The sequence below is a fragment of the Protopterus annectens genome, chromosome 5.part0 (assembly GCF_019279795.1).
Source record: "Protopterus annectens isolate FY-2018-M chromosome 5.part0, PAN1.0, whole genome shotgun sequence".
Lineage (NCBI taxonomy): Eukaryota > Metazoa > Chordata > Ceratodontiformes > Protopteridae > Protopterus > Protopterus annectens.
In genome coordinates, this window is record NC_056735.1 from 785,029,788 (window position 1) to 785,101,876 (window position 72,089).

Sequence of the window (72,089 nt, forward strand, 5' to 3'; positions counted from 1 at the left end):
AGAGGTTCTCTAGTTCAATTCTCGGTTAAAATGCCTTCTTTGTGGAGTCTGCATGTCCTCCCTGCATTTGTGTGGGTTTCCTATGGGTGCTCCAGTTCCCTCCCAAGTTCAAAGACATGTGTCTGGAGCATTTCTCCCCAGGCCTTCTCTGAAGATTGATTTTGTTGCAAATCAGACTTTCACGGTTGACTAATGTTAAATAAATAAAAATAAATAAATATATATATATATATATATATATATATATATATATATATATATATATTGTAGAATCATGCTTCTTGATCTACCCTACAGTAGTATATGGAATAGTAGTATGTGGAATAGTAACATGGGATTTTCACTGGTGGTTCTTTGATGTACATCAGCTATTCTCTGTGGTCTTGTTGCAAATGAAACTGTGCAATAGGTTGTTTTCTCTTTCACAAGTGATCATCCTTACTATATGTGTGTGTGTGTGTGTGTGTGTGTGTGTGTGTGTGTGTGTGTGTGTGTGTGTGTGATGTAAAACAGGCTTTGAAAAAATTACTGTGCTTTCATTATGCTTATGATTAGAATTAGAGGTATATGTTTTTTTTAGCTGAGTTTTCGCTACTTGTGTCAGTGGTATAATTTATTTGAATAAATGCTTATTCTAAGTTTATAACAGGAAATCAAGTATTTTTTTTTCCTAAGTTGGCACAGACTTGAATTTGAGTGTGTGTGTGTGTGTGTGTGTGTGTGTGTGTGTGTGTGTGTGTGTGTGTGTGTGTGTGTGTGTGTGTGTGTGTGTGTGTGTGTGTGTGTGTGTATGCATAATATATATCTACATCTATAGATCTATATCTACATATATATATATATATATATATATATATATATGTGTGTGTATATATATATATATATATATATATATATATATATATATATATATATATATATATATATATATATATATATATATATATATATATATGTATATACACATATATATATATATATATATATATATATATATATATATACCTATATCTATCTATATCTATCTATATATATATATATATATATATATATATATATATATATATATGTATATATATATATATATATATATAGAGAGAGAGAGAGAGAGAGAGAGATCTATTGATACAGATATATGTTTATATGTGAGTGTGTGTGTGTGTGTGTGTGTGTGTGTGTGTGTGTGTGGTTGTGTGTGTAGATAAATATATATATATATATATATATATATATATATATATATATATATATATATATATTTATAGGGAAGTAAATATTGTGGAAAGAAATATCCAGGGAATTGTTATGGCTAGGCTTGTATAGGCCCTAGGGCTGATAGCCTAGTACCAACCTATGAACCTATAGATATATATATATATATATATATATATATATATATATATATATATATATATATATACACACATGTACATATACATATTCACACAGATATACACAAAGTCATAAAATGTCAGGATCTGCTGGCAGAAATGAGGGCAATGTGGAAAAAAGATGCGCAGACAGTTCCAATAGTAGTAGGAGCAATGAGTCTTATAAAAATGAATCTACAATCATATTTACATATGTTACCAGTACATGTAACTCCATATGAATTGCAGAAGGAATCATTACTGGGCACAGAGCACTTTTGGCTAATATCAAAGATTGAAACAATACTAATTTCATGAACTTTGTTCGTACTTTGACTTAGGAATGGAGTCCGTTCCCATCATGGTATTAGAAACCTAAAAGATTTGGAGAAATTCATCTACTACAGAATATATATATAAATAATTGGGCATATGTTAAGCTAGGTTCTTTCACCTCTGAATCTATACATATAACAAAGGGTACTAAACAAGTATGTCCCATGTCACCAATTTTGTTTGCTTTGGCTATTGAAATATTGGCAGATTCAATACATAACAATACAAAAATCAAAGGAGTAGATGTTAATGCTCTTTGCTGTTGACCTATTATTAAAAAGACCAGCACAGAAAAAAACAGTTCAAGGGCACACATTTATTATTAAACCCATATATTAATGTACCCAAAAGATAAATATAGAAAATCAGCATACTGGTTTCGCAAACAGCCTTCCTTAGTGCAGTCAATAACGCATACTCATTCCCTTCACTCTTCTTATACCATATCATAACCAATTAACAGTATAATTGGTATCTAAAGCTGTTCATTGATTCCAGGTGGAAACAGTGCACCCAATTTAATGATTCATTCACGTTATTTCTGGTCAAGCAAAGAATGTAACCCAACTTTTGAAGTATTATCTGCCCATATTTTATCAATAATGGTAAAAGTGAATCTGTCTGTTTTATGTTGCATACTATGTTTATATAATGCATTAGTGAGTCTGGCACATTTAACATCACTCAAATGTTCCAAAATCAAAATTGGAACTACTGATGGACCACTGATACGCAATGTGATTTCTGTGTATGTTTGTATATTTAATTAACAGCTCATGACGCCATTTTGTGTGTTTATTATAACTAGCCAAGAGTAGTTTGTTCTATTAGCGGTTTCACTATGGTTGTGACCTTGTATTTCTATGTATTAATATGATAGATTATTTGCTGTATCAACATTATACTGTCCTAATGTTTTAGATTAATACAGATGAGATCAATATGCAGGCTGTTTAAATATGGGGACATATTTGTTGGACTAATTTTTTGAAGTCCAAATTCTGCGATTCAAAACAAGGCCCGTATAATTTTTGTTATTACAATTGGATGGGGCCACACACATTATTAAGTCATTCTATAGTTACTAAATGCAAAATGTATCCATCAGGTTGATATAGGTCTAGTGGGATGATTTATTTTACTATTTTTACATCTAATTATTTGTATTCAGTTGTGTTGTTTTTCCTCTCCTTGGGAGAGTAGGAATAAGTGTTTTCCATGTTAGTTGTTAGATTCTATTTTCTGCCTATATATTTATATTTTTAATGTGAATTTTCCTGTTAGACATTACTGTTTGTTCTGGCCTGCCAGCAGTGTGGGGGGAACATTGTAGTCCCTTATTTTTTAGTGGGTGGACACATTTAGATTAACATTGGTCTTTGTAATAATAATTTGCAGGATGGATCTGATGAAAATTTTGGAAACTTTATCTGCTGATAAGTGTGATTTAAAGGTCTTTGAAAAACCAAATATATAGCATGAGACCCTGGACATAGGGGCAGGGGGGTCTATTGGATGTAAGGATATTTTTTTCTAACTTACTGGGGATATGATGGAATTAAGGACACATATTTGGCATCTTAGGTTATTTAAGGCCTATCTTAACAAAAATATTACACCTAGGGGCCTGAGGATAAAAATACAGTCATTTGTTAAAGGCGTGGATGATTTGCTATTGGGACAATGGCAGGAGGCCCAACAATCGGCTACTATGGGGTTTGTCTGAATATTGATAGAATTTTATGAACGTTGAATTCTAAAGTTGATGGAGGATATTTCTCAACTTTGTGAGCAGGTCAAACCATTTAAGGATGGAACAGTGTATGCTGATTTATTGTCAGCATTATCTGCTAGTTTGTTATCTAATGAAAAAGAGTTAAAACAGAGAATGATTAAGAAATATCAATGGGACCTGAAAGATTATTCTTCAGGCAAATCCTTTGAACATAAGAAGTCGGTTCAGTTTGCTAAGAAAATTTCTCCTCCCTTGAACATCCAAAGAAGAAGAGATAGAGGTCAATCCTTAAAAGGTCGACATTTTTTTCAGACACATCAGCAGATGAGTTCTCTTCCAATACTGATAATGAGTGTGCCATTTTGGCCCAGTCTGCCCCTAATAAAAAAGGCAATATGCAGGTCCCTTTAGAATAGTCAGACGGGATGGGAGAAAACATCGATGGGGTGGGTACAAATTTGGAAACATTATTGCAAGTGATGTTCACCAAGTAAATGAATGTTTGAATATACATAATATTTCATCACACATACTTACTGGTGCTGAATCTGAGTTGTTGAATAAAGAGGTTGAATTTATTCCTAACTATAAGGTGTCAGAACACGTTTTTGCTCAGGATGTGGTTGCCTTTTGTAGAAAATTGAATTTAAATATATATTTTGGTGATACATCCACAATATAGCATGGTTTAGATTCTTTCAGGTTTAGAACATCCTCTTTCATTCCACCAATGAATATAAATGTAGCTCTCTTCCAAAATTTGGTGCTGAAGGATTTGCATTTTTCATTTAACTCTTTTCAAGGTACAGGAAGGGATAATCTCACCCAAGCCCAAAGGCAAGCTTTGGGGAGGTTAAGTAGGGAAAAGAAAATCGTCATCAATCAGGCTGACAAAGGTGGAGCTGTAGTTGTATGGGACTGGGACAAGTATTATAATGAAGTGGTGGGTCAATTGTCTAACCACCAGTTTTATCAAAAAATGTTTGTGGATCCTACACCCATGTTCAAAAAACAAATTGATGACTTTTGCTCCCTAGCTTTGGAAGAGGGTATTATAACCAAAGAGGTTAAGCATCATCTCACGATGGTCAATCCTAGCAGGCAGATCTTTTACATGTTACCCAACATACATAAAAATCTGAGGGAACCTCCAGAAAGACCTATTGTTTCAGGGAGGGGCTCTTTAACAGAGCCCCTCTCTGCTTTTCTGACCAGATATCTTAAGCTCCTTTTGGTATATGTTCAATCTAGAATTCAGATTACTACGCAATTTCTGAATATCATTCAAGAAATGCAGTTGGAAGATGGGTGGCTTATGGTTACTATGGGTGCTTCAGCTTTATACACTAATATTCCACACTGGGTGGGTTTACAGGCCCTTGAATATTGGTTGACTAAGGCTTCTATACATAACCCTAGATTTAACACCTTTATATTATGTCTTACAGAGCAAGTTTTGACCAAGAATGTTCTGTATTTTGATAACCAATGTTTTTTACAACTTAAAGGAACTGCTATGGGGGCTTCTTTTGCCCCCATGTATGCAGACCTTTCTATGGGTTATATAGAGGATCAACTTATATATGACAGTTGTCATAATATATTTCTGGAATCGATTGACATATGGCATCGATATCTAGACAACTGCTGGCTGGTATAACACTCAGATGTTGAATATTTAAAAGAATTTTTTGCAATATTTAAATGGAAAAAAATGGGGGATTCACTTTACCATGAATTATCATCCTAAGGTGATGACCTTTTTGGATGTACAAGTTACTGTGTTAGAAGATGGATCCCTTTCTACTTCAATTTTTTGTAAACATCCTCAGTTTAACACCATGTTACATGCTAGTAGCTGCCACCCAATACACATTTTTGAGAACATTCCTAAGTCTCTGTTTATGACACTTAAGAGAATTTGTTCTTCTTCATGAGAATTTTAACATCAAGCACAGGATATGGTGCATAGATGCACCAACAGGGGCTATACTGGTTGGAAATTTAGGAGGACCCTCCATTATTTGGAACAAGTCCCTAGATCAGAGTTATTGCAATATAAAGATAGGGATCCTGGAAGGGATCATCCAGAGAGATTATTATGAACTATGGAATTAATTCAGTGTTTTTGCAAAAGTTTATACACTCTCATTGGGATGTGTTAACCATGGAAAATAAGTTGCAAGGGGTAATTGACAACAAATGTAAATTTGTCTATAGGAAGGGAAGGACATTGGGAGGTTGTTTAAATCATTATAAAAAAGTAGGTGGTGTAACAGACAAATTACAAGGGACACTACATGGAGTTCCATCATGAGGGTGTTTTCCTTGTGGTCATTGCAGTTTCTGCAAGTCTGTACCCAAGAGGAAGAGTTTCACCTCGGCTAATTGTTCACAAGTTTATGACATTTTTGTTTATGGGACCTGCACTACTGATTGGGTTATTTATTTAGTTCAATATTCTTGCCCTGCTTTTTACATAGGACAAGCATCACGTCCTTTCAATTTTAGGATTTTGGAACATTTGACTGATGTCAAATGTGCCAGGCTCACTAATGCATTATATAAACATAGTATGCAACATAAGACAGCCAGCTTCACTTTTACCATTATTGATAGAATATGGGCAGATAATACTTCAAAAGTTGGGTTACATTCTTTGTTCGACCAAAAGAAACGTAAATGGATCATTAAATTGGGTGCACTGTTTCCACCTGGAATCAATGAACAGCTTTAGATACCAATTATACTGTTAATTGGTATGATATGGTATAAGAAGAGTGGAGGGAATGAATATGTGTTATTGATTGCACTGAGGAAAGCTGTTTGCCGAAACTAGTATGCTGATTTTCTGAATTTATCTTTTGGGTACATTAATATATGGGCTCAATAATAAATGTGCCCTTGAACTGCTTTTTGTGTGCTGTTTTTTTTTCATTCAAGGAATCCGGTGATTGGACCGTGCACTTGCTGTACTTTGCATGGCATTGGTTGGAGCTGGTATATTATTAATATTATCCAATTCAAAAAATACATTAGAAGAATTAGATATTTTAATTGACACATTTTACAGAATTTCAGGACTCCATTTCAATAAATCAAAATCAAAATTTTTATTTTTAAATTAAAAAAAAGAATTGCAGACAAAGGGGAATCACATTACAGGGAAACAAGAATCTACCTTAAAATGTCTAAGAATTTAGTTATGCAAGGATAACAATTAATTAGTCTCAAAAAATACAATAATGTCATAAATATAATTAAAATCTTTGTGGAAAAGTGGAACAAAATAATATTAACATTTGCAGATAGACTACAGTTAATAAAAATAGTTTTACTACCCAAGATTCTATATATAGCTTTGGCAATACAACTGTTACTAGAAAGGAATTTACTCAAAGAAATAAACTCATGCCTAATAAAATTTTTATGGTTTCCCAAAAGAAACAGAATAGCTTTAATACATCATATCAGACCATGGAAACAGGGAGGATTAAACTTTCCTGATATAGAAACATATATAAGAGCATAAATATCTAAAACAATCTCAAATTGGATAAGTCCAAATTATTCTACAAATTGGAAAGAATTACTAACTGTAATATCAATAAATGAATTTGATTTACAAAACAATTTTCAAATAACAGATAAAAACAATTTGCCATGGCACATATGTATTAGTATGCAATATAACATAACTAAGCCCAATAAAACTCGTATGATTAATTTTTACATTGACTCATTTAGGAACATTATTAATGCAGATATAGATTTAAAAATCTGGTTTGATCTTTTAACACCATTCATAGTTATAAAGAGCTAGCCACATAAAATATACAGATAAATAATTAATTCCTGGGAACAGAAAAGATTTGTTTGTTGGCTTCAATGTATCAAAGAACTAAAAGTTCTGGATATGCAAACATAGAAACAACATACAACATTCCACAACAAGATTGGCTAACTATGCAAAGCATTCTGACATATTCACAAGATTTATGCAGAATAATTAGTAATTCTTCATTTAAAGAAATACCTAAACTTACAAAATACCTATATGAAATCATATATAATGATTATGACATGGGAAACAGTATTTCAAAATTTTACAAGATATTGATAAATTATAAAACAACACCCAAATCCTCATATTAGAATTATATAACAAAAGGACACTCATTACAGCTAACTGAAGAAATTAAATCAAATATTTTATTATCAATAAAACATACATCCTTTACACAATACTGGAAAGTTTTTAATTAGAAATGATTTCACAGAGCATTCTTAACTCCAGATAAAATTACTAAAATTAATTCTTCCACAAAGGGAATATGTTGGAGGTGTGAGCAAATGCACAATGCAGATTGGAATCACATTTTTCAGACTGTGTTAAAATTAAGCCATTTTGGAAAGGTATTAAAAACTTTTTGCAAGCTTTATTTAATGAATTGTTTAACTTATCTAAAGCTCTAGTATTATTATATGTGTACAAAGGTCCTCATTTGAATGAGTCAAATATGTATCTAGTTTGGAAAATACTTGCAATCTCAAGGAGGTGTATAATAAGAAGATGGAATACAAACGCAATACTGACTTTGAAAGACTTCTACAGCCTACTGAAGACCACAGCATTGTTTGAAATTAAAATTAAAGAATTAAGGATTCATCTTAAGCCATTTATTAACAATCCATGGAAAAAGTCTTATCATTAATTGACACATTACGATAACTGAACAGATACGCTCTGATAAATGGATTGTTATACCTATAAAGTAATAAGATGTTATATACAAATACTATAGAATTTATTCACAATATATATATATATATATATATATATATATATATATATATATATATATACAGGCCACCTGCAAAAACACTTATTTAGTATCATGAGTTTATTTGTAAGTATGTTTGATATAATTTTATTTGAAGTGTACTGTCTTGGTTTTCTGTTCATTGACATATTGTACATTTGATATTTTAATTTCAAGGATTAATGAAAAAAATAACCAGGTGGCGGTGAGATCCAAATTGAACTTTAATATAAAATGGTTAAATACTTTCATGTAATATTCTATTATAGACATCATCAGAACCATAAAATACATGAAAAATACAGCCAGTTAAAAAACATTTTCATTCACAACACACCCTCAATTTCAAACAATAGCAAACGGTACATGAAAAAAGTAAAATCCCTATATAGAATAAAAACACCAATAACAAATAATCCATAAAAAAAAACAATGAAATCACTGTATAGCCAAAACCCACCAATAGGATAAAAATCATAATTCTGCATTTTAAAACTATGAAAAATGTACTTCATTCATGTAACATATATTTATAAGTTAGATGCCCTGAATTTTAATTCACTTGTAATGGAAATAGATGTGTTTAAGCTGGATAAATTGTAAAAATTGGACAATTTTACAGTGTAATGAAAACATTAAGACAGTACTTAATCTAGTACCTATGTTTACATACAAAAATAGAAGAAATGTTAAGAGAATACTTGAAAGACCAATAAGGTTTACTCACACAGGATCTGCTAAAACTTCAAAATGCAGATGCTGTAATCATTGTCCCTATATTGGCGCTGATCCTGATAAGTTTTTGGGAAAAATATATAGATGGGTTACTAAGGGTAGATTTGATTGTCCTTCTGATAAGACTTTGTATGTTGTGAGATGGAAAAACTATGAATTCTTTGAACAAAAGAATCTACCAACATTTGTACAGTATTTCCAAGGGTGATAACAAAAGTGCATTAGCAAGACACTCTATCTGTTGTAAAAATTTTAAGAAGTTTAAATTTTCAGTTTTAGAAAGGATATACATGATCCCTTACTATGGTGATTGGCAAAATAAGTTATTACATAAGGAAATACTGTGGCAACTTTACTTAAATGCCTCTGTTTTGTCTGGCTTAAATGAAACTATTTCCATTACAAGTGAATTAAAATTCAGAGCATCTAAGTTATAAATATATGTTACATGAGTGAAGTACATTTTTTATAGTTTTAAAATGTGGAACTATGATTTTTATCCTATTGGTGGGTTTTGGCTATACAGTGATTTCATTTTTTTTTTATATATTATTTATCGGCAGGTTTGTCTACATAGGGATTTTATTGGTTTTTCATGTACAATTTCCTATTTTTTGAAATTGGGGGTGTGTTGAGAAAGAAAAATGTTTTTCACTGGCTGTATTTTGTCATGTATGTTATGGTTCTGATGTCTACAATAGAATACTAGACAACAGTGCTTAACTATTTTATATTAAAGATTTATTTAAATCACACTGGTATTTAGTTGTTTATTATTCATTGCATTTGTGGATTCTACATTCCAGTGCCAGTGTTGCTGTTCAGTGGATTTGCTAATTTCAAGGATTAGAAATTCACTATTTCATTTATTACAGTTGCAATAAAGAGACAAAAATCAACTTATTTATTTACTATGATTTTTAACTGGAAATGTCCATCTGGGAAATCCTGCATTCATTGAAGTCCTGGAGAAAAGAATTCTAAGTCATAAACAGCAAAAAGGAATGCAAGAATAACAATGTGCAGATCACATAATAATAAAAAATAATTAAGGAGGCATTAATACTGATCAAGTTTCAACTGACAATTGCCCACATTGTGAGATTATAGATTTTACTTTAAATAAAATCTTGTAATTTTACCAGAAGGTAATATTTTAATATATATTTGTACAGCCAAATTCACTAAAAGTATTACAGTGCTTACATTTTGCTCTGCATGCATGTGAATTTGCTTAATGAATGTAAAAATCTCTTTTCTGGTTTTATACACACATACAGGCACACAGACATATGCACACACACGTGTGTGTGTGTGTGTGTGTGTGTGTGTGTGTGTGTGTGTGTGTGTGTGTGTGTGTGTGTGTGTGTGTGTGTGTGTGTGTGCGTGTGTGTGTGTGTGTGTGTGTGTGTGTGTGTGTGTGTGTGTGTGTGTGTGTGTGTGTGTGTGTGTCTGTGTTTGTGTCTGTGTTCGAGAGTGTACGTGTGTTTTATTTCACCTGAATCTGAAAAAGTCACATGCAATGTCTATGCCAAGGAAATGGCTATTGCCTTAATTAACATTTTTAGATATTATAACTTGTCATTGTCATGATGTTTATTTAAACAAATTAAAAACAGACTTGTATTTTTGTTTATCTCCATCTTTTGGCTCCAAATTGTCATCATATTTTTATATGAATGTTAATGAAATAGACATAAAACATTTTATAACTTACTCCATGTCTGATTTTGCTGCAACAGTGGTAATCCATCATTCAGCATGCATACTTCACCTCAAAATGTGCAAGAGACTGCACAGTAAGCACGGGGATAACAGTTCATAATCACCCTTCTACTTTCTTTTCTTGTCTGATTCATTGTGTATGGAAGGAAAGGAGAAGGAATTTTAGTGCTTTGAGAAATTCAGAGAAAGGTACAGCTTAAGGAATGAGAATAGTTTGAATTTTAAGAAAATTAAAGGGTCAACAGAGATGACAAAAGAAGTGACTGAGTGATAGAAAGAGGAATGGAAGCTGGCAAGGAATGTAACTATGTATCAAGTGATTAGAATGAACAGCTTATTCAGGGTGTTCCTGATCTTTAACCTCTTCCATCCTCTCCATTTCTCATTTACACTTTGCCTACCAGTTTAGCAATTGTTCCACAATGCTATGCCATTTCCCTACTCTTATCGATTATCTTGCTATCTATATTATTTTCCCATCCCTCAATTCCTTGGAGTATCACCCTTCTTACCCAGAGCAGTGAAATGCTATTCCTGAGTATTATAAGTAAACATTATCCCCCCTCTTCTCCAAACCATCCCAACACAACTCCTTCTAGTCTCATTACATATACATATTAATACCTTCTCTCAAGCGATCCAGCTTACCTCCAAACGTATTCCCCTTAAAAGACTTAAATATGTGCAGATCATGATACTTCATAACACCTATCTCACTCCAGTCATTATAAATAAAATATACCCAACCACATCTCCATTCTGTTCCTATTGTGATAATCACAAGGCTGAGCTAATCCACATCTTCTGGAGCAGCAAGTGAATTTATAAGCTATGGTGCTCACTTAGAGTCCAACTAGAAAAACTGGGCTATGAAAAGAACACCTTATCTTGGAAACTAGCTCTGCTACATATCATCCCCACAGGCCTGACTAAACTACAAACACAAATATTAATAACACTAGTTTCTTTCGTTAAATACTACATTACATTACATTGGAAGGATAGAGCATCACTCACATGAGAGGGTTTCAAATAATTAGCTACCAAACACTTACTAGCTCACAAATATTTAACCTACAGTTAGAAATCCGACACTCACTTTACAGAATTTTGGAAATCCCTTTTTGAACATATTCTGGCTTGAAGATGGTATATATAGTCAATAAAATAATTTTTGGCATATGTATAAATAGTTCTTACTGTTTTGCATTTATGTTTTATTATTCAGCAATGTATTCTCTGGTCATATTACTACCTGTCTATTAATACTGTTACATTTTACTGTATGTGTTTTCACACAAAAAAAAAAAAAGAGAAATAAAATATTTTATACATATTAATACCTTCTGTATCACTATACAGACCCACCACAAAGGCAGTTGATCAATCATCTTCTGAACACCTCCTACAAACTCCCAGATCTGTTCTACCATTCTTCTTTAGTCCATCAGAAATATATCATAAGTTGTTCCCACAATGACCCTACCACCACCAGGCAATTGCCCATCTCTATTGCTTTTTTCAAAAACACCTTCTACCTCACTTCTTATTGTCTTACATCTAACTACTTTGCCTGTTCTCAAAGCTGATCACACAGCTCTAGTCCCCTTTGTATCTACAAACCCTTTGTATCTTGGCCACTCCAAATACCTGCCACTACACTCCCTTCTGTGTCAGCTATCTGTCCTCATTCCATTACACATTCATTTCTCAGATGACTTTCCCTGCCTATGACCATCCAAAAATGCAGCCATTCCTCCTTTCATAACTTCTGCACTTGTATATTGTCTTCAATGGACCAAAGGTCCCTCTCATTTCCTTCCTTACACATACCTTACACTCTGATATCTACCCCCAACTATACCAATATCTGTAGTATATCTTATCTCTCAGAACTTGTCCACCTTCTCCATTCTGCTTCTACTAGAAACTTCCATTTCCCTATATTCCCACTAGCCATGCAACCTGATCTGATCCATGCACTATATTTGAAGTATTCACCTCATTTGAACAATAAGTCCTACGATCTTCTCTTTCCATCTCTAACTGAATTAACTTCTTATATACTTTGTCCTACGTGCACATACTCATCATTCCACAAACAGAGGGGGATATGGAACAACAACAACAACAAATGATAAAAATTGATGAGGAATGGTTTCATTATTTATAACTATATGTCTTGGCTCTACTCCTTCCTTAATCCTGCCTAACCTTCAATTAACCTTTTCCTTCACTTCCCTCTTCTTATTCTGCATAACCAACCACTAACATTTTCCTCTCTTCCCTGTTCCACAACTCTACTGCACTACTGACCTCCTTCACCTTCACGCCTCACCTAAATATTCTCTCAGTACATTTCCTACTCAATCAGTTCTACCACTCTTCCCCAATTTTGCACCACTTCTTTGTCCTATACTATCATCATTTTTCTTTCCTGAACTACACTATCTACTCTAAATCTGCCTTATTTTTTCACTAAATTCTCTATTAACACTCAACAGTAAGTTCAACTGTCACAGTAAATGTATGTTATGTTCTATGTCCTCAGTATATGCTGCTTACAGCTTACCACTATTTTTACATTTTAGCCAGCTAGCGTATGTTATATATTTAGTTTGCATGTTAACTTATATCATTGTTAAATTTATTCTTTTTTTTGTTTAAGAAGCTTTTCTTCCAGGCTTCCTCTAAAAAAGGGCCCCTGCCCAATCAGACTTATCCCAGTTAACAAATGTCAAAGTTAATAAATAAATAAAACAATTGTCATTATGATATAAATCAAGTGCATTTTGATTTATTTGAAAAAGGCATGACCTCATGACCTTTGCTCCTACTAGGAAAGGTGAAATTACACAGAATATTACAGGTTTTAATCTATAATTACATAAATTGAACTTGGAATGTCAAACGGAAAAAGACACACCCCGGGATTCCTGAAGCTCGGCACAAGGCCGGCGTAAGGCTTGCGCCGTCCGTGCGGCGTATATATGGAGTAGTCACGCCATATGCATATTAATGAAGGCGCGCAGCCTCCATAGCCACGTGCATAGGAAATGTGTGTGAGTGCATGGGGCGTAATGAAGTTGCGCATGGAGGCATGTCAATGTCGGCTGTCGATGAGCAACCTAAACTGCTGAATATTATATTCCGCCTGCAATAGTAATCGTGCCTATCAGTGTCTGTGGATACTGAAATGTATGCAAAGCATGCAAGATAGTCCCTGCGAACAGAAAATGAAGAATCAAACACAAATGCATGGTAGGGAATAACGGGTCCCTACCCTTGAACAAATGACATGAAAACCGCGTGCCCGTAGTCCAACGTAGTATTGATAGCTATACCATGTGGAAGTGAAATGTATCATATGTTAGCGCGTCGCCAGTAGGTACGTCCAGCCCAATGGAGAGGGTCACCAGCTGACCCATAATGTGAGGGAGGGAACATAGCTGTGCAGATGTGTCCATAACAAAATACATGAGGAGAAATGTAGATATATGTAGTGACCGTATGTCTGAATCATATCCCACAAGGCATGTAATAGTCACATACAAAAGGTATGTCCGTATTTCACATACCAAATGTGATAGGAAATAGCATATGCATGTAAACGAAACAGAAGGAGCATATAAACAGCTATAACAATACAGACACATGTAGGCTGAAAGGAACAGTATGATCCATACCGTCGACAAAGATTACCACCTGTCCCACTTTGCGAGCGACAGTCCCTCTGTGGGCAGATGTGTCCTGACACAAACATGTAAAACTGGCAAATGTCCAGAGAATATAGGACATAATTATTCCGTAGACATCATGTAATAGTTGCATTAAACATATTTCACTGAACATATATTACATAAATGTCATAAGAAACAGAATAAGACACCAAAATGCTACAAGAATAAGCTTAGATATAGGCAAGAATTCTAAGTTCTATCTGCCGAACTGACTGTGGGTATGTGTCGGCCTGTAAAATATGTTGTGTTCACCGCAAATGTCACACTAGGGTTGCCACCTTTTCAAATGGCCAAAGTGGGACATGTTTGGTACAGACATCAGATTTTACAGGCCGACACATACCCACGGCCAGTACAAAGGACAGAACTTAACTGTTTTGCCTAAATAAAAGCGTATTCTTGTAGCATTTTAGTTGCTTATTCTGTTTCTTATAACATTTAGATATTTCAGATACAGAATAACTGTTTTATGCAACTATTACATAAAATATAAGAAATAATTTTGTCCTAAAATCTCAGGGCATTTGCCATTTTTACAATTTCATGTCAGGACACAACTGCCCAAAGAGGGACTGTCCCTCACAAAGTGGGACAGGTGGTAACCCTATGTCACACTGTGGCCAATTGAAAAGGTGGAAACACAACCGTCGACTGTGGGGAGGCATTGTCCACAACAGTCGGACATGTGTAAGGAATAGCTTGGACATAGGAAAGGTGCCATCCTACCAATGAGTACAACAGGCTGGCAAAATCCAGAAGGCAGCTGTATAATCCGAATGTGTATGTGACACAGTCGAACGGGTAGTACCCGGATACACCAACCAAGTAATGAAAGTGAAGTATGGGTGTGTACCTATGTGCGTGAGGTATAGCATGTGGAAAGCAAACATGGCAGGGTAGTCCACACAACCATAAAGGTACCTGACACATGTAGGGTAGTCAATGTGTAACTCTGGCCATGTCATGGGCCAACAACCAAAGTAGTGCTCTATGGGGTGTGATGAATTCGCGTGTGAGGGGTGGGTGTTTAATGGTAAAATCCTCAAAGGCGATACTGTGTCGTATGTAGAAAAGGTGAACCGGAGGTGTACAAGGGAGCAGCGGGTGAAGTGGAAAGAAACACAACCACATGTAGAAACAGCTGCAAGACAAGCAGAAAGGCCATAGTGTAGAACACAATCCCACAAACATATGAATATGGAAATGTGCGAGACAAATGTATAGATACGTCACCATCACATACCCACAGATGGGTCCTGATGGAATTGACCATAACAAACACAACACACCTGGATGCATAATGGCCTACCCAGCATACCCTCCACAACACACAACCTGCCTCCATACCAGAACATCCACCAAATCCAGCCGTACTTGGTCCACTGGTTTGTTGCAGACACAGCTACACACAGTGACCCCTATGCATATGTAGTAGGTATTGTCACCCTAGGTAGTGTCAGCATTGCAAACCATGTATCCCCTGCATGTAAAACCTCCTGCACATTTTCGTAAAGCCACAAAAATCTTCGTTATCTAACTTGTTTTGGTCTAGTCCAATTTTTGGGATATCCCTCATGGGATAACCAACTTGTGTAAATAGTAGAATGGGTATGACAACATGATGTCCAATCCTGTAGATATCTGGACACAAGTCAGAATGTGCAGTGGAGGTCCATGACACTGTCCAGCCCTAAGTGGGCATGCATAACCTACCACCCAGGATAAAATACCTTCCCATGATGCACGTGCCCAGACACGAATAGGAGGGAGAATATAATGCACACATTTGCAAAGTGGCAAACGGCATGAGGGAGAGGAAGACACTGACGTAAACAGGTCAACCCTGATCAAGTGTGAGGGACACTGACTGTGTGCAGGCGTGACCGACCATACCTGTCAACCTGCGTGAGTAAGATATCTGGACAGAGCCATGAATACAAGTGAGACAAAAGTCTAAAAACAGGGACATCCTGTAAAGATAGCTCTTAGAAATATAGACATTTGATAGAATAACAGTTTGCACATTGGCATTAATGTCCGGAGTATGAAGTCTGAAACCCAACTGTCTGTCAGCATGTTCCGACTGCAGTCTTTAATGCTGAGCTACTGCTGTGCCAAAACACAGCAGCGTATTACAGAGGTCCGTGCCATACCACTCAACTGTCCAGATATTCGCAGAATGACTAGGGTTACCACCTGTCCCACTTTGCGAGTAACAGTCCCTCTGTAGGCAGTTGTGTCCTGTGAAAAAAATCAAGACATAGCAAATGTCCTGAGAGTTTAGGACAAAGTTATTTCCTAAGTTTCTTTAATAGTTGCATAAAACAGTTATTTTATATATGAAACTTCTATATGTTATGTGAAGTAGCATAAGCAATTCAAATGTTACTAGAATAAGTGTGCAAAAAAGGTTAAGTTCTGTACTATGCATGGCTGTAGGTATGTTTTGTCCTGGAAAATCTGAAAATTCTACAGAACATGTCCCACTTTGTGCATTTGAAAAAGTGGCAACCCTAAAAATGACCAGAGGTTTGCCCCATATTGTTGTTGTGTGCCTCCGATAATCTGCACAAGTGTGGTAAATAGCTGAGGATTGACGTCACTAAATAATGAGAAATATCCTGAGTTTAAGACTCCACATCCTTCAGAAAAGTCATGCTAATGCAAAACCTAGTATTCTATCAATGCTCTAAGCTTGTAAGAGCAATTGTTAAAATGTGTCCCTAATTGTCCCCCCCATCGTGTAGGTTTTGCACAGGTTTGGTGCTCTAAGAGGTTGAGAGGTATGGTCCGTACATATTTACAGTAACAACCCTTCACACTTGTGTAATGTACAACTGTATACCTGTAGTCACTTCATGTCCAAAATAATAATCCCTGTATGACTGTATACAGGTAATAGTCAAATGTGAATGGGAACACCCCTCACCTTGGAGTATGGACTGTAACAACCCCACCCATAATATGTATTGCCAATAGAATAAGCTGCTGACAGGTGCCCAAACACCTGTGTCTATAATCACAGGTAAAACTTCAAAATAGGGAGAAAATCCCTGTCCATATGCTTCATCTGACATTTGAACTCGGCCAGGGAAGTTCCGTTCACCAGGTGGACCAGCCTAAACCCAGATCACTACATGAACACCCTGACAATCAAAAACCTGTATGTGCCTGGACTATATGCCTTGGTGTTCTGCATATCCTCGGCATGATTAACAATGCAGCTGGAGTCCACAACAGTAGGCAATAGGGAATGTGTAATATGTAGTACCGCATTTTTCCCAGCATGAGAATGGATGCCTGTGCTGTAGGTGAAGCGGTGAGGCATATGTTGATGTAGCTAAGTACTATGGGTATGCATATCAATGAGGGAGAACACCAATAGAATAGTGGTTCCGGCATCCGGCCAACGTGAATGCAATCCCGGTTGACCTACGACCACTGCACATATAACTTGAAAGTGTAATGAATGCGTTCGTGCTGTACACACATTTAAATATGTAAAGGTGAACGTGTGTTTTGCAGCAGTCCGTAAACCGGAATACAGATATGTAACTGTTACGGTCAGAATTATGAAAGTTCACGTAAGCACAATTATCTATGAAACATATGTAACCCACAATAAGGATATGCAAGTGCGCCTGCATGTGTGTAATCCGCTCACAGCATAGAAAATGAATGCTGTTTTCCCCACGTTCTATGTACATGGCTCATACCTGTTAACCCCGTAAAGTACGAAACCGGACAAAGCCATGAAAACAACTGGTACAAATAGGGAGAATTCCCAGATATTGCCCTAACAAACATAGAAAGTGGATAGAGTAACAGGTGTGTCACTAGCATGGATTCTCTGAAGGGTATGAAGTCGTAACCTGAAATGTTTGTCATTATTTACCAACATCAGTCTTTAATAATATGCCACTAACTTGCCAGATAGACACAAGGTTATGAAAAATGGACCAAAGATAAGAGGCAAACAGCTGTACATGCAGCAGAAATCTGTACAGTTGAAAGGTATGATATGGAGACATATATATACACAGATATCCACAGACATAAACCAAAGCAAATTATGAAATGAGGAATGTACAGACATATGTATATATGTACATATATATATCTATACACACACAATACATGAATAGATATATACACAACAAACATATGTCCCTGTACATATAACACATGTACATAAATAGGTCATGGTATAGCTATTATGGATAGACAGACAGACATGCATGAAAGGAGAATACACCGCTGCTTTCCAAACCATTGCCCGGAAAGTACTAGTGTGACAGGGCCTGCAGGTTCTACACGTTAAACATGAATATAGGTGTCCTTTGCAGGACCCCAAAAATTGATCCTGTATGAAGGGCGAACCATCATTGATGCAAAAGACGTCACAAGTGCAACTACAATATAGGTGTACATGCAACAGTAGCAGGTGCAAGGGTAATAACACATGGGTCAATAGAATGTATGATGTACGACCTGATATCTGCAGAGTGGGGAGTGCTCAGAAGTGTCCTCACACTTTATTATCGCTCACATTAAACATGTCTAATGGGTACTGTGGAGGGGTGTCAGGTATGGGAATTATGAGTATGCAGAAATGGGCCTAGGTGTTGGTTGGCACAGATCTATTAGGTAAGCCCCATGGGAGTGATCAATATACCTATGTGGGTATAGCACACGCCTATATTCTCCAAAAAGGTGCAACCCATCTACTGGATATTGTGTAAACCATTGGGGGAAGGTGTAGGGACGTATATCAGTGTCATGTATGCGATTATCATGGATGGACATGCGTACAACCAAGATGGTAACCATACCTGCTAAAATGTCAGAATAAGGCAGCTGGACTAAGGCATAGTACATGAAATACAAATAGGGACTATATTAAATATACCCCAGACAAAGTCTGAACGTTGATAGAATAATTGCGTAGTAAGGAATACGAATGTTATGAGAGTTAGTAATCATGAAATAGAAATGTCAGTCATTATTACCTAACCGCACAGTCCGTCATGCCTTGTCAGCAATCTACCAGAAAGGCACATTATTATGACAAATGTAACAGAATCATAGGTCAAACCTCGGGGCGTTTACCCATAATGTGTACAGGTGAGAGGTACGAAGGTAACCCGTCCTAAATAAATGTACAGAACTAGTGATACTAGGTGGACAGCTGAGAAGAAAGACGTCAGGACAAATGACAAAACATGTACAAGTCAAAAGCATGTATTTCCACAAATGTGAATGACAACGTATGCCCTGTGAAAGTCAATGTGGAAGGTTAATAGACTCAAAAGACATGTGTCCCTCAGGGTGTCATGCAGTGTCACCGATACAGTGTCCAGTCCCCATACTGACGTGAGCTCTGCCACTGACGGAAAGCGCAAATACTGGCGTACACATAAGGTACATGATAGAATAATTAGTGTGGATAAGCACCTGTTGGCCTGTGTAAGGAGTATAACCCTCTGGGTGGGTGTGTCCTGCAATAGGAATGTAATGGCATCTGGCCTGTGATGGCGCCATATACTGTGTGTATTGGTGTAAGAAAATTGATTTCCAGTATCAGAAACATACCTCGCAACTGTACAGAGTCTCACAGAATGTGCAGATGTATGCCTCATATGTTTGGTGTGTTCCTCTTACAATCTGTACCTGTCTGCCAAATACATGAGAACTGACATCATTAAATAATGACAAACATATGCGTTTAAGACCCCAAATCCCTCAGACAGGTCATACTAATGCAAAACCTATTATACTGTCAACTATCTACGTTTGTAAGAGCAATATTTAGAATCTTCCCCTATTTGTCCCCCCATCATGTTAGGCTTTGTACAGATGTTTTGCTCTAGGAGGTTGAGAGGTATGATCAGAAACAGATACATGTCTGAGGAAACAGCATTATCGACCACAAGATAACTCAGAAGGTATGAAAAGCGCTGCAGTAGGAAGTTCAGTATTGGCCGCAGGTATGTGCTGACATGTCAAATGACACAGCAGTCTACATGAAGTACCTATAGGGCATCACCTTTACCAATGATGACAGTGGGACATACCCACAGCCATGCATACACCACAAATAGACATAGCACACAGCAAAGCCTAGGCCATGATACACGAAGCCTCCGGCGTGTATGGATTGAGTGAGAGTACAGCAAGGAAAGATGACTGCCAGGCTATTCAGCAAACACCTGTAGGGGCGTGCAAGACCGCCCGTAACATGAACATTGCACGGACAATGTTGGGATTTGCAACATACCCCATTTGTATGTGTAAGCTATGCAAATGATGTAATTACACGATACATGAAACAGTAAGCTGTCCATGCAAGAGCAGAGTTATGTACAGAAATGTACCCGGATGTTATGCGACTAATGTTCTGCACGTTGCTAAATGGAGCAATGATAGCTGCAAATACAGTATGAATACAGGCGAAGAAGCATGCCAATGTCCAAGTCCAAGGCCAGTGGCAGCTTTGTCCATTGGATATCAATAAACCAGTAGTTGTCCTCCCCTGATCTCTGGTGTGGAAGCGTAGCGCAGCGCCACGAGAACGCTCTTCGCTTCAAAACAAGACATATATGTATAATATACATACAAAATGTAGGTTTAGTTAGATGTTAGTATGCCATGTAGATGAATGGCAAGCTGGAGACAACAAGGCTACTGCGTACTGGTTCTTATGTGTGGAAGCGCTCTGTCAGAGATGTAACGAAGCATTTGTAGGTAATGTGATGCAAGTGAGGCTGAGGATAGTGAATCACAACATGTCATGCCATATGGGCCAAGCCTCTACAGTGTAGTGTAGGTTAAGGGGACTATTAGAGTAGAAGATAGGTGACAACATGAGTGTGTATGTATAAAACACTGTAACCTCACCAGAGCAGTGTCACATGTTTGCTGTCAGTACTCAGTGGAAGAGGCGTGTTATGAGCTATCCTAGGGAACGTCAGGAGACTGACGATGTACGCCATGGATACCACCGATGTGACCTGCAAACCTGCCCACAGTGTGTCTGCGCCCGGGCGCACCAGTAAGCCCGAGTAAGCATGTGTGCGCGCGTGTTAGCCCATGTGCGTGTGTGGAGTGTGGAAGAACGAGTAAGCTAGTGTACGAATGGTGAAGCCCATGTAATGTCGTGTATGCGTTTGTAAGCATGTATACATGTGTACTACACACATCACACACATACTGCACACTCAGACACACATGCTGCCAATACTACACACATCAGTGAAATGGCACATGGATGGAGAATACATCATCAGAATTAACAGTGCTGTAAACTATGCTACAGTGATGGTCATAGCTGCAATGCATCATGCCTGCTGATATACACCTGGAAGTAACACACTGTGTGTTAACAGCATGCTAACATCAATACAGTGGAATAAAGCCACTGTGTGCATCAGCACCAGGTTAGTCAGATCCTGCATCAATGTTACACATCACAGGTGACATATGCACAGGGTGTGGTGTTACATTTCCAGAGCTGTCATTGAGCCATCCAATGTACATGTAGGTGTGTGTGTGTGAGGGACAACGGTTATTGCATGGCCCAATGGTGATACAATGGGTTTGTGTATGTGATAGTCATAGCTGTTTGTGGCAAGTGTGTGTGTCTGCATATACACAGGTACAGCATGTGTCAGCCATATACAGGAGGTTGTGGGACAGTCACAAACCGTACCTGCCAGGCTGTAGAGATCCCCATTACTGGCCATGGACACTCCTCCATGCATCTAACACAACCCAGTCCTGCACCTGTCAATGTATACACATACAGTCCTGGGATCTGTACCACAACCTGTGGATAAACGTGAGTCTGTAATGTTAACCTGAGGTGCATAGAATTGTCTGTTACTACATACAGATATGAGCCATACTCACACTCCAATGAAATAACCACTGTTGACTGTTGCCGAGATGTGCATACAACCATTCAAAGGTGCTATACTAACATTGTTTCCAATGCCCGTGTAATACCCAGCAACACAATAACCAGTCACTACACAAGTATAACCCATGATCACTACAGCACACAGTAAGTGCACTATCACAGAGCCAGAGCAGATGTACATACATCCAAGGTGCTCACGTACAGATAATGCAGCACATTCAAGAGTGATAATCCCAACATACATATCTATATACAATATACATATATATATATAGCTATATACATGTATATCTATATATATATATATATATATATATATATATATATATATATATATATATATATATATATATATATATATATATATATATAGGTTTACTATCATAAATTCGAAAATCAGAACAAAACGTGTCTGCATTTTCGAATTTATACATCGGAAATGAACATTTCCGAATTTTCCTAATGTTGAAAACAGCTGTGTATTGTTGCAATACACAGCACTCCCACCCGTCCCATAACTACCTACCTAACTGCGCCCCCCACACCCCCCAACTTAATATTCCAACACCGAGATCGCACTACAATGAGGAAAGGGATGTATTTCCCTAACCACACTGTACCGCGATCCCCTCACATGAGCGAACGTTAGAATTACGAATGCACAGTCCATTCGCAATGGTAACATTCACTCACATCACCTGCCGAAATATGAAGTATTCTAACATCTGTTGTTTGAATACTTCATAGCCGTGCAAGTGCACGTCGGCATTGTGATAGTAAACCATATATATATATATATATATATATATATATATATATATATGTGTGTAGATAGATACATACACACACACACACACACACACACACACACACACACACACACACACACACACACACACACACACACACACACACACACACACAACACACATGGCAGGGTTGGGAGCAGAACACAAATGTAACCACTGTACCACACGACAGCATTACGCATTTACAGAAAGCGCTACCGTGATTAGTGGATCACATCATTCGCAAAGGCATACGTCTAGCCTGCAGACAGCAGCATCAAAGGCAAAGACGCCGCACGGATGTTATGGAGAGTGAATACTGTAAAAGCAATGCACTGCTGTCATGCAGCGGGAAACACACACACACACACACACACACACACACACACACACACACACACACACACACACTTGGCAGGACTGGGAGTCCAACACTACCCTATCACACTACAGCATGACGCATTTACAGAACGCGCTACCGAGATTACTAAGCACAGCAGTCCCAGAGGCAGACATCTAGGTGCGTGTCATCATCCGCAAAGGCAAAGACGTCGGTAGGAAATTTCTGTGGTGTGAGGCATCTAAAAGCAAGACTGAGTCCCCAGGCGGATGGGAGCATGCACGCAAACACACACACACACACACACACACACACACTTGGCAGGGCTGGGAGTCGAACATACACCTAACTACCCTAACACACTACAGCATGATGCATTTACAGAATGCGCTACCAAGATTACTAAGCACAGCAGTCCCAGAGGCAGACATCTAGGTGCATGTCATCATCCGCAAAGGCAAAGACGTCGGTAGGAAATTTCTGTGGTGTGAGGCATCTAAAAGCAAGACTGAGTCCCCAGGCGGATGGGAGCATGCGTGCAAACACACACACACACACACACTTGGCAGGGCTGGGAGTCGAACATACACCTAACTACACTAACACACTACAGCATGATGCATTTACAGAATGCACTACCGAGATTACTAAGCACAGCAGTCCCAGAGGCAGACATCTAGGTGCGTGTCATCATCCGCAAAGGCAAAGATGTCGGTAGGAAATTTCTGTTGTGTGAGGCGTCTAAAAGCAAGACTTGGTCCCCAGGCGGACAGGATCATGCGCGCAAACACACACATGCACACACACTTGGCAGGGCTGGGAGTCGAACATACACCTAACTACCTTAACACACTACAGCATGACGCATTTACAGAATGCGCTACCGAGATTACTAAGCACAGCAGTCCCAGAGGCAGATATCTAGGTGCGTGTCATCATCCGCAAAGGCAAAGACGTCAGTAGGACATTTCTGTGGTTTGAGGCGTCTAAAAGCAAGACTGAGTCCCCAGGCGGACGGGAGCATGCGCACAAACACACACACACACACACACACACACACACTCACACACACACACTTGGCAGGTCTGGGAGTCAAACATACACCTAACTACCCTAACATACTACAGCATGACGCATTTACAGAACGTGCTACCGAGATTACTAAGCACAGCAGACCCAGAGGCAGACATCTAGGTGTGTGTCATCATGCGCAAAGGCAAAGACGTCAGTAAGAAATTTCTGTGGTGTGAGGCATCTAAAAGCAAGACTGAGTCCCCAGGCGGATGGGAGCATGCGCACAAACACACACACACACACACACACACACACACACACACACACTTGGCAGGGCTGGGAGTCGAACATACACCTAACTACCCTAACACACTACAGCATGACGCATTTACAGAACGCGCTACCAAGATTACTAAGCACAGCAGTCCCAGAGGCATACTTCTAGGTGTGTGTCATCATCCGCACTGACAAGGACGCCGACAGGGATTGTATAGAGAGTGATCAGTCTGAAAGCATACAGACATATTACTGTCCCATGGTAGACGTAGACAACACATGGCAGTGGTGTTATCGGGGCAACGTAAGATTTACGGAGCACCATGACAACATGACATAGTCACGGGATGCGCCACAGACAGTACACCCTTCAAGATAGTCGACCAGTGTGTACTCAGTAGGCATCCATCGTGACGTTGAAAATGGACATCTGTTGCCTGGATGACCACCATAGCTATACAGGATGTCAACGGCCATGCCCATGCACAGAGGGACATCACTGACACAAGGTGTCACTGGGCATGGCCACACGCTTAGTAGTACACATCCGTTCAGACTGTACTGTGTGTCAATCTACACAATGGCGTACTGGGCATGCTCACATGCTTAGCAGTTGCAAAGGGCCATCTTGCATGCAGATGGAGTCTCAACTCGCAAGGGCTCAGTTTGGACTGTCATGTGTGTCCATCTACACAACAGTGTACTGGGCATGCTCACACACTTAGCAGTTGCAAAGTGCTGTCTTGCATGCAGACGGAGTCTCAACATGCAAGGGCTCAGTTTGGACTGTCATGTGTGCCCATCTACACAACAGCGTACTGGGCATGCTCACACACTTAGCAGTTGCAAAGGGCCGTCTTCCATGCAGAAGAAGTCTCAACTCGCAAGGGCTCAGTTTGAACTGTTATGTGTGTCCATCTACACAACAGCGTACTGGGCATGCTCACACACTTAGCAGTTGCAAAGGGCCATCTTGCATGCAGACGGAGTCTAAACACAGAAGGGCACAGTAAGGTATAACTGTCCCCATGCACAGAGTGGTCACACACATGCAGTGACCAGTACACACTCAGCTGCCATCACAGCTGTCACAGGTGCAGATCCCAGACGTACACACAGCAGTCTACACTGTAGCCCTGGAGACATCACCATGTCGTTGCTGCAGCAATACACAGCCATACATTACCACAACACCATGTGACACATGACCAGTGGACTGTACAGAGGTCTACAGCAACTGTGCATTGTACACATGTACTGACAGGGTTCCAACAGGTGTTATGCATTGCAAGTATACCACTATACATGACCAGGTCAGCTCAAGACATACCAGGAGCCCCGGGTCTTACACAGCTGTGACAGATGAGTGTTGCTGTACACCAATGAACACACATGTTTGGATATGTCAAACATGTGATTGTAGTGGATGTGTGCATGAACCACACACACAACACATATGTACATAGCTAAGCCTTTGCTGTCCCCTGTCCAGAACAGTGGTCTAAGCAATCATACGCACGCAAATGGAAGGTGGGTCCATGTCTGTTGAATGCTCACAGTACAGGAGGTAGCAATGTTGACGGAGGACACATTCCCCTGTAGTAGTCGCCCATGACACCCATGATATCATACCACAGTCCATGTGTTATGTATGTCAACACACATGTCCACCAATAGCAATGCATACAAACATGGCTACAGGAGACACATGTAGGACCAACACACATGTACAATCTGTACTGTGCATGCAGCAACCATCCATGTGCAGTGGCTGATGTCCGTAACAAAGCTGTGCCTAGCTACAACATGCAGTCACAATGCAGCCCCATCATTGACACCTGTATATGGTGACATACAGACAGTACGGTTGGTTGTACATCACGTATGGAGGGATAAAGTGGTGATCCACCTGTGTAGATGTATGTGTGCCGGGGATGGCTCACAGGTGTGTCACACGCCATCCTACCATGCCATGTGCAAACAGTACGCTATGTCACTGTTACTTGGTGATGACATAATGCATACACAGTGGTCAGGTGTTACCAACTGTATGTCACATGACACCTGTACCTGACACTGACATCCTTCCGTGTTGATATAGCCACACAATTGCCAGACATAGCATTGGTACACATACTACGGACATTATCGCTGCATGTCTATCAAATGGCTCATCATATGGCAGGTGTATCATTCCCAGCACTGCCATGTGTGTCCGCTTTTGTGATCACACATGCCACATATGGTGGGGACTACGTCCCAGATGTAACACATCCCTGTACACTGTTCTAGAGATCTGTACATACATACTGCAGTGTGGAAAGCATGATGTCGGCAGGTGTGGTGCATCACACACATTGGCTAGCCGTACACACATATCTGGTCACCACAGTGTGTGGGTGTGTGTATGTTTGTATGTATGGCTGTCTGGTGCTTGGTGTGAGGGTGTATGCTACCATACTGTGGAAACAGGATCACTAACCCCTCATGGTGATGCAGTCTACTACCCTGTTGATGCCATCGGTCCGAGCCATACTGGCTACCTGCGCATGTCCCTTCTCTGGGCCACGTCATGTGGGTGCAAAGTACTGCAAGGGTGATGACCACATAGGCAATGGTCTACACCTCAACAGTATGGGGTGTGCATTATAGTGCTGTAGACCCCGTGAATGTGGCCATGTTCCTGTACTGTGACAGGGTATTACCGCTACACAGTGTGGCCTCACGCTATCAGGTGGCCTCTGACGTCATCATTGGCCAGACCGCTGTGTACAACCCCTGCACCATGTCAACATACCTGTAATGTTTCCCGGTATGTATTTCACATCTCTGTCCGCTGTAATCTGTTCAACTGACCACATGCTTCAGGTACAGTATATGTGCAGACATCTGTGTCATGTTCGGACATTTGTGTCATGTTCGACTGTCCAACAGTCAGGTTGAGGGTACGTTTAGCATGCTGATATTGCCATACGTGCCTGTGAGTACTCCACAGTTACACATGGGGGACTGCAAACACTGCTACCTGTAGGCACATGCCAGTACACCATAGGAGGGAACCAGGGCATCATTACCAACATGCTGTTACTGTTGTAACCAAGACACATACTGTGAACATATCACAATGCATGCTGCACCTGGACTACATTGTATGACTGGTGCATGTCGACAGTACACCACTGATGTCACATACACATCTCTCAGTATTCACACACATCCAATGCAACATACACATCCCTCAATATGCATACACAAGTAATGTTAGATACACCTCTCACATCTCAGTATTCACACATGACCAACACAACATACACATCCCTTAATATGCATACACAAGTAATGTTAGATACACCTCTCACTATTCTGTTCACCCTGTGCATCAGACCATATGAGCATATCCCTGCACCGATGATGTGGATGACAGGGATGTGGCACAGGCTTCATCATATGCACAGGGTGATACTGTTTGCCAGGGGCATAGGCTGCACCAATGGATGACATCATATGTGCGGGTAAGGGCCAGTGAATTGAATGTACATGTCTGTTCCATATGCATGTGGGTGTTGTGGAGCCCTACAGTTATGTTTGCTGTGTGCGTGTACGAGTGCACACAGTTCTGTCATTTGTGAGGCCTACACAAGGGTATTATGGACAGCTCCATATTGTACAGACCAGGTTGTACAGCTCACTGTGACTGGACACGGCGATGTGTCCTGTGCCTGCCAGGGGTTGCAAGGGCACTACCAGGCAGAGGTACAGAATGGCTACTGTCTGACGACATATGGCAACTGGAACCGTGTCCCCACCGGGAACATCCAGGGCCACGTCCAAGTGGCCTGCTGTGACCTGGTGTGGACATCGCAGCACCAGCTGCACTGCTACTGCTACCGGCACTATGGGAGTGGCCATGTGAGGTGGCACGCTCACGTTGACCTGCACTAGGTTGTGTAGCTGGCCTATGTCCCATGTGTCCTACGCCTCACCCCTACCAGATGTTCCAGCACAGACAGCTCGCGCTCACAGATTGCCATGCCACGGTCGAGGATTCTGACCATGTCACCCAATCGCCTGTCCAGAACATCAGCAAGCTGCTGTTGAGCACTTGACAATGCCTGGATGTTGTTGTTTAGGGTACTGATAGCAGCCCTCTGCAGCCTCTGCCCTTCTCTGTTCTGCCATTCGGCACATGCCTGTGCCACCATTACAGTCTGGAACATGCATCTGGTGATCCCAGCTGCTGCGCTATGTCCTGCAGGTGCATGTCACCAGAGGTCCTCCTACAAGCAGCACCAGCCACATGCCTGTGTGGCACATCTGCAGTCAGTATACTGCCACCATGGTGTGGAGACACACCTTCTGTAGCCACCACACGTTCCTCTTCAACGCTAACAAACACTGACTGTCCTTCCTCTATGGCCACTGTAGATGCGGTATGTGTTGGCAGCTGAACTGTGTGTGGGAAAGAGGGGGACATAGCTGGGATGGCAACCGTTGGCACAGATTCCACCCCTGACATCCCTGCCTGTACCTTGTGCATATGTTCATCACTGCTAGCATCTGTGGGGACACTATCAGATGGACCGCAGGAGGGTAACGCACCTACATCACCTGTGAATGCAAAGAAAGACTCTAAATTACAATAGACACACACACACACACACACTGACACACACACACACTGACACACACACTGACACACCATGCATGTGAGATGACAGATGGCATGCAGCATGCTTGTGATACAGCTGACAGCATACAGCTCAGACATCAATAGTGTTTGTAAGCTTACTCCCTGGAATGCACACTACAGCAGGCAGGTGTCATATCATTATCCATGCAATTCACACGATCATGGTAGTATGCCTGCATCCCCGTGATACACCATGTGGACCAGAACAAGATAACAGTACACATGGCTGACGTGACCTTGACATGTAATCTGCTGACGTGTGCATTAACAAGCATGCATGCCTGACACAATGGTGTCCTGACACATGTACAGCATCGTACTGTGTATCACATTGTGATGTTGTCCATATGCCCTACAGATAGAATGCATGTTGAGAAAATGTGCATGGGCATGGTAGGGGACTGAGCCATCTACATTTCTGTACAGTGTGATGTACAGACATTGTGCCATTGCATGGCATCATGAGGCATCTATATTGCTAAACAGTGCATGTTATGTGTGCATTGCATATCCAGAACTGCATGCATACCCATTGCATACCTGTGGATTGTGACCTACGATGCTGAGGTGTATACACACCCAACCAAGCTGTGTCATGTGACAGGTCACTGGAGGACATACAGATGACACCCCTGCACAATGACTACAGAGTGTTAGCTGCCTGGCAACCATGTCCACACATAGCGGACCTGTCACATCACCATTTCACACATGACATTGATGTACCACACACACAAGGTGCACAGCTAACAGTGATGTCCTATGGCAGGGGGGGAAAAGTACAGTTTCTGTGGCCTGGTGTCACTGTCAGTGGAATCTGTGAAGGTGACTACCATCATGCTATGACACAGACATCATGTTCAACACATCTTATGAGGTACATGTCACTGACACCTCCACTAGCTGTGCACAGGCATTTATGATGTGCAGCATACCACATCACCTGTACACTCAGTCTAGTACGGCTGTACTTGGACCATGTGTGGACAAAGTGGGACAGGGTGTATCCACATCCCATCTTCTGTGTGGCTACGTGTCTCTGGCCATCCCCCATGACCATGTGTGCACATGTGTTGGTCATGTATGTGATGGCCATCTATCACACATGTCTGTGTTGTCCCATATGACATACACCCATAGATGTTGGTTATGACACCATCCACAGAGCTATGCAGACAACAGGTGTATGTGTGGTATGTGGGGTATGGGTTATGGGAAATTGTGATAATATTGCAACCAAAACGCTACATGTGTCAGACATGTCGGATGGAACATCACAATGTGTGAAACCATTGCAGGGGCATATAACACAATGGTGACACATGTGGTCTACCCATATCACTGCTCACTGTGCGGTACTGGTTTGTGTACCACACATTTTGTTCCACTGTATAGTACATATGCCTCCATTGTAGAACACCTCCACCATTGTATGCGCAGCTGGACACACATGTAGCAATGACAAATACTGTAGTTTCATGTCTGTGTATAATTTTAGTTGTATATATTGCACATGGGTGGCTTGTGTGGATGATGGGTGATGCAACCTGTATATCCATGTATTAACTGGCCACATGGGGAATAGATCTATGCTTTGACATGCCTGATACCGATGATAGTCTCACCTGCAATGGACTCTTGTCTGTGCGGCACGCCAGAGGTACCTGTATAGGGTGACACAGCAGTATGAACATTATCCATGACTGTATGACAGCCACAGGGTGCACAGTGCAGGTTAACACATTCACCTGTACAATAGCATATAGTCAGCACATGTGTGCATACCATACCTCTCAACCTCTTAGAACAATAAATGTGGACAAAGCCTACTATGATGGGGGACATATAGGGACAACTGTGACATATTGCTCTTACTAACTTAAAAATTTGCTAGACCAATAGGTTTGTATGCACATGGGTTTGACACGGAATGTGCAGTCATAAACACAACTGTATGTCATCATTTAATGACTCCATTCCTCAGCTATTTGCCAGAAAGGGACAGATATTAGGGGGAACACACCGACAATATGAGGCAGACATCTGGACATCCTGCAAATACCTGTACAGTTCAGAGGTATGGTGCATACACAGGGTAGCATAAAGCATGGTGTCCACATACCTTGCATATGTTGTTACATTACATGATGTACACTGACACATGCACGTACGTGGGATATACTGGCCATATGTTCAGTACTGACTTACCAGGCAACTCCAGGCTCATTGGTTGGGAGACACCCACCTCCACGATGGCAGCTAGTGTTTGTGGGGGCTGTTCCGAGGGTGTTCCCAGACTGGCCAGTAGCTCCTCTGTGTGTGTGAGTGGAGGCTGGGTTGGTGGCCCACCACCCGTTCCACCTTGTTCCCTGGCAATTGCAGTGGCATGCTGTTTTGCATGATGTATCAGGTCCGTGCAGTGTCTGTGCACCTGCTGGTAGGTGCGGTTGTGGCCACCCACTTCGTTGACCCTCCTGCGAAGATCCTGCCACAGGTCATCCCGCTGCTGTGCATGCTGTGGCACGTGGCTAAATAACACCTTATAGTTCTCATGGAGGAACGGGATTACGACATCATCCTCCTGTTGGCTATATGCTGGTAGGCGTGTACGCGGCATTATCTGTCAGACATGATGAAGGTGAGTGGTCACATTTACAAACATGTACAGTGATACTGCTGCACATACATTCTAGTACATTCGCACAGTTATCTTTGCATATCCACATGACACTAACACGTCTGGCATGTATGTGTCACACACATGTAACACCCAGCATGCATTGGATATCATCCCCATATATGTGTGTCACCTCATTAGTGTTCCTACTGCAAGTGATGTCAGTCTCCATGTGGGCATGTCTGTTTGCCTGCACTAGTGTTCTTACCTATCTATTCATGCCTGATGTATCCACGGTAATGCTGTTGACCTTGATGCTGTGGATATGTCGCATATCAACACAGACACAGCCTTACTGGACTTAGGCAGTGACAATGCACCAAGTACGCATGGAAACCTGTACATGCATCTGTTTTTCCATAGACATCTACACTGCACTGTACAGCTGTTCAACATCCTGCCACGGATCACCTGTGTTGCACATGTGATAGACATGGGACAATGGCTAGTCGGACGTCATTCACAGGTAAGTTTATCGGCTATAGCATGTACGGGCTGGGTTTCCTAGCTGTATCCGACACCCATTACACCACCACGAGGGGCATCAGTGACACATTACTGATCCAGATAGATGATACTACATCTACCATACGGCCATCACACCATGTATGACAGGGATGATATGTGCAGCTATGTGGACAGGGCTGCATGGTATGGCGGGAGTATATCACAGGTATGGCACAGGGATCTGTCCAGCATGTGGCCATCCTAGTCGTAGGACGGTGTTGTCCATGACATATGTCTTTCAGATCAGGCTATGGACATGTAGCATGTCTAACAGCATAGTGTGGCATATGTCTGTATGCAAGGTGGATAGCATGCTGCATACTGGAGGTGAGTATTGTGGAGGCTGGTATCGGCCATCCACGCATGGGCCCTACCCCTGGAGGGTGATGTGTATTCCAATATTGGTTACACGGGTGCTGTGTATGCCTGTCCAATGATCTCTGTGCTCATGGATACCACCCTGTCATGTCATGGGTACCTCGGATGACTACCTAAAGGGCCAGGGAGATGTCTCCAGTTCAGGGAGGTGTACTACACTACACCATCCCTAACACAGTGTCCATACTGTTGACCATAGCCTAGGTGTTTCTTAATGGATATGGGGGTATTCCCCTAGTGGTGTCATTGCTGATATCATCCACCAGAATGTGCACATATGTCACACACATCACAAACACAGCCCATTCTGTATGTTGTTCACAATACTGTGACAACAATTGCCCATAGGTCATGCCATTCACATCCTCACATACACAGATGGCTGACATTTGTCTGTGTGGTATGGGCTACAATGTGGGTGGGGTACAACACATTAACCCTGGTTTACTGTAGCTGACACCGTGTGATATGCACATGTCACTGTAGCACCTTTGGTAGTTGTGAGTCTGTCAGCAGGCCACTAGTAGAACACCCCTGTGACATACACAGGCATCTGTAGCCAAACATCCGTACTGTCTTGTACATCTGTACTGCTAACATCTACATTGATAATGGTTCATGGACTTGCAGACCATACCCGGCAGTGTTCTGATGCGGTGCTACCAATCATGACTGTTGTCAACACTTGTGGGTTGATATTATACAACACCCTATCTGTAATGTATGGGCGTGCTCAGCACTTGTTCAGAGCTTCTTGGCACGTTATGAGCTACTGCTTAGTTTAGCACCCATTTCACACCAGTCCTCACAGGTACACTGTCTGTCCATACATTTCCAGCTTGATAACTGTACAACAGCTGTCGTACACACATCACTCACATACCTCGTGAGACATGATGGTTTCTACGGCGTGTCCACCTGCCACGTACCACTTATATACAGGCATGTCCAACTGGCATGTACCAGTGCTATTGCCTGTCACTATGATGACTATGTTGTACATGTGGCAATAGAGCTATTCTCATGTACACAGTCAATGCACACCTCCCAACATACAACAGTACAGCCTGTGGGGGATGCACATACTGTCACCAACCCTGACTGCACCTGACAGTCATGTGGGGTTGTGCAACATTGGCAATGCACCCCACACATCACATAGTCCCACATGATCCCCACCACAGGCCACACATATGGAGACACCTTGTACAGGACCCTCCATACTCTGTGTGGGCACCAATGACAGCCCACATCGCCAAACACAACCACACCAACCTATAGCCCACAGACACGTGTGCCCATGACATACAGCCAATAGGGTGTCATAACATACACAACACACCTGTCTTAGGTGACTGTCGGCAGTCACACTGCTGTTCCACTCAGCAGGCTACACAAGGCGATAGTCACTTACATTCTGCTGTTCATTAACTGGTTCTGCAACATAACCTATGCACACATGCCAGAAGTCAGCAGCTACGATGTGACTCATCTTCCATGTTTGTGTGACTGAAGTTGTCACTCAGGGCACAGACTACGTGTGCAGGGACATGCAATAGCCTACCAGTGTTGTCGCCCTGATGGTGTGGTCCACGCCCTGAGAAGCATTTTGCGGTCATCCAGACCTGTTACCACTGTACTACAAATGACTGTGTCACTCCCAACAGTTGTCCATGCTTCTGCTGTCATTCCACAAGCATCTAGTATACGTCCACTTTGACAGACCCGGCCAAACAACATGATGCTGTGGCACAGTTGACCTGCACCTGTCAGCCCTGGGAGTACGGATCACATGTTGGACTCTTGCTGCTTTTATACTACCTGTCTTGCACAGTGTCCAATAACAGTCACCACCAGAATGGGAACTGGCTAGCGAAGCATGTGGTCATGTCACACAATGCTTGACATCATCCTCTGTGACGCACGCAGGCAAGGCACACCTGATACTGCACCACTTCAATATCTCTGCAGTGGCTGGGACCTGCCTCTTGGCTCTGCAGAGCACACCTGCAATGACTGGTTATAGACAGACCGTACCTCTCAGGCACGTACCTGGACTGGCACACCCACAGCTGAGGTGTCCCCATATTCCACTATGTTGTACACACATCCTGGCTGGTTACTTCGCACAATGCATCACAGGTGCTCCACGTGCATATAACTGTGTCTGGAACTACTGCTGCTACTAATGTGAGACTGACAGTAACCCACATTTAACTGTGATAGCCGCACATGTACTGACACATTAGGCATACACTGTGCGTGAGTCATAACCTCCGCTAGGCTGGTTCGACCCATACACCACCTCCAAGACCAACAGTATCCTTGACATGGACACTACCAACATGTGACTGCTGTTCCACACCTGGGGTTATCCTCTCATTGGTGGAATCCGAACATCTGCTATCCACCCTTGTTAGCCACATACTGGCACCACACACTTCACGGCATACACAGTAGATGAGTACTACAACGCCAACTACAGATGTCGTATGACAGTGGTAGTTGTTGTCGTGACACATGTGCAGGTGGACAATGCACATGCAAACACTGAGACATACCCCAGTGCACTTCAATAGCACGTACATGACAATGTGGTTCATGCTATTCCACACAGAGCCATGATGGTACACACCAGATTACAGATGACACTCTGGGAGTGTGGTCCCATGGACATACTTTACAACAACAAGTGGGGGCTGTTACACAGTGATGTACATTCCCATGGGTGGGGTGACTCACTGGTCAGCCTCGGTAGGGCATGTACTGACACATTAGGCATACACTGTGCGTGAGTCATAACCTCCGCTCGGCTGGTTCGAAACATAGACCACCTCCAAGACCAACAGTATCCTTGACATGGACACTACCAACATGTGACTGCTGTTCCACACCTGGGGTTATCCTCTCATTGGTGGAATCCGAACATCTGCTATCCACCCTTGTTAGCCACATACCGGCACCACACACTTCACGGCATACACAGTAGATGAGTACTACAATGCCAACTACAGATGTCGTATGACAGTGGTAGTTGTTGTCGTGACACACGTGCAGGTGGACAATGCACATGCAAACACTGAGACATACCCCAGTGCACTTCAATAGCACGTACATGACAATGTGGTTCATGCTATTCCACACAGAGCCATGATGGTACACACCAGATTACAGATGACACTCTGGGAGTGTGGTCCCACGGACATACTTTACAACAACAAGTGGGGGCTGTTACACAGTGATGTACATTCCCATGGGTGGGGTGACTCACTGGTCAGCCTCGGTAGGGCCACAGGATCCCTCATCACATACTCCATAACTAGCTACATACACATTACTGCGACACATTCCGAGGTGTGCCACAAGGCATTATGGTGGTATGTCAGTAGTCGTATGCAATACCCACATCTTCTCACACATACAACTGTCACTCTGGAACATGACAGTAACAGGTGATGTTGGCAACATGCTGTCTGATGGCTTCATTGCTAACATTACACCCTCTCACTCCCTGCAGGTCCACATTCCTTGCAGGTACCTTGACGTGTACCTGCAGTCACACCTACACAGTACTGACCTGCACTCTATATGTCCTAGGACACAGGCCCCTTGTCACCCTACAATATCCCAGGCTGTGATGTACACAGAACTCTGAACAGCATGTCTCCCCACTGAGACACCATATTCAGTAATAGCCTTGTACCAGACATTGTGGCCCCTGACTGGCACACAGCGACAGTAACACTCCACACAGGTGGCGCCACACTGCACAACTGGGACTTTTTCCCTACACACCTCACTGGACTGTTGTGCACAGCTATAGGGCACATCATCATGGACATCATTCGTTGAGTCTTTGTTGTGCTCCAGTCCTTTGATGCCAGCTGGGTTGGTCTTGTTGGGGCCACAGCATGCCTCCTACACCTGTTGAACACCTTTCCTACAGTCGCCAGAGTAGTTGATGATGACATGGGTGAACACACAGCCTGCATTGTCCTCTCGCTGCCATTCAGCACCGTTCTCCATTCTGGTATTGACTACATACACATCCACCTGCACATCACAACATATGTCTCCGGATGTTATGCAATGTGGCTAATGGACGAGACACACACACTGAGGGTGGCATACCATATCACATACTGCAATCCAGTTACACTTGGCTTACCACAGTCCTCAGTCATGGGGCCCTCATGTTCGGTATATGCTTCCCTGAGGTACAGGCTACCACTGAGAGGACTTCCTTGTCTAGCTTTACAGACCACTGCATACCCAGCACCATTGTTGCTCCACCAGCTGATATAGACCCCATCCATACGGGTGTCACATTGACAGAACATCATGGCCTCTACCTGCATGACACTTGGTGTGAACATCACCTTTACAGTACACCATCCACCCACTGATTATCACATAGATGTTACTCCCCTACATACATGTTGCATTGTACATGTTTGTAAGACACATGTATGTTGCACACACTCTTGTCATTACCACGTTGCCATCGTGGCGTGGATATCCTTCTACGTGTCCACACATGACTGTACTGGGTGTGTAGCTGGTACATAGGCACCCATTGTACCTCTGAGCACCGGACGTATACACACATCCATGGGTACAACACCCCGCATAGGGTGTACCTTACACAACAGCTTTACATAACTCAACATTAAAACGCCATGATGTTTATTGAGCTACAACTGTTAAAGTATGCGGCTTATGTATAGACACCACGTCTGTACACATTTGCAGACTACATACTCAGGGGTGACGTCTGCTGCAAAGACAGGGCCCATGTCTGCAAATATGTTTATGAATATACTCCTCATACATGACATACACAATAGCCACTGTGACCATAATGCTCATGGATATGTGCACACATGCGACAGTGTGTGGCATGTGCTTGGGGGTTGCATTCCCAGACCGGACACTCACCATGCTTTGGGACATGATTCCTATGTACATCACACATGGACAGTCAGTAGCAGTGTTCATGTGATACCTCGCTTGGTGGATGGTGGACACGTATGCCAGGGATCACTGCAGTGGCTGTACTGTGCAGTGATGCAGGTTACACATGGCTCTTCTGTTCACAGGACACTACCCTAGAGAGGTGCCACTGGTGTGCACACTGTAGTTGTTGTTACACATTAACTTGCCAGACTGCATGGTATCCCACTATGAACCTGTGGAGCTATTACATGTCCTTTGTGCATGGTTACTGGTATAGCCCTTCCAGTTAGATTGGCTATCACGCTATTACAATGTCCCGTGACTACAGGCCATATGTATACTGTTATTGTACATGCCAATCATGTTCATGTTTGTCTGTCACATCTCTTCTGCTATTCTAGTATGGGAGTAATGTTTGCATCCTTTGCAAATGCACAGAGTGGAGTACATAGTATTTATTTCATCATAACTGTTTATACATATCTTAATTACATACTACTCACATCACTATATGATACCTTTGTTATGCATCATATGCCTGTTCTCCTGTGTAACATATCTGACGTATCAATCTACTGTACTATACATTACACGTGTTACATGGTATCCCATAATTCAACGCATACTTGCACAGAGGGTCCACCTTAGACATGTCATTGATGTTAAATGCCCATACACATGCGTACTGTTACAGTATATCTACATATACTATCCCCTGCTATGGCACATACTTATTGGACATACCCTGCCACTGACGGCGGGTCATATGATATTGTTCTGTTTAACGCCGTCATGTTGCATCCCTTGTGGTGTCTGTGCTGTTTACCGTGTGGCCCACTACTGGACACACATCTTCTACAAGCATTAGTACAATCAGCGAGACATCACTACATAAATACCATTCCCCACTTTATGCATGGCGGACACTTTTAATTACTGCAAACCAGACTATGCATACACTGACATTACGTAATACAGAACATACTATACATACAGTTAGTGTTCTACATACCTTGATATCGTTCTGGTGTTTCGTCTCTATCTCGCTCTTCTGTATCACGCTTTCAACTGTTATACGGTATGAGCATACAGTTTGCATATCTGGCAGGTCAACCTTATATACGTCTATACCTGCAACATGTGGTTTACTGCCACCAATTGGTGGTCTGGTGTGACTAATTACATGCACTTCAGCTGTGCAGCTACTCCATTCGCCAATTACGCGGCAGCAGTGGGGTATAATTGAATTCTCCACCTGGGCGTTGGCCATTTGCCCTGCCTTCGGGGAGACGGCAGGTATTGTGTTTTGTTGTGTGTAATTGCAACTGCTATGTGTAGAGCCAAGTCTATTTTGGGGTCATGTCCCCCATGGATTGTGTGTGACGGCTTGAGTATGTGGTTCTACCTGTGACTGTACCTGTCATCTCACCCGTCTGATAAAGGATTATTGCAAACACCTGTAACATCGCCGTTTGTTCCGTTATATGACGGATACAATTTTGCATGGTGCCTTTAAATGTGTCTCTCACAAGGCATGTCAATAGTTCAGCAGATGTAATTGACTAACTAGATGTTTGGGCTGTGGTTACGGTCTGTATTGCTATTTTGTTTCCAGAGTGGGGGATGTAGGCGGGTGTACATAGCATATACGGTTTTGTGGGGCTTGCATTTCTACGTAGTCCATATATATATGTGTGGGCCCCTTCCCTAATTACAGTGCTATCACTTAATAGACTTCTGTTATGGGAATTTACTTTGTGCCATTGTTAATTGGTTTCTATATGGTATGCAGGTGTGGTTGATACTTCCATACCTCCGGATGTACGGCGATATGTGCAGGGATATTTGTAAATGAACGCTATCCCGTGTATGTCTGTCCCAGATATTTGCAGTCATTGCAGTGGTGTTGGTGTCAGACCCTCTGTCACATGGCTTGCCACCTTTTCATATGGCCGTAGTTGGACACTTGCAGGTCACACAGTGGTGTTTACAGGCTGACATATGGCCACGGTCAGTACACAGGATAGCACATACTTTTATCCTCATTACATACCAATTGTTCTTGGTCCTTCACTACTTATCAGTTTGCATGTAACATTTCCGTTTCTTACATACAGGCATGAGTATTTCCTGCAACTATTACATATTATGTGGAACATACTAATGTCCTAAACTCAGGGACAGTTGCCCTTTGTAATGTTTCATGCCAGGACACACCTGCCCAGGGAGGGCTGTCCCTCCCAATGTGGGACAGGTGTTTACCGCATGCCTACGGCTAGCTATACCCGCACCTACCGTAATCATCTATCTCCGAGTTGCCACCTACAGACACACTATGCGGACACACGCACACACTTTAGTCGCATGGGAACACACATGGCACCCTCAACACACACATACACAGGCTACATCACTCACAACCACAGTTGTACATGGTACCTACGTGGACCGCACCGCCGCCAGCGGTGACTACATGTCCTTACTATCATCATATTGCTCGTGGTTCTACTGTTCCGGTACTGTGTTCTTTCTGTCTTTCAGCCTCCTGGTTACACGTTTCAGTGTGTGACACATTCCATAGTTGGCGGTATCCTGTTTATTTGTACCTCAAAGGTGTTTAGAATATCGTCGACCTATCTATATATTTGCAGATGCCAGTGACCCCTTGTATATCGACATATATCACACTATCTCCCTTTCTATCTGTATTATATATGTGTATATATATATATATATATATATATATATATATATATATATATATATATGGTTCTACCTGACTTAGTCGACAGCTTAGAACACCGACAACGGAATCTGAGCCCAGAAGATCGACAATGAAGAAGACCGACGCGAATCGCGAGTGCCAGAACATCGACAATGCAGAAGACCGTCACGACGGATGACAACACCAACGCCGAGGATGCCGACATGGGAAAAGGCTGTGTGAGTATCTTGGTAGTGACGGACGTTAGGGTGCGAGTCAGGTAAGTGTGGATATTGACGGTCTGTGGGGATAGGGGTGGGTTAAGTGAGTTAGGGTTAGGGAGTGGGTTAGGTAAGTGTGCGGTAGGGATAGACTTTGGGATAGGGGCGGGTTAAGTGAGTTAGGGTTAGGGAGCGGGTTAGGTAAGTGTGCGGTAGGGATAGACTTTGGGATAGGGGCGGTTAAGTGAGTTAGGTTAGGGAGCCGGGTTAGGTAAGTGTCGGTAGGGATAGACTTTGGGTTAGGGGCGGGTTAACTGAGTTAGGGTTAGGGAGCGGTTAGGTACGTGCGATAGTGACGGACCTTAGGGTTAGGGTTGTCGATAGTTGTGTATGTAAGGTTTAGTGTGGGTTTGTAAGGATTTTGGTGTGCTTGTGTTGTGTGTGTGGTTTGTGGAATGGGGATGTGTTTTGTTTTTTATTGTTGTTATTGTGGTGTGTGCAGTGTATGGGGTTTCGTGTTTGTGTATCGTCGGTTATTTCGTTGTCGGGTATGTGAGGTTTCGTGTTAATGCACTGTCGATTATGTGGTGTCGGTGATGTCGTTGTCGGTGTTGTGTGGTTTCGACTATGTCAGGTAGAACCATATATATATATATATATATATATATATATATATATATATATATATATATATATATATACATATCTTGGACAGGGGTGGTGACAGGCACGCTACGCCTTTCATTGTGTGTTTGTCAGTGTATACTGTGTTTCCTGGACTCCGCACATTTGTGTCTGTACCTGTCACATTACACACCTGCCATAGGTTAAGATTACCTCCCATCCCACTTTGCGAGGGACAGTCCCTCGTTGTGCAGTTGTGTCCTGTGAAATATTTGTGAACATAGCAAATGACCTGCGACTTTGGGACAAACATATTCCCTATAGTTTATGTCATAGTTGCATAACACACTTATTCTGTATCTGACCCACCTACATGTTACAGGACACGGAACACGTACCTGCAACCATTACTAGAGTAAGCTTTTGATCTATGCAAAACACTGACATTCTGTTTTTCATCCTGGCCAGGTGTGTGTCATCCTGCAGACATCTGGCGTATGTCCCACATTTGTCATTTGAACTGTGGCAATCCTACCGTACGTACATCTTGCCTAGCAATAGTGTTGGGTGATTGTGTACATGACTGCCTGTTCCACTCCTGGCAGTGGTCATTTTACCCTTCAGAGCAGGCGCTATTTGTTCAGGGGTGACTAATGCTGGTGTCACCTGTTCTGTACATCATTGACCGTGATCTGAGCAGTGGTCAGTGACACTTAGCCCTGTTTCGCGCATATCCGTATAGTCATATTTAAAAATCGCTTACCAGCTGTGGGCAACGCTTATTCCCGCTAACGTGTGCTACACATATTCTGATGACCTGCATCCGGAATCCATTACCCGTGCCGTCGGGATTACGTTACATCCCTTGCAGGAAGTGGGACCGGGAACATGCACGACAGTCACTGCCTGTACCACTTGGACATCTGGGGGTTGTACACGAATTATGTCAATTTGTATGTGCAGTACACTACAGCAGTTACTCCACACTACACTCACATGGATGACTCCGTTAGTTTACAACTTGATGGGTCCAGTTAATGGTATGTCCATGTGATGTTTACTGGCTGTACTCCTGCACTGGGTATGTATATCACAATTAGCTCCACCCGATAATTTGCTACACCTTCATACGACCGTGGATGCAGCATGCCAGGGTGCTGAATGCCTGTCATGGGTACATCCCCTGCCTTGACACAACATCCATGATTACATTTTGTGGAGCCCCTCAGTAACGTGGTGGGTAATCCGTGATGACTGTGTGTAGGACAGTGTTTACACACGTGCTCCCGCGATTGCCTCTGCTCCAGTATGCGACAGTTGCTTACTCGATGTTGTGGCGACGGGAGTCACTGTTTGCCCCATTTGGTGTTTTGTCTCTGACAATCGGGCGTGTACCTACCAATGTACCTGGGAACTTATACACACAGCACCGACAGATGCTGATGGGCATATCTACTGTTCAGGTGTTGACATTTCCATGTTCCCATGGCTGTTGCGTGTACAATGTTTGAGAGCTGCCTATGTAGGATTCCACAGTGGGCCACCTATACATCACAATTTACAGGTAGTCGTATTTGTGTGCCATTCATGTTACTGTGTTTGCAGGTGGAGAGGGGTGTCAGTCCGTGGGAGCCTACACTGTCAAGGTATGTGCTATACGTTCCCTCTTTGCCAAGGTGTAGGCATATTGAGCACACCTCCATCTGCCTACTGGGGCTGGCACAGTGTGTTCATGGTCTGGATCCCTCTGTGCCTGTGTTGGCCTTAGCACTTGCAGTGGGCTGTGAGGCCCTCCCCCATTTTGACCCTGTTGCAGCTGTTTCCACAGGATCATATTATCTAGCATGGCACATACTATGAAGATGTGGGCACACGTGCCTGGAGAGTACTGCAAGGCTCCACCAGATATGTCCAAGTACCGGAACCATGATTTCAGCATCCCGAACACATGCTCTATGATGATTCTGGTTTGTGCGTGTGCCTCATTATGGCGTTCTTGCATTGGTGTGTGTGCATTTCTGATGGGGGTCATCATCCACGGCTCCAGTGCATAGCCAGCTTCCCCCACAAGGTGACCTTGTGGGATGTCCCCCCTGACAAATACCTGATACAGCTGTGAGGCATGCCAGATATGGGAGTCGTGGTAGCTTCCAGGGCTGCCAGCACACACATCCATGATAATGCCCTGGGCATTGCACACGACCTGGCAGTTGATGGAGTGGAATCCCTTGCCGGTTTATGTAGCACCTACCATACTCACCGGGTGGTGACTTAATTTGTATGTGCGTGCAGTCTATTGCACCCAGTACCTCTGGGTAGTTTGCCACACGGTGGAAGTGACGCATATTGCTGGCCAACTCCTCCTGAGTTCGGGGGAAGTTTATATGCTCATTGGCATGTGGTAACATGGCATCCAGGAACTGGTGTAGTACCCTGGATGCCAATTCCTGTGAGATCCCCATTATATCTCCAGTTGGCCTTTGAAAGGTACCTGTGGCTAGTATTCGCAAGCTTACACATACCTTCGTGTCCACTGGGATGGGTTCCCCTCTGTTGTTTCTGGTTCTCAGGCGTGGCCTGCACAGCTCTACTATTTGCTGTAAGATGTCCCTGTCCACCTTGTAACGCTCTGCTATCTCCAGATCATGTAGCCCCTGGTAGGTTACCCTTGGTCTGAACACTCTTCTCCTCCTCCGAGGCCTACGGTGGTTGTCGGCATTATCCTCCACAACACCGTCGGTCTGTAACACATGCTGATGAATCACAGCTATGGCAGCTCCCAACATGTACATTTTAAAAGTTCCCCGTCTGTTTACACCTATGGTGTGGGGTTTGGGAATACACAGGTGTGTGTTGGGTGCTTTCACACTTTACATTGTTTTGCTGTGAACACTGATGATGTCATAGGGTGTGTATGTACGATCGTGGCTACAGGGTAACTTCTGTGTTTTATTTACGAAACCACTATTGTGCTGCCTTTGGTGTTGCATTACATTTGGATGCCGTGAATTACCTCCTGCCCTTCCGTTTACATTTGTGCCTGTTACACCTACCATTTGCTGGCATGCATCCAGCTGCCTGCTTTCATTTGTACTTTCCTAGACCTGGCTTATCTTGCGTAATGTGTGCTATTGCCGATCTACTGTGGGTTTGCTTTGCTCTGCTATGACATTTCTCCTATCTTTGCATTCCAGGTCCTCCCCACCTTTCTTTGCAATCATATGCCTCCCCTATCCTGTTTTGCAGGTTTCTGCATGCAGGCTTGTCTACTGCCATCGATTGGCCGCCGTGAGTTGATTGGTGTTAATTGCTCATTAGTACGCCAATTACCCTGCTTTGGCATTTCCTTCTTTTCTTCCCCTGACCTTTCTGTTTGTGCTATTGTTCACTGCGCATGCATCTGCTTACCGGGTTTCGGGCACGAGTTCATCCACGTACACATGCGCTTTCGGGCACCATGTGTGCTCTCAGCTAAACGGTTCTATACCCTCCACCCCACCCCTGTCCTTCAGCTTTGCTTAGCAATGGCCAGGCCAGATTTGCATTGCTCCAATGTGCTTACTGATACGGTGGCACACCCCTCTGCTGATGTCATGTATCACCTTTGATACACTCCTCGGTGTTATAGCGCTGCGCTGTCAGGTACATCCTTAATCTGGCGGGACGTTTGTGATTCAGTATTACCTGCCCCATTTGCATGGCATTGACTACTAATTCATAGTTACAGTGCCGAACACTGTCGCAGGCCCCTGGCAACCCTTGCGCCTTGCTTGTGGTGTGCCATGCCTACCATTGCATATTATGGTGCAATCCTAATTTGTCTTTCATTGCGATTGTATGACATTTGTATATATTTCCTTTGTATTCCTGTTTGCACACACATGCCCTGCGGTTGTACTGTGCGTTACTGTGGACATGACATTAAATGTTGTTTTTTAGGTGTTGTACATCTTTTCTTGTGCCATTGGCTGTGTATTTCTCCATTGGCATATGTTAACTTTGTAATACATGAGTCTGGTCTGCTTCCATAACTCCAATGTTCTGTTTGGGAAAATGTAAACCATGTTTTTTGGTTTACATTTCAATGGGCTTGCGCTACGCCTGCACCACTTCGTGAATCGCTGTATGCCTTCATTAGCATGGTGCGACACTGCGCATGGGGTGATTTGCATACCTATGCTGAGGGCTGCGTAGATCTGGCGTACGCCGGTAGTGCACGTGGAGTTGGTTCGTACCTGAATCGCTCGGCGGACATATTTGGCATTGTCCCGCATATGCTACGCCTGCGCCTGGTGCAGGGTTCATGAATCTGGGGGACAATTTTTTCTTTAAACACATTTGGTGCTTTAAGGTTAAAAAGTACATGTAATCCCTCACTAAGTGCAGTGTTTTTGGTCTGTGAAAAAAAGAGATTTACAAACTATATACTAATGGCAATAAACATTACTGGAGAATTTTGAATAACAATAAAGGAGAGAGAGCTGTTACAGCCAATTCAAACAAGCTAAAAATATAAGGGTCATGAAACCAGATAAAGGTGGGGACTTGTTTTTATGGACACAAGTAATTATATATGTGAGATGATGAACATATTACATGATGAAAATAAATATAGTTCAGTGTCTCCTAACAAGTTTAATATAGTATATGAAGAAATTAGACACTGGCATCTGTGCTAGCATGTCTGGCTGATGTTTTTGCATATAAATTTCAGATTAACCTGTGTATTATATACCAGTGTGAAGAGTTATGATATTGTAAATATGTTCTTACCAGTTGATTTGTAATCTGTTTGTACAGAATGTTTTAAAGAGTTGAACAGTGTTCCTTTTACATTTCAAACTGCACACATTTGCAAAGAAGATTCTAAGTGCACACTGTCTCACAATCAACTGATTTGCAGATGATGTTACTGGAATGCTGACAATTGCTATTTGATACTGTCAGAGGCTGAAAGACAGGAAGGAACTTTAGTAAACAACTGTCAGTTATCTTTCAAAATATGAAATGAAAAGGAGAACTGGAACAGCTGTGGTAGTTAATCTAGTCTATAAAAGAACCTGCTGAAGACAGTTGAAGTCAGTTGTTGCCAGTTAAAAGCAAGTTACAGTTGTCAGTTTTCACTTGCAGTTGTTCACAGTTGTACTGTGCAGTGGGTATCCAAAAGGACTCACTAAGAACTGTAAGCCTGCCTTTGCTCTGTTGTAATAATTTAGTTTAGATCAGGGACAGTGTTCTTTAGTCAGATAGGAATTTATAACTAATCAGTTAGAGTTTTTCTAAATGATGGATTTCTATCGTACAGTATTGATTTCATTTTCCTGGAGATTGAGTTTTGTTTGCTTATTGGAAATTACTGTTTTATATTTTTTTAATCATTTTGCTCATTATTAAATTTTTTATTAACTTACGTTCTGGTTCATCATTCAATGTTTTATTTAGTGATATGAGCGTGCTTATACCTGCTTTGATAACTTTCCAAGGCACTGCGAATGCCTGGCTGCTTTAGGTCATTTGCTATCATTTGTTTTAATATCTAATTTTCATAATTGGGCACCCTTTTAAAAAGGCATATAGGCTCTCTGATGGCAACGTGTTGCCATATTATTTTGGGGAAGGGTCAGAGCTGGAAATCTGTATTAGGCTTTCCCTGAAGTGTTTGGATGTAGGAGATTTAATTTTTTTAAGTGTGAATGTATCAGAGTTCATAAACTGGGATACATTGTACTGAAGTGTGTAATAAGGAGTTACATTAAGGGTGGACAGAAGTATACAGTCCAGTCCCAGGTTATAGAGTGTGTCCATGTTGTGTTTTTAGGGGAAAATTGTGAAATATTACTCCTATTTAAGTGACAGTCTCACATTGTAGTCAGTGGTGAGGATTGAACTCCTTTGTTACTGACCCAAGATAGTAGGTGATGTCACATTGCTGTTGGCAGTCTGGTGGGATACAATGTCAAATAGTCTAACATAATATTGATTTATTTTTAAAGGAATGTCTACTACAGAACAGTCTAGATCTTAATAACTATATATTTTTTGCATGTAACCAAATCTGTTATCCCCTTGATTTTTGGCATTCCTGATGTCCACAAGGATTTGAATAATCCTCCTTTTAGGCCTACTATGACAGATGGAGGTTCTAAAACTCACCCATTGGCAACATATATAGACCAGACCCTTAAGCCCTTCTATTGATTTAACAGATATTTACTAAAAGATTCCTGATATTTTCTTGGGAAAAATTAGTAATGATTTGTGGGATGAATAATTGACATTTATAACTGTTGATGCAATTGATTTATTCTTCAGTATTCCACATCTGTTAGGGGTAGACATGTTCAACAAAGCTGTTATAAGCTTTACCTTCCTGAATTCTAATGAACTGAATATTTTGAAAAAAATTATGAATATTATTGTATTGAATAACTTTATTTATATGGAAGGAAAAATTTTAAACAACTTAAGGGAGTAGCTATGGGGGTAACATTTATCCCCGTGTATGCTAATATGATTATGTGTAAATGGGAGAGAGATTATATATATTTCACTTTAGGTTCCCAGAGTTGGACTTATTATGGCCAATTCTTATATGGTAGTAGTATTATTGTTTGTTTGTTTGTTTATTTATGTATTTATTTATTTATTTTGGAAAAATACCAAGGATAGTGCCTTGGAATTTGTTGATTATACTAATAATGCAGCTTTTTTTTTTGAGATTTACTTATATGGATTTTGACAGTATTAACTATTTAGATTGTTGTTTGTAAAGAGTATAAGTTTTTTTTTATTTCAAACTGTTATATAAAACCAATGTTTGCTAACTCATATCTACATTTCATAGCTATTGTTCTGTTTCATCAAAAAAGTTTAGTTAGGCTGTCTAGGGTGATTTTCCAAGATTAAGTATTTTTGAAAGAAATGGAACATCTATTGTTAGTGTTTTGGGAGAAGGTTTATTCATATGAATGTCATATACCTCTAAGTTAATAAGTTTAAGCTGGGAAAAAAAAACAGATATACCCCTTTGTTGGGTAAGGGCCTGGATAGATCTGAGAGGTTCAAAGGTAATATTAATAACAAAGAACTTAATACTATGTATAGCAATACAGATTTTTACAATGCAATGGTAGTAGAATATTTTTAATGTTAAGAGAATTATGGAAATTATTAACAACTGGGTAATTCCTGAATCTAACCAGTAGTATTTGAGAAGGTAGGTGAAAAGTCAATCTTTGTTTTTAAAAGGGGTAAAAATGTTTAAAAAACATGAAAGGACTGGTAAATCATCCTTACTCTAAAGAATTGTGAATTAGAAAATGTGAGGTATGTAGTCAGTGCCTTTATACTTTGCAAGGAAACACTACTGAGATTAAAAATTATTCAAAATTAATAAAGGTGAATTTTCCAGGGAATTATAATCTCACAGGGCTAGCTTATATAGCTATATGTAATGTATGACAGGCATATTATGTCAGGAAAACAGAAAGAAGTTTATATAAAAGAATTTATGAACATCTCTCCAACAAAAGTAAAGAAAATACTAGCAATGCTATCTATAGGTATTTGTGGAGTTTGGTTCTTAGTGTTCGTATAAACTTATTATTTTAGAACTTGTAGAAAAAGACCCAAGAGGAGGGTAATGAGAGACCACTATTGAATACAGGGTGCTGCTTTGGCAGTTGAGGCTTAGGGCTACTGCATTTCTTGCTTTAAATTATTGTGTGTCTATCAGAAGCATTTTGAAATTATGTGCAGCTAAATTATAGGGTCAAACTATTTATTTTTAATATGTAAGAACTGATATTCCAACTTAATAACATGCTTTTAAAAAGTTGTATATACATATATATATATATATATATATATATATATATATATATATATATATATATATATATTCCTTTTACTGTTAGTGAATGAATTGTCTTTATTGCTGCAGTTAATATCATGTGATGTAAGGCTTATATGTAATGGTACATTATTTTAACTGGTGGGTTTTTATGTTAAGAAGAAAGATGAAAGTGCTAAACTTGTACAATAAATTAATTAATTTATTGTGGTTGTCACATTAGTGGTCAAGGGTGGTGAACTGGCTGTGATTTTTCTGATGTTTTTTGTTCTTTGGCAGCCAAGATGCTAGTTTTCAAGATTGTATGGAAAAAAATATTCAAAACACAAAGAAAAAAAGTGGCTCCTACACTACCACTTCTGTATTCATGCAGTCTCCCATGCAGTGCTATACTCCCTCAGGCATGGGGTAAATGTCACCACATATCAGTAAAACCTGTAATGAAGAGTATGTTAACAGGCTACTAATTTTTTTTTTGTTTGAGTCTGTTTAAAATCAGCCTTCATTATACCCTTAATTAACATATTATTTCTTGCTTAAAAAAAATAACAGTTGGCAATTATCACCATAAAAGTAAAAGTCTTTGTTGCAATTCATACTGTTCAGAATGATGTCTTCTAATACAGAGATTTTCATCCTGGACTCAGTATGTTAGCTCCCATATTGAATCATAAGTCTACTCTAGTGGTTGCACTCCACCAAATACTATTATAACCTGCTTTCACATTAAAAGAATCATAATAGATCAACTTTCATGTTTGAAAATGTCTTAAACATAATAGTTTATTTGTCCTTTACTGAACATTAAAACAATTTCATTGCCTACTAATTTATGACTAATAGCAGCTACATGAAAACATTTTACCTTTCTCAGACTCAAACTAGAAGTTAACCAGAGATGAAAAACACACACAAAAATTATGATATACCTTTATGGCATACTCAGTAAGGAACACCCTCTACATCTTTATTATGTGGTCCTGTATTATATTGATATCCATAAATTTACTGCCTTTAAATTTCAAGTTCATATCAAACTCTTCTAATTTGTCCAGCTCTCTTTTATTTGAATCTAGCTTTAAAATAGGACTATTTATCTCAGTGTCACGTGTAGTTTCCTCCTACTCATCTTCTGTTTCTCCCTTTGTATCAGTGTTTTTCTGCTCAGTAACACCCTTACCCTTGCACCCTACTACCATCTGCATCCCTTTCAGTGGAAATTTCTTTCATTTTCATCTTCTTCTTCTTCTTTCAGCCTTTCCCGGTTAGGGGTCGCCACAGCAGATCACCTGTTCGCTCATGATTGGCAGTGGAGTTTTATGGTGTCAAGTTGCCAGCCCGGCACCCAACCTTCCACAGAAGGCACACACACATGCATGCACTCACACCTAGGGCCAATTTAGAGTGTCCAATCCACCTACAGCATGTCTTTGGGATATGGGAGGAAACCGGAGCACCCGGAGGAAACCCACACGACCACAGGGAGGATATGCAGACTCCACACAGAAGACACCCTGGCCGAGGATCGAACCAGAGAACCTCTTGCTGTGAGGTGGCAACGCTAACCGCTGTACCACCATGGCCACCCAATTTCTTTCCTTTTCATAATCACATCAAATGTTTGGATTTTCCCTTTCCAGAACACTTTTAGTGTAACAGAGAATAATGGCTTAAATTTCAGTCTTTTATGCTTAAACACACATCACATCAACAAAATGACAATGGCCTTTTAATGTTTCTTGTGAATTATTCTATTCCACAAACATTGGCCTCCCAGGTACAGACAGTTTTCTCCCTGGTTAATATAATACTATATCACATTTTCTTTCTCATAACAAATGAAAAAACTCAGCCAGTGTTGGCCTATGTTTTCCATATCTGACTTCCATTTCAAGCCACGACAAAAACTTTGCTGATGGGTCATCCAATGAGACTTTTAGAAAACCAGTCCATTCTGCCATATTAACTCTCACATAGTCCAACAAATTATTTTCTTCACCTTCAAAAATACAATATAATGTTAAATTATGTTTTTGTAAACTGTGTTCCAATCCAGTAAGGTGCAACTTAATTTGACCAAGACTTGTAACTGTTTCTATTGCCTTTAACTGAATCTCTTCCTGCTGTTGGTCATGTAGGCATTCAGTATAAGTAATCAACAAATGCAACAAGTGGCAATCAATCGATCAATCAATCAATAAATCAAACAGGACCACTACTAAAATCCACTGCTAGCATTCATACAGACTACTAGGGAAACAAAAGAAAATGCCACTTGGAATTCCTTGAAAACTTATTTTTATTAAGATGTTGTGTGGTTTCATCAAGTGAACATACATGGAGTTCATCAGAACAAGTAATGAAAATTTTCAGTAGTTTAAATACGCTCAGTACCAAATCATATTATGCATTAAAATGCCTAATTAATATTATCACAAGCTCATATTCAAACCTTCTAGTTGCCCTTCTCTGTCCACCTTTTTAACCCCCTACATTCACAACCGCTCTCTAAGATAAGAAAACCACAATCTTCTAAATATATATAAGCCTCATCGACCCCCTGGCCACCTACTATTATCCTGCTCCCTAGATAAACTCTGGAATTCTCTCCCTACTGCCCTTTGAAATAATCAGAGCCACTCAAACTTTAAAACTCTTCTCCAGTCTCACCTCCTTTCAAAGTGGGAATGTTCCTGTACCCCTACCACATAAACTCTTTAACACCATCTCCCATGTACTATATACTTCAACCTTCTATCACTGTGCTCTCTGCATTTTTCACTGTTCTACTACTTTATTTACTTTTGTATAACTATTGTAAAATTGTCTATATCCTGTGGAGCTTTTCTCCCCGGGCCTCCACTGAAAACGGGCTCTTCCAGGCACAGTGGACTATCCCGGTCATCAAACTGTAATAAATAAATGAATGAATGAATTAATTAATGAATGAATGAATGAATTAATCAATTAATTAATTATTTAATTAATCAAAATATTTACATACTTAAAGAATGCCGCGGTGGTAAAAATCTACTATCAATCATTAGCGGACCAGAGTTCCGCTGTGGCGACCCCTAACTGGGAAAAGCCGAAAGACAACAACATTTACATACTTAAAGAAACCCCACAAAAGTAAATGTATATACAGTAATAATAAAAATGGTGTTAATAAAAAGGCAAACCATAATTAGAACTTGAAGCAAGACATTTTTGATTTTAATAAAAAGATTTATAATTTTAATTTTAATTTTAAAATAACCTATAGCTTGGCCACCTGAAGTTTCAACAAACTACTAATAGAAATATTGTCATTCAAACAATTGCCATAGAAGTTCCAGGCATTCAATAATAGTCTCCCAAGGTCCACCCCTTGGGTTCTGTGGAACCTTCTCAAGTACAGCAAACAAAAACAAATCATGAATGGGCAGATTCTGATTATATTTAAAGACAGAATTTTTTTCTGAACACCACTTAATGTCATAATACTTTTCACAAATAAGTTTAGATAAAGCTCCTTTAGATTTGCCCTCATAAAATGATTCACATTTAGAAAAAAAATGGCAAGATAAACACAAAACATTCAGCATCCTTACTGTTGACAACTCCCAGGCTTTTCATGTAGACAATTAACATCCACATAAGATTCCATAACTCAACTCTTACTGTCTCAGGGTTGTAGGTCATTTCATGTACATTCAGTTTTAACACCTTTTTTAGCTTATCTGGGTGGTGAATGCTGAGCATTGTAATGACCCTTTTCTAACTCTTCAGTTAATTTCTCTCAGAATATTTCATTTGTACAACACAATCCATGTCTTCTATCACATGAAATTCAGTGATACTATTGTCCTTTTTCCACAAAGCCAAGTCAAATTATCGGTTTTTAATACCTTTTATGATGATGATGATGATGATGATGGTGATGGCTTAATTGGCCAGGTTAGTACCACTTCTTTTCAAGGGAAGCCTGAAGTGCTATTTATACTACCTAGGGAAAATATGTCCAAGGCATTCTGGATCTTCCCCAACTCTTTTCGATAGATGCTATGTGATCTTTTACATCCTCCAGAGCTACCATGTTCCTCGAAAACAGTCTCAGGTCTGACTGGGACTCTATCAAATCATCATCAGCAGCAGGGACAAAAGTTAAACCCTTTTCCAAAAGTGAAATATCAGCATATGTTAGCTTGGACTCAGATTAAGAACTGACATAAGTTCTTTTACATGTTTTTTGTAGACTGACTATGTGTTTGTGACCCTGTGAATCATCTCTGTCCATTTGTTGTTTCTTTTCTTCTTCCTCTAGCAATTGATGCACTTCTCACCCTCTGATCTACTTTGTCTGATCATTTGGGTTTCTCAGAGGAAGGTGGAAAGGCAGACGCTGATATTTAAGAGCTACTATACTGATATTTCACAGAGGTTAGCATGGTGTAATACGTTTATACCATTAGTCTATGTTTTATAACAGCATTTCAGAATTTATGTGAGAAACAAATTAATGATCTCCATAGCAGTATTAATGCTCCAAGGTATATTAATTTAATGATCTCTATAGCAGTATTAATGCTCCAAGGTATATTAATTTAATGATCTCCATAGCAGTATTAATGCTACAAGGTATATTAATTTAATGATCTCCATAGCAGTATTAATGCTCCAAGGTATATTAATATAATGATCTCCATAGCAGTATTAATGCTCCAAGGTATATTAATTTAATGATCTCCATAGCAGTATTAATGCTCCAAGGTATATTAATTTAATGATCTCCATAGCAGTATTAATGCTCCAAGGTATATTAATTTAATGATCTCCATAGCAGTATTAATGCTCCAAGGTATATTATTTTAATGATCTCCATAGCAGTATTAATGCTCCAAGGTATATTAATTTAATGATCTCCATAGCAGTATTAATGCTCCAAGGTATATTAATTTGCCTAGAGAGGAAATGAAGCATCACAGAATTTGCATAAGCATTTGAGCTTGATTATTAAACAAGTCAATAATGGAAGAACAATAGCTGTAATGAATAAATCTAATTATGTTATAGCTATGGAAGGATTTTTGTTATTAGCAGGTAATATAAATATTAGTAGAATTTAAATCGATCTAATATTCAAGATTAGAAATGTAGTACAGGATTTAAAAGTGCAGAATTACATCTGTTTAGAAATGTATAACTTTATGAATGTTAACTTTCCTGTTTCTCCAGTTCTATATTGACTTCCAAAAGTACTTAAAGGCTTGAATCACACACCAATGAGACTTAAGGTCTCAGGAAGTGGTGTGGTGACACAACCACTATATCCTTATTTGGAGAATGTGTTGAAACTGTTTTGACAATGTTGAAAGATAAACTAGGTTAAAAATGATTTTTTTTAAATGTTTGACTGGCAGAAGATTAATTTGATCGGTAATTTGTTATTAGTCACATTAGATATTAATTCACTTTTTACAGTGATACCAAAAGAATATGGGATACAAACATACAAGAACATCTGTGTAACAATATGACAGGCAGGCTTACTGAAATGATTTGTCTGTAGTTAGATGTAGTGCTGAATAGCAACTTATTCCTATTTAATGGGGATATATACCATCAATCATGCTGTGCTGCTATAGGAACACTAATTAACATTACATATGCCAATATAGCTTTAAATGAACGGGAAAACAGAATAGCTTTTAACATTTCAGTTTCTTTATGTAAATGTGTTGTGTTTTGTAAATGGTTTGTGGATGGCATGTTTTTGATTTGAAATAAGAAATGAATCCATTGAATACTTAAATAAGAGCACAGAGGTTTTAAATTAAAAATTAAACTATTCAAAGATAGAACTTTCTTTTTCTAAATATAACAATTAAATGAGAAAATAGTAATTTAAAAACTAAAATATATTTATTTATTTATTTATTTGTAGTTTGTTAACTGGGAAAGTCCATTGGGCCATAGTGAGCCCTATTTCAATGGAGGCCCAGGGAGAAAAGCTCCAAGTACATACATAAAAATATATATTGGCAGTTAATACAATTATTAATACAAGAAATTATAGTGACAACAGTAGCTGAGATTTTACACATTTATACACAGAATGACACAGTTATTACACAATTTAAACAATATAAAAACAAGACTGAAGGGTTAACTAGATTTCAGTGGAGTTAAGAGATAGAAAGTGTGGCCAGGAGTATGTAGGGGTTTATACAGTTCAAGGAGATTCTGATTATTGGATCTTAGAGAACGGTCAGGAAGTTGCATTGTAAGGCTGGAGGAATGGGCAGGGCAGAGGGAAGGGTTGAAAATAAGTTTATGTGCAGTAGAGAGTTGAATGAAGGCAAGATGGTTGGGATGCTCTAACCAATTCAGTGCTTGTAAGGAGATGCAGTGGTGAGAGGAATATTTGGAATTTATATCAAACTTAGAGATTTTATTGTAACAGGATGCCAGCTTAGCTTTGAGAGTGGTTTGAAAGATCGTGAGAATAGGTGCTCCATATAAGAGAAAAGGGAGGAGGAGGTAAGTGGTAGACAGGATAAGCCTAGTTGAGGAGTTAGGTAGTGGTTATGGTTGTAGAGCATACTGAGTTTCTGGTGGGTTTTCTTGATGTTGGTTTGAAGGCAAATGTCAAATTTTAGATGTTCATCTATAAAGACTCCGAGAAGCTTGGTGTGGGGGACTACTTCAACAGGGGTCATGTTTTGGCTTTTTATAGAGAAAGAATTTTTGTCTATTGTGTAGTTCTTAGAAGGAGTAAAAATCTTAATTTTAGTTTTAGTTGCATTAAAGGCTAGATGGTTATTTAGCATCCAATTCTCAGTACTACTAAAGGCTGCCTGAGTTATTTGCACAAGTTTATGGACAGATTCAGCAGAGCAGATGCTAGTAGAGTCATCAACGTTTTGGACAAGTTTAGCATTAGGGATGCAATGATGGATGTCATTAATGAAAATATTGAATAGTAAAGGGCCTAGGATAGACCCTTGGGCATTCCTGTGAGGGTGTCAAGGAAGGAAGATGTGTAGTTGTTCCATTTAATGGCCTGTTGCCTATTTGAAAGGCAACTGGAAAGCCAACTGATAGTTGGGGGAGAGAGATTAAGGTGTGACAGCCTTGACAATAATAAGTTGTGGGAAATGGTATCAAGGGTTTTTGATAATTCTAAGAACAGAGAGAATACAACGTTATCTGAGTCTCGGGCATGGTTGATAATGCAGTGGAAAGATAAGAGGGCAGTGGAGGTACTATGGTGGGGTCTGAAACTGTGTTGTGCAGGGAACAGGAGGTTATTGTATAGGAGGAAGGATAGCATTTGCTGGTGAATACATTTTTCAAGTATTTTAGAGATAGGGACTGTATGGCTATGGGGCGGAAGTTGGGGATGTCGTTGTTGTTGCCTTCCTTGTGTAGGGGGATGATGAATGCTTTTTTCCAAATGAGGGGTACATAAGATTCGTGGATAGAATGGCTGATGAGAATGCAGATGGGGAGGGCTATGCCATCAGCAGCTAACCTTAGAAAGTTTGATGGTAGGTAATCGGGGGCATTAGAGCAAGGTTTTAATTTACTGAGAAGTTTTTTTAACAGTGTTGACAAGGATAGGTTTGAGAGAGAAGGGAGGGAGGAGGGGGGATTGGTGGCATAGGGAGAGGGGATGGGAAGAGAGGGGGCAGAAGAAGTCAGTGAATTCAGAGGGCAAGATGTGATGAGTTTGGCTATAAAGTCAATGAAGAAGGAGTTAAAGTTGGTTGCTATGGTATGGTCAGGAACACTAGGGTCAAGACAGGGTTTTCTTTTCTGCCAGGTTTGAAGAGGGCAATGATACTACTACAGAATTTCTTGGGGTTAGATTTATAATTGTTTTGGAGCTTTGAGTAATATGATTTATGATCGGAGCCAATATGTTTTTTACCATGTTGCACAGTTGTTTATATTGATTAAGAGAATGTGGGGTTTTGAGTCTTTGTTGGAGTTTCCAGACTTTATCCTGGGTATGCATAAGTGTAATGATATCTTTGGAGAGCCATGGGAAAATTCTGGATATCACTCCATTAGTTCTAGGAGGGGCAAAGCTATTTAATATGCTGGTGAATATAGAAGTAAAGTAATTGACAGCATCATCAAGGGAGAGAGTTTTCCAAGGGCTCCAGTGTATTTGTTTTTAGCAGTCAGAAAAGGACTGAGGTTTAAAGTTGGTGAGGGTGCAGGTTGTGATATAATTGTGCAGTAAGTATAGTGGGGATGGGGAGCAAATCACAAAGGCAGGTAGGTGGTCACTAAGGGAGTCTGGCAAGATGCCACTTTCAGAGATATTGTTGGGGGTGGGAGACTAATATCCAGTCCAGAATATTGCCAGATGAGTTGTCTTTATTGGGTTGGGTAGGAGAGTTGATTAACTGAAAGAAACCATATAGGTTTAATTTATGGGAAGTTGTGGTAGAGTGTATAGAAGACCAGTTGATGTTAACGTCCCCTAGAATGATTGTTTCATTAGAAATGTTGGATGAAAACCACAAAAGTATATCTTCTAGAATGGGGGTATTGTTTCCAGGTGGGATATAAAGTGCAGCTATGACTATATTTTTATGATTATTCCTTTTTAGCAGAGCAATGGTCATTTCTGCTGTGGAGAATGTAGGTATAGGGTTGGTATAGGGTGTTACTGTTACAGAGGAGAAGAAAAGTTTGGCTACTCCATCACCTTTCTTCTTGGTTCTGTCATTTCTAATAAGTTTGTAGTTGGGGGGGATTATTTCAGTGTCATTTAGATGTGGCTTTAGCCAAGTTTCAGAAATGCAAAGGATATCAGGGTGATTATGGGAGAGCCAAGCATGGAAGCTGGGAAGTTTGTTACAGAGGCTTTGGGCATTGAGAGCATGTAAGAGGAGGTACTTCTGGGGAGTGTGTGATGGGGGTGAAATGGAGTTGATTTGTTTGGTTGGCAGGGGGTCTGGGATTGGGGTGAATGCCCCCAGAGAGGAGGATAGATATTAGATCAAAAAGTAAGGATAGTAGTTTTTTAGAGGTCATACAGTTTGAGGTTAGTTGAAGAGTGGTGGAAGTATGGGGAGTATGGAAGGGGGGGTGTACATTTGGAGTGACAAAAATCTTTCTGTTGAATAGAAGATAGTAGTTAGATTGATAGCAATGAGGAGAAGTGTGGACTGTATAGAGGGGTTCATTCTTATGGTGGGTGGAGGTACTGTGAAAGGGTGTGGAGTATGAGAAATAAGAGAGTTGGGTAAGTAAGAGTAGGAGGAGAAGGGAGAATGGTAGAAGAGTAAGAAATAAGGCTTTTGGTGTAATGTGCATAGTAGGTGAATGGATTGATATGGATTGGGTTAAGGTGTGGGATGGAGTGGAGATAGTTGTCTGGGTGTTGGTTTGTGGTGAAGAGTATGGGGTGTGGAATAGGTAGCGGGGGTGAGGTGATTGGACTAGAATGGAGAATGGAGTAATTAATAAGATGGAGGGGGGGTAGTAACTGAGGGGGGATGGTGAATCATGTAATAGGTGGAAAAGAGGAGTGGGTGTGGCTTTGTGACTATAAGGCTAGACATAGTGGGGACAGGTGGGAACTGGGGGCAGGGTAGGGGAGCAGAGTGAACCTGGAGTGCAGAGGAAGGTGAATGGAGTGGGGCAGGCCCCTGTTGTAGAGCAGTTGCTACAGAGACAGTCAGTAGACTGAAGGTGAGTCAAGGAAAGGTTATGACAGGGTTTTTAAAAAAGGTAAGGAGGGGAAGTAATAACAGCAATCCTAGATGAAAACAAAAGGGGGAATCTGAGACACAGATAGATGAACATGCAAGAGCAGGAGCATGGGGGAAAAGGGTAGACAATAGAAAGAGACAGGAAGGAATAGTGTCAGGCCAGGTAGCAGGGGCAGAGAATACAGTAGAGCTGGTGAGCTCTTAGTTGAGAGGGGAGTGTGGCAAGGCTTTGGTAGAGGGACTCAGGGGGATATCTAGACTTTAATAGAGGGACTACAGGCATGAGGATAAAAAAAATTAGGTGTAGCAATAGAAATAGCAGAGGAAGGGAGGGAAAGGAGGATTACCTAGGTGCAGTGGTGTGTTTACAGCCTTAAATAGATGGAAGGTAGTTGAAGCACTAAATACACAGTTTATTAGGTGAATGTACTTTAAGTTATTTAAGGTCTGAAGAGCCGCTGTTCAAATAAAAGCAGGGGAAGGTCCTCTGGTGAAATCTAATGCAGCAGTTGAGAACTAGCTGGCTCTGAAACAGGTGATAGCCTTTAAGTTATTTAAGGTCTGAAGAGCTGTGGTTCAAATAAAAGCAGGGGGAAGGTCCTCTGGTGAAATCTGATGCGGCAGTTGTGAGCTAGCTGGCTCAGGAATAGGCCATATATAGCCTTCAAGTTATTTAAGGTCTGAAGAGCCACAGTTCCAATAAAAGCAGGGGAAGATCCTCTGGTGAAATCTGGCGTGGCAGTTGAGAACTAGCTGGCTCTTGAACAAGTTATAGCCCTGACAGGCTATGACACACCACCAGCAATCGGCAATAGCAGGGAGAGACTAAGTGGTGAATATATATAAATAAATATATAAATAAATATAAAATATATAAAAAGAAGTACAGGTGAACTGTTACCTACATGAGTAGTATGCATCCAAAATGTATAAGTATATATAGATATATGTATGTGCGTCTGGGAAGGGATAGTTAAAGGGCAATTTTTAAGGACTAGTAGACTCCCCATGGATGATCTTGAATTGAAGGATAACATTAGTAATACAGCTGCAGATTTTGATTTTGAGATTAGAGCATACAAAAACAGCTTAATTGAAAAAGTAAAAACGTAGTTCACATTGACGGAAATCAATGTATTGTGAAAGTAAATGATAGTATGAAGAAGGTAAATTATTTAGCACAGTACAATAAAAGAAAAAGTCAGATAAAATAAATAAGAATAATTTACATTAGGTGTGCTTCTAGAATTGAAAGAGTTGGTGGGGGATAAACCAGAGTTTGCATAGAAAAGATGTAAGAAATGAGGTTTAGGAACAAACAAATTTGTCACGGGGCATCTTCTTTTTGGTAGTGGAGGGTAGATGATAAAGTGGGGCATGGCTGGGATGGGAAGGGATTAGACAAGGATTGTAAATTGGGTAGGATTAAGCATGGGTAGGGAAGGAACAAAATAAGGGTCATGCACATTTTGGCATGATCTTGTTACCAACCTGGCCCTGCCATTTTTTTCATTTTTTTTTCAGGAGCTGTTATGATTGTCTTCTTGTGTGAGGGGTGTGTTTTTGTCTTATATTAGATAGTCAATATTGTTCTGGTTATTAATTTTTTTTTTTTTTAGATAACAAGATTGTCATCATAGGCCACTCATATGTCTACTGGTCAGCGAGGAGAGCTGTGGTTAGGATTAATGGTTCAGATTTGCAGATTTGGTTTGCACTCATTCGGGTGTTGAGTCACATGGCATGGCATGAGAGGACCCAGTTGGAACTGACTTATGCAGGAATTTGCAGTGATACAATCTCAGGTGAGGCTTCCTCAAGTTTTGGTGGTGCACTTGGCAGGTAACGATTTGGGTCTAATGCCGAAATGCCAGTTGGTTTACCATATAAGGGAGGATCTACTTGTTTTGAAGAAGTTTTAATTTGGTATTATTTTTGGAGGATATGATGAAAAGTTGGCAATAGTTGAAGGGGAACAGCCTGGGTCAGGCTGGAGGGTGGAGAAGAGGGCCAGGCTTGTTCTTCTTCTGTTCCCCCTTTGTTCATTTTGGTGTAAAGAGGTTTGGAGTGGTGAAAGTGAGTGGTTGGATGCTGCTTTCACTTGGTGGTTTTGGATGGACGTAAGGATTTTGGTCTGATAGTGAGCAGTTGGATGCTGCCTGATGTTTAAGAATAAGTGAGAGGAGGGAGGATGCTTCTTATTCTGGAAGGGTGAGCAGAGGTATGCTGCCCTGATGGATGGTTAAACGATGTTTGGTGATTTGCAGACTGAAATGAAGTAATAAACAATACATTTATGATGCAATACGTTATGTTTGTGAATTTAATAAAGGTTGTCAAAGGTATTTTTTGTGTGTTGTCTCTTTACTGAAGTGGAACGTGACAAGAATTTGAAACAGCAGTTATGTTATAAAGAATTAAAACCAGAGAAACCCACCCATGTCATAATTGCTTTATATATATATATATATATATATATATATATATATATATATATATATATATATATATTTTTTTTTTTTTTTTGAGTCAAGTTATATTTACGCATCCAGTGACAACTAAACCTTTTGAATTTGATGAGTTTTCTGGCTGTAGTATAGAAAAATAGTGTATCAAGCTGTATTGAATGCATGCAAAAGTTCCTACATAGGTAAAAGCTACACAACATTAAAAAAAAAAATTACTGAGCATTTATCAGCTATTAGAAGAAAAGTACCTACAAATGCCTTAACTAAACATGTTAGTGAAATGCGAAGTAATTATAGTTTTATATTTAGAGATATACAAAGTTATTCCTAAGTTAAGTGGAGGCAATGTAATACCTGAAACAGAGTTTACAGAATATAAGTGGATCATACACCTACATGCTGATAAAAAACGGGACTGAATATAACTGTTTGTATAAAGCCACTGTTGAAAAAGAAACAGAGTTTTTGAAATTATTCAGTAATATTGTGATGTGTATTATAAAATTTATGGCTGCATCTAAGGGATTTTATATTTATTTTTATGTTAATTTTATACTAACTGGGTAATTTATTATGTGAATTGATGGTTGTTTGTACCAAGCAGAACTGAGGTGGGCTACCAGCCACAACTCTGAGCTGAGATACCAGATGACTAGAGGCGTCTGAGCTTCCAAACAACCATAAGTTACCTGTTTTTTTTTTTTTTTTGCTTATTTTTACTATTTACTTCAATTTTTATTGCCTGCCACCTACTTTTATACTGTATTTGTTTACTGTGTACTAAACTACACTGTTGTACTGTAATTGTCTGCTTTACTGTCCCTGTTAAATTGAAATGTATTGCCATTTTCACTGTTTACAAAGCTGTTTTGTTAGTTTCACTGTTTTTTAAGTATTTACTGTTATTTTACATTGTTTTTAAGTTATCGGTTATGCTTGTTCTGGTTTTCTCACCAAGCAATGGTTAAATAACTGATCTGTTAACTGTTTAAAACATTCTTTAGAGCCTCCTTGTTCATTTTTTGCAGTTTTAAACAATTGTTTAGTGTCTCACTACTATTCTTCTGCTGTTTAAAACATTCTATACTGTTTCCCCGCTGAAATTAGGGTAGCTAGTCACTGTAGTATAGTCCAGATACAGGCTTACTGCTTCTGGAACTGTTTGTAGTAGTTTATTTGTTCTTAGCATGTTTTCCAGGCTATCTTGGATTGGAAGGGACCTATCTGCACCTTTTTGTGAGAATTGTGCAGATTGGGACATGTATGGTAACGGGAGGTCGGTCTAAGGCTTGGAATAAACATCCTCATTGGTCTTTTTGAATCTTTTTAAAATTCTTTTCAAGTCCTCAGCATCTGGTATTTAGGCCCCGCTTTTGAGCAGATTTCTGCTTGTTTGAGCACCACAAAGCACCACACACTTCCGCACAATTGTGCGTCAAAGCCAGACAGTTACATTCAACAAATGTTCCCTAAATCCCAGGCAGAAATATTCATCTACTTAGCTTCTCCATGACTGAATCTGAGTAGCCACCCCTGGTGACAACAGTCTTCAACCTAGCATTCTGGACAGTTGGACTACCCTTGTTTCTCCTGTCAACCTTTTTGACTTGGGTCTCTTGAGGTAGTGTAGCAATTGCCTCATGTACACAGACAACCCTCTACTAATAACACACTCTAGTAAAGAGTGTGAGAAATGTATTTGCAACAAGAATCTAGAATCCATGCTCTCTCTCACTCAAAACAGTAACACAGAGATGGTTGTCAACTCACTCACCACTACATATACTCATAGTACCACTGGAACAAACATTCTGGATCTGGTCCTCACCAACATGTCAAACAGATGCATTGCCACAACTGTTGGCCCCTCATTAGTTAAAACTGACCACAAATCAGTCACCTTCAAGCTGTCACTAACACCTCACAAAGAGTGAAATCAAACTAAGAAACTTCACCAAGGCAAACTATAACCTCCTAGGTAAAGGTATAAATGCATTACAAGCCCCACCCCAAGCTGGAAGTGGTATTGTGCCAAAGCTTACACTAAAGCTCTGTACAATCACTTGCATAAGTGTACAAACTCGGTCATACCAGAAAGAATCAAACCTAGAGCCCCAAGTAAAAACAAGCTGCCATGGTGGACATCCAGCATCAACAAACTTTACAATAAATGGGAAACATTGCTGTCAAAGAATATAAAGGTGAGGCTCCAACAATGGAAAAGCATCCTCCTCAGCCTCAACAGAAAAATAAGACAACTTATGAAATCTTCCAAGGGCTCTTTTAAGAGAAACAACAAGTACAACCAAGGAAAACCATAAGGCCTTTTACCGCTATGCAGGTAATCTAAAGGGTAGGACCCAAGCATGTGCAGAGCTAGTGGCCAATGATATCACAGACATGAACCCCACAGAGATATCAAACCTGCTAATTACAACAATCCTTCCCCCAACTCCCGCCACCCCCACCCTACATATCTGAAGAGCAGGTCCTCAAAGCCTTGTCCAAGGCAAAAAACACAGCCTCTATGGGACCAAACAACATTTCAGGCTGTCTTCTTATTGGGCTAGACATGAGCTATCATCACCACTAAGTATCCTTTTCAATCACAGCCTAACCACAGGCTTTGTTCCTGCAGAATGGAGAACAGCAACAGTTATTCCCCTCCAAAACGGTGGCCTAGCAACAGACCTGGGAAATTACAGACCCATAAGCCTGACCAGTTACATCTGTAAGGCCATGGAACGTATCATTATGGACCACATAAATAATGACATAAGTGACCTCCAAACCCTGGATCCTACCCAATTCAGCTTTGTGAAGGGCAGATCATGCCTGTTAAATCTGGTTGATTTCTTTGTAAATCTGACCAAGGCCATTGACGAGGGTAACTCTGTGCACACAGCATACCTCAAACTGGCAATGGCTTTCAACACAATCCCACATTTAGGCATTACTGATAAACTTACAAACTGAATGTAAACCCCTTCATTGTAAGATGCATTGCCAACTGGTTCACAAACCAGACACACACTATCAAAGTGGGTGACTCCACATCAACCAGCAGACCTGTTACCAGTGGGGTGCCACAGGAGTCAGTGCTGAGGCCCTCTACTGTTTGGTATATACTTCTCAGAAGTTCAAGTCGAAATTAAGGGGTTGTGGCTGACCAGATATGCAGATGACTGCAATATAGGTCCAATTATTGAATCCTCAAACGTTGTCAGTATATTCCAAGAGGGCCTCACACAGACCAATGACTGATGTATTAATCACAGTCTCAAACTGAATGTAAAGAAATGTATCATCATTCCCTTTGGCACAAACAATGCCCCCTCACACTATCAAATCAACAACAATACCCTAAGCATCCATGAATTGGTTAGGGACCTGGGATCACATGTTGACTGTGACCTTAACTTTGACCAACATGTGTCTACTGTAGTAAGGAAAGCTTTCTGCGTGACACACATGATTAGTAAAGACATAACCTTGCGAGCTAAAGAAGTTATAAATCCCTATACTCAGCACTTATCCAGCCCATAATTGAGTATAACACCCTGTTTGGCATGTACCTTACTAAGCACCTGCAGTAATTATAGAGACCTCAGAGGTTTCTAGCAAAGAAGATCAAGGGGCTCCAGAATGTGCCTTACACAGACTGACTAGAGTCCCTGTCACTATACTCTGTATCATATAGACTCCTTAGAGGAGACTTATGCCTGACCTACAGAGCAATCCAAGACCCAAACATAATGAACTTGCTGCATATCCATAAATTGAATGGGACTAGGGATACCTGTTCCAGGGACCTAAACAGGGCATGCTGGAGGGACAGATTTATCTCTCAGCGACTGTCGCGTCTTTGTAACAGGCTACCAATTTATGTGAAACAGAGCACCTCTATGAAACTGCTCAAGAGGAATCTGGACAAATGGATGGGGCACCGTAAATTCTTACCAGGGGTAGAGGCCACAACCCTCCTGGACATGGGCAGTCATCATTAACTAAAGTCTTGGGTAATGACTAGCATTTCTATGGTTTTACATTGGGATGAAGCGGCTAGGCTTAATATGACCTCCAGGTCGATAGCCTAGTAATCTCCTCTGATCTTATAATCCTATAATCCTACGATTTAAATTTGGGAAGTGTGTGTATATTTTATGTAATGGATTGAGAAATGGTATTTGCCTGAAAACTTTTCTGTTTTAAAGATTCATTAAAATAGCTGAGTGTTTCCAGTGTTTTAGCGTTCTTGTTTGGTTGTTTTGTAATTATTTCTTGATTCCTGGGTATTGTGCTTTTGGACTGTTAGTTTTCACTCATAATCAGTGAGAGCATTTCTGGAAAGTATCCAGCTTCAAGGTGCTCTGTATATATGCCCTTCATTTCCTGTTTAAAGTCTGATGTCTAATTGACCAATAATCAGTCTTGTGAGAGAGTGAGCTGTGTAACATTTACTTTAATAGGCTAGAGTTAAACCACAAGTATGAGACCTGAGTGGTCAAAAGCACAGGTGGATAAACAGTGCAAAACCTGTACCCCAGCCATTGATTTCTGCCAGTAACCATTGAAAATGTAAAGGATCACACAATACCAAGTCCTGAAATATGCAAATTGAATGAAAGGAAATCTGGATTTATGGATAATAAGTCTAAGATTGCTGTTTCTCAGAATATTCAATTTTCTCCAGGTCTGGCAATCTTTGAGGTGTGTGTGTGTGTGTGTGTGTGTGTGTGTGTGTGTGTGTGTGTGTGTGTGTGTGTGTGTGTGTGTGTGTGTGTGTGTGTGAGTGTGTGGCTTTGGGAATTCTAGGGCCTTGCCACCACATTTGGGGAGTGCAGGGGGACTTGTCCTCTGCATAAAACAAGTTTAAAGGAAAGGAGCAATGTTTAATATTCATTCTTCTTTTGTATTTTTATTTTATTTTCTTTCTCATTGTTTTTGGACTTGGTATTATGAGCCCCAACATAGTGGGATGTCATTACTGCTATTATACCTTGGAACAATGGCACAGTTTTTTTTTCTGTGCTTTATTTTTTTCTTTGTATACATTTAGAGGATGAACACAGTTTTAGAACTAGCTCCTTTAATATGCTGTAGTTAGCAAGTCTTAAGTTTGCGCATGTGTCTGTGTGTGTGGGGGGAACACCACCACATTTTCCCATTTTTATATTTTCGTTGATTTCCTTTCTTTACTTTTCATATGAATTCTTGTATATTTGCATTCATAATTTGTGTAATGTAAACAACTTTTTAGCCATCACTTATCATTTTGAAGTTTGACATTATTGCCCTCAATTGAGTTAAAGCTTTTATGTGATAAAACTGAATTTTCCTGTGTTTTTTTGTGTTTTTGTGAGATAGTAGGGAAAGTGGGAAGGTTCTAAAGAAGGAACATCCAAGGGAAATTAATGATTTTTTCCCAATAAAGTGAACATTGTTACAGCTCTGTTTCTCACTTTTTGCTGAAGTGTTTCATGCTTGATTGTAAAGTGCTTCTATATGAAAGATAAAGGAAACATTTATTATAATTTTTTTTCTGTTCAAACACCTAAGTTACTTTACTGAACTGAGAAGCATTAATATTAGTGTATTACATGTTTTCATTTTGTACTTATATATTGTAGTAAAACACTTGTGGGTTCTGTTAATCTTTTCATTTTTTTTTAAAGTTTCTGTTTTGTGATTTTATTGGTTTTACTTTTTATGTTATCTCAGTGAAAACCATCTGCTGATTGCCTCACCAATATGATCCATAGTATAATTTTGTTTGTTTGAAAGTCTTTAGTAACTGAAGGAATGCCTGGTTTGGACTTAAGTATGAAAAATTTTGCATATGAGATCTACTTGAAAAATGAAGTCGATTAAATTCATCTGCAGACTCTGGACCAACATTTTTGTATGTATCTAAGTCAACAGCATAGGCGTAAATAAGAAGGTGGAATTGGCTTTCATATGTCCAAGTCGATGACTGGAGGAGGTGGAGCAAGAGGCAGTGCTGGAGGTGGTGCAGCTTTTGGTGTAGGTGGTAGAGATACATTAGAAGGTGATGCAGGCCTTGGACTTGGATTAGGCAGTGGTCTTTGTCTTGAAGGACTTGGTGATGGTGGTGGCCTAGGCCTAAGAAGACTATCTATAGGGCTTAGAATTGCTAACAGTCTAATCAGTCTTTTTGGAGACATTGTGTTACATCAAGACCTGTTCTCAAGCAGCCTTAACTCAACTGCCTGTAAGTAGACAACAGCTTTAAGTAAGTTTTATTCAGATGGCTAATCATGACTACTTTGTATCTTGAGTATGTTATAGCAATTATTTAACAATGCTATAAGCAAGGACTGAACAAGAATGCTACTGCATGCAGTCTTTTTTTTTCAAAGACATTTTTATTTTGTTTTCATTATAAACATACACAAATGTACATATAACAAATACAATAAAACACTAACAAAACTATTTACAATATTTACATTCATCCATGATAGACAATCATTTTATCCATGAGAAGTTATCAGTATTTGTTCAAAAGGTTTTTCAGGTTTTGCCATGCTATTTTTTATGAGTAATGTTATGAGTTCTATAACAAATGGTTTGCAGTTCTTTTTTACAAACAACTTTTGCTAAATTAACAAAATCTTTAAACATCAAATCTTGTTTACTTTTCCACTTCAAAGTAAAAACTTTTCTGGCAATTGGAAGAATTGACCAGAGTAACTGAATCTGAGATTTAGGTATTGCATTAGGGATAGGAACACTGAATAGGATTAGTGAGTTAGAAATATGACAGTTATCAGTCCATAAAGCATTTACAAAATATTTGAAGTCTTTCCAGTATTGAAAAACATCTCTACATTCAATGAACATGTGAACCAAGTTGGCCTCTAGTAATTCATCACATTTCCAACATTTACTTTCACTGTTTTTGAGTATAAGATTTATTTTATGTGGAGTATAGAAACTCCTATTCATAAATTTCCATGTATACAATCTCCAGTATAATGAAGAAGGGGTACCATAGGTAGAATTCATTAACAATGTTTTGGATTCATCAGATATTTGTTCTCCATTAATCTTTACATAGTAATTCCAAAAATCTGAGTCAGACTTTAGACTGTCTTCTCTTAGTGTCATATAGATAGGTGAGATACTTCATTTTTGATTATCTGTCTTTTCAAGACATCTAATAAAAAGTTGAATCAAACTAGGTATCAATTCAGTCTATAGGTTGATTGATACAATTTGTTTTCTATAAACTGCCATAATGAGTGTATAAACAAATAACTGTTTTGATTATTATCAAAACTACATAAAAGAGAGTTTAGTGATTTAATACTCTTATTTGGAATAAACTGATGCCAGAATATCAAGTTATTTTCCTTTCATTTTTGTATCGCATTGATGTTGAAAGAATCTAGGCCATCAGAGGAGTATGTTATAGGGAATATAAGAAATAGAAATTGTTTAATGTAATTACAATCAATTATATTTTTAAAGTTATTACATATTTGATTAATGCCATAAGAAATATAATCAAACTTCTTATTAAATAAACAAAATTCACATAAAAGCCAATGAACTCTACCTATTCCATATTGTTCCTTAAATAGATTTTCTATACTTCTGACATCAGTTATATGAATCTCAGTTATTGTTTTCCAGCTAGATATATAGGGAGGTGATATCCAATGTAATATTACATTAATTATAACTGATTTGGAATAATGATCTAAGCTAGGGAATGCTATCTCATTACTGTTCCAAGCTCTAATGTGCCATTTATATGCAATCCTAGGTTTTAAGGGGAACCATACAAATTTAAGTAACATCGAATCTAATTTTTTAAATAAGTTTTTGGGAGGGGGTAGTATCAATGACTGTATATAAAACAACATTTTAAGTAAAATTATCATTTTAATTAAAGAGAGCCTCTCCTCCATTGTCTAGGCTGATAATAGTTGTTTTTTGTATTTGCATGCTATGTCTATTAATGATAGTAATTTAGTAAAGTTATCCATGCAGTCTTGAAAACCTTCATATTAGGGGATATCTGTGATGGACAATGTTTGTTAAGAAGAAAGTGCCGGTATGAACTAACAAAGAATTACATCATTATCATCAGCCCCATTTTTCCATTTTTTTCTACATGGGGTCTGGGTATTGTGTTAACTGTCGTGCGCTCTCTCGATTCAGTATCACACTCCTGCCTTCAGCACTCATAACTGACTGTCGCAAATCTTGTTTCACACAATCAATCTACCTATTTGCTGGATGCCCTAGTTTCTTCTTACCTTCTTCCTGTCTCTCCCAAATCTTCCTCACCAGAGTATCTTCTGCTTTTCTGCACATGTCTAAATCACCATAATCTGTTCTGTTTGTTCTTTTCTGCAATTAGAGCTACTTTGGCTTCTGCTCTTATGTCCTCATTTTTTTGTCTGTCCCACAGTTTGCATCCTACCATCCTCCTCAGGCACTTCATTTTCATCATCTCCAGCTTCTTCAACTGTTCTGCCTTTACTACCTAGGTTTCTGTGCCATAAAGTAGTGCTGGTCACATCATTGTCTTGTACACCTTACTTTTCAGCTTCTTTGGCATTCTTCTGTCAAAGAATACACCTGCGACTCTATGCCAGTTGGCCTCTGATTCTAGCTTTGACCTCTTCATTCAGACTTCCCTTCTCCTCAACCACCCCTCCCAGATACTTTAATTACATGTATATGCAAATATTATGAGTGTCTGCGCAGTATGACACTGCGTTTGAATAATACTTCTGCTTTGACTGCTAAGTGCCAAAGACTTTTGAGCTGGTATGTGTAAAGTGCAGTCATTTTACTTAATTGCAGCTACATGAAAATGTGAAGAAGTATCATAGGCTTACATTCTATTTGGTAATTAGATACAGTGATTGTGCAGCAGAAATATTGGTTACAAGGATACAGTACTCATCAAAAGTAAAATTAATTTACATGTGATTTAGCAACTAAAAGACATGTTCACTCCCAGCAGAGCAAGAACACCCATGCTAAATGTTTCAAATAACCCACAAAATCTTTGTGAGAAAAAAGTTACATGCTTCCTGTAAAGCTGAATCTGTAATGCCAGTTTTGTTTCATTCACCCAGTGGACTATGAATGTTAGGATTTAGACTGGCAACTATAACTTTTTCCAGGCTTTCTTAGCCTTTCCCCTTTATCCATAATCCTAGGCATAAACCTTTACTCCAGTTCTATCACAGTTTGGGTAATACATGTATAAAATCAGGAAAGCATATCTTTGATCAGACCTCCCTCACACAAAAAGGCATGGCCACCATCAGGCCTGGGGAAGAGGATGATGGGTGGTGAAAATTATCTGGAATAAACTGCAGTAGCAGGTGTAGTATTATGCTTAGTATATATGTCTTGGAGAGATTCATCTCCATCAACAACAAAAAAAAAAAAACAAAGTCACAAACTTATTTTTTTTGGCTGGTTCTCAAGGAAGAATGCCCAAATAGTGGTAGCACCAAAGGAAGATCCAGATCTGGAAACCGCACCCAGCTGACAGTGCCAGTTGAAATTTTACAGAGATACCCACATGGCAGCAACACAGATATCTCCCAATGAGGCATCTTTAAAGAGCACTTGTCAAGTGGCCATTGATCTAGTTGAATGTACATTTGTAAATTTTGGCAACAGTTTGCCATATTTACAAAAAAAAAAAAAAACAAACAATGCATTGTGAAAGCCAAAGGAAAATTGGAAAATTGAACTTTTACACACTTTGGTAACCAGTTCCTGAGGAGAAAATAAAGAGCATGATGGTATTTGCTGTATCCAAATACAATGTACGTTACTTATGAACATTCACAGGATATCTACTTTCCTCCAGACCAATGCCCCATCCCCTCCATAATACACCACTGTACTGACCATTCCTTTATACTACCTGACCCCAAACTCTGGGAGCTCCTCCCTTCATACCTGCAAGACACTCAAAGCAGGACTCAATAAACCCTACATGGTTCACTAAAACCAGAGTGCTGATTTGTATTCAGTAAGTGGCTCTACACAAAGAGCTGAGCAAGCACAGTAAACATTGTGGCATTTAAATTGCTGCATAAACAGCTGATTTGTGTGCTAATAAACCAACCCAAGAAGGCAGACTTATTCAACAAGCTGCAAATCCATCATGTACACTTAGTGTAACCTTTTACATTGTACTCCAAAACCTACTGGAACACACCCATGGAAACTACACTGGAGGGAAAGAATGTTAGGGGCTGCTGCCGCTCTTCATTATGTGTATATGCAACAAGGCCATGTCTATGCTGCTGCTGCTACTGATGATGATAGACCTCGGGAAAGGTAGGGAAGGGCATTTACACCCTGTTTAACTCTGAAACCTCTGTATCCTTATCTGAGAGCAAGGGCAAACCAAGAGGAACCAATACCTGTGGAGACCAAGGTATGCGTGGCACATAGAATATTAGCTACAGGAACCTTTCAGAGACGCACATGGG